The sequence below is a fragment of the Sphaerodactylus townsendi genome, linkage group LG06 (assembly GCF_021028975.2).
Source record: "Sphaerodactylus townsendi isolate TG3544 linkage group LG06, MPM_Stown_v2.3, whole genome shotgun sequence".
Classification (NCBI taxonomy): Eukaryota; Metazoa; Chordata; class Lepidosauria; order Squamata; family Sphaerodactylidae; genus Sphaerodactylus; species Sphaerodactylus townsendi.
The window spans coordinates 38,809,520-38,870,364 of record NC_059430.1 but is presented as its reverse complement, the minus strand read 5'-3'; the positions used below and the strand labels follow the sequence as shown (position 1 = coordinate 38,870,364).

The 60,845-nt window shown below is 44.2% G+C and overlaps 1 protein-coding gene across 1 annotated transcript; it reads left to right on the top strand.

Annotated features, from left to right (window-relative positions):
• The first annotated feature begins 13,212 nt into the window (after positions 1 to 13,212).
• On the top strand, positions 13,213 to 58,246 carry CSNK1E (casein kinase 1 epsilon). The gene is given in 12 exon segments (XM_048500876.1): positions 13,213 to 13,425; positions 17,978 to 18,065; positions 33,264 to 33,374; positions 33,558 to 33,706; positions 34,331 to 34,559; positions 51,013 to 51,183; positions 52,968 to 53,116; positions 54,744 to 54,936; positions 55,221 to 55,290; positions 55,292 to 55,358; positions 56,558 to 56,631; positions 58,202 to 58,246. Coding segments are annotated over 10 exon segments (1,248 nt in total). The 5' UTR covers positions 13,213 to 13,425; positions 17,978 to 17,989; the 3' UTR covers positions 56,591 to 56,631; positions 58,202 to 58,246.
• The last annotated feature ends 2,599 nt before the right edge of the window (positions 58,247 to 60,845 follow it).

The window sequence follows — 60,845 nt, the reverse complement described above, 5'->3', positions numbered from 1 at the left end:
GTTATGAGGAAGGGTGTTTTTTTAACATGGAGAAGCAGTTGAATATACTGGTGCTGGAATTCCATGTAGATTTTTGTTTTATCCTGATTAAAAAAACAACCAACCATAAAACACTGATACAGTCTTACTCCCAATCAGGGCTGCCAACTGCCCAGAGGGGGAAAAAGTCTTACCCCTTTAATAGAAGATTCATGTGATGTTATTTATTTCCATGCCATGACAGCTTCAGCTGCTCATTTCTGCACATTAAGCCCCTGTTAGAGGAACAGGATCCTTTCCTCCAGGTCTGTTGGCAACCCTGCTCCAAAGGTATGCTGCTAGAACCAAGATTTTTACGGTAGGTCAGAAATGATCAGATCTAACTTATTCCAGCAGCTGAAAACAGTTAAGAATACGAGGCTACAGAGGTTATACCCTATTCCACATAAAGACCTAAATAAAATTGTAACTTCATCCACCATTTCCTCCTGTCCCTCCCACGTGATACACACACACACACACACACACACACACACACACACACACACACACACACACTTGTTGCAGCGTGGTCTGGACTAGACAATGAGTGGGGGCATGGAGCATGTGGAGGGGGGCAAGAGGAAATGGCAGATGAAGTTACAATGTTACTTAGGTCTTTATATGGAACAGGATATAACAGATTTTGTATTTTTATTTCAGCTAACAGTTACCAAAAATGTGTGTTTAAGGAGCACTCCACAGCTAGACATTGTGACCAGTGCCTATGTGTATAGATTGTTTTTCTCTGCCTCCTTTCTTCTCCCCATTCCTGTCTGGACTCCCTGTTCCAAAAGGGCAAATTAATGAGATTCCTTTTCCATTTCCCCTTGTTTATACTAGGCAGATTGAGCAAGCTCATCAGAGGAGTCCTGAAATCTTTATGATTGGACATAATCTAGAGACTGCAAAGATAGTTACAAGTAGACAAGACAGTGGCCCAATTTTACCAATTTTTAATGCATTTCTTTTCAAGAGACAGTCTAGGATGACAGAAATGCCCAAAGAGCTTCCCTTGAATAGTCCAAGGATACACATATGATCATCTCCTAATTTAGCAGCACTAGAAAAAACAGACATCTGTATGATGTGCCCTCAGTTCAGTGGGGAATGGACAATGTCCCCTAGTAGAAGATCCACGTGCTTGGAAAGTGGGCAGTTTCCAGTTAGCTGCAAATCCTAACTTGCTAGCAGTTCAGCCAGGTGAAGGGGGCTTCCGTGAGAGAGATACCTTTATTATTATTATTATTATTATTATTATTATTATTATTATTATTATTATTATTATTATTATTATTATTATTATTATTATTATTAATTCAATTTGGTATACCGCTCCATCCCCGGAGGGGATGTGCCAGGTTAGGGAGTTCACATAGGTGAAAACACATATCTTTCTCCATGTTCGGGTGGCCAACTCCAGGTTTGGAAATACTAGCAGATTTGAGAGCGGAGCCTGGGAAGTTGGTGTTTAAGGAGGGGAAGGAACTTGGTTCGGTATAATGCCATATAGTCCACCTTCCAAAGTAGCTATTTTCTGCAGGCAAAGAGGAATAAACATTTTAGATAAAAAATAAACAAGTGATATAAGTAGTCTGGAGATCAGTTGTAATTCTAGGAGATCTCCACCCCCCACCTAGAAGTTGGCAAACCCACTCCATTACTGTCCAGTCAGTGCAAGTACCTTCCAGTGTCTGGTAGCCCCTGCCTGCTGCTCTCTGCATCTCCTTCTCTGCATTCTTCCTGTTGCTTCCTGACTCTGCCTCTTGTATGAGGCTGGAAGTTCTTGATGTGTACCAAGGGCACCAGGTGATTAACAGCTGAACACGCCTCACAACATCTTCAACAGATCCAGAAAGGAAGTTTATTTGGATGCTAATTACATGGAAGCAGACATTTTGCAATTAAGAAGAGCGGGTGAAATGATAAATCAAGACCCACCAGGGATGGTCAGCTTTGTATCCTTGAGACAGATTGCTATGCTGCTAACACTGTTGGGCTTTTGAGACATAGTCCAAAGAAGATGGGAATTGTCTGTGAGGCTAATGGAAATGTTATTTATGGCTCTGCTTTGAGAAATGTTTGGGACCCAGGTTACAAGAAGAAAGGTTTGTAGCTAACCATATATAAAGTACTAGGATTCATCCCTAACATTTTGGAGACTAGAGTTAAATATATATATAGAGTTAAATATATATATATAGAGTTAAATATATGTAGAGTTAGATATATATATATATATATATCTTCATAGATGAAAACCTGGAAGAATTAGGACCCAGGGCAGGAAGATGCCATATAGCAGAGAATGTATGAAGGATTAAGGTTAACATAGATCATAGGTGGAAAAAACTTTGGGGAAGTCTACTGAATGTTGTTTGACTGATATGTGTATCAATTCACCAAGTAACACAGTTGCCATAGAGATTGTATGATTGTGACTTGGAGCTTGAGTGAGAACAGGGGTGTGGTGGTCTATAAGTTCTGCTAAAGAGATCATCCCTGTTACGAGAAGCCAGGAAACTTTTGCTCTGACAAAGATACTTTGGGGCAGGAGCATTACAGCCCCAGTTTGGCCTTTGCTATGATGGAAAAGCATAGGTCTTTAGAAATGAGGTCATCTCACCGATTCCTCACAAATGAAAAGCCATGGGGTCTGTTGCCAGAGGCATAAGCTACTGATGAAGCACAGAGCTTCTATGACACCACTTTTTCAAAGTGGACCATTTCTTATTCACTACTTGGGTTTCTCCTGACCTCTGAGGACTACCTGAAATCCTTCTGAAAACCAACACCTTCTTTCACAGAAGACAAAACAGCGGGAGCAAAGGTATACAAACCTGTGCTTAAAATGGAAAAATTCTGAGACAAGAGGGCATTGATCTTGGATAGTTGATATAGTCCACTACTGCTTGTCCACTTGATCCTTGTCCTTGACTGATCACATTGAGCCAAAGGGAAGTGACTGGTTCTGGAATGCTTCCTTACAAAACAAAGCTGTCCAAATTGCTGTGTAAGAAGCAGCAGCTAGATCACTGCCACAGAAGTTATCCTTTCAACTTCAATAATTGTTTTATTAGCCAGTAACAAATCTCTTCTTTCTGGGGAAAGTGCTCAAGTTGATGGCGGGTATTCAATGCCAAACACTTTTGGGTGAAGGTAAGTATCTGGACATATTTAAATACAACTTCATGTTGGGATTTGGGGTCGGATCATCAAGATGTTGATGACTCCCAGGTTTGCTTCTCTTTTCATCAGAATCAGATGGTGTGGTGCATGTAATGAGCAAATGCTTGGATGAAAGGGGATGGTGATGGGCTCAATAAAAGCTAGTAAACTGAAGCTTAGTCTAGATTAGACTACGGTGTTGTTGTTGGTGGCAGGTTCTCTGATCCAGGGAGATGGTTATTTATTGGCTCTGGATGGGTTGCATTCCTCTAAACTAGGATTAGGTCTATATTTTGGCGGTGTTTTAAGTTCCAACCTTGTATTTGAATGCCCAAGTGGTATCTATGGCTCAAAACTTTGGTTGATATGTTTCACGTCCTACCTAAGACTCTTTTTGGAAAGGAATGAATGATCTTAGCACAGTTATTACCCATCTGGTCACAAAGAAGTAAGATTACTATGATGTGCTCTGTGTAGGGCTGCCATTGAAGGTATCTTAAGTGTTCCAAAATGTTGCAGGGTTTGCCAGGAATGGTGTCATAGGCCGTTTCCGCACAGGCATTTAATGGCGGCCTGGAGACAGCAAAAACGCCCGATCTCCAGGCTGCCATTGCGCTTTACAGGGGGTGCGAGCTGCATGGCAGCAGCGCCTTCCCTACGATGCACCGCCCGACACGCCCATGAAACCAGCGTTTCCCAGAGCGCTTCGGAGGCGCTCTTGTTGAGGAAACGCCGCCTTGCAGCAGCTGCCCGGCGAACGGCAGCAGCTTCGCCCGAACGCCTCCCACTCCGGCACTTACCTTGTTCCCGAGGCCTCCAGCCACGTCGCCGAGGCCTGGGGACCGCCCTGCCCTGCGCCCACTGGAGCAGGTGCACAGGGCCAGGAGAGCGTGTCCCCAGGCCTCAGCGGCAGGCGACGGAAACCGAGGGATCTGAGTCGGCCAGGTGCAGCTCACGCGAAAGCGCCCGGCTGCCGCTAACTTTCAGGACCGATCGTCTTGCGGGCCGGTCCCAGCATCGTCGAGATGCGACATCGGAAGCGCCCACGACCACCGCCGCTTCGCGTTAGATCGCCGGAAGCGGTACATAGTGAATCTCTTGGATTATCTGCACTGACTGCCTGTTTCAGGCAGGTGGGATCCATACCCCATGTTTTCAGTATCATGTAATTATCACTCAGGAGTATTTGCACTTCTGGCCTAATTGTTATAAGCAATTATAATGGCTACATGTACTAAGTATGCATGCCTAAGCAATTTTTATTTTTCTGCTTTATTTATAGTCTGCTTTTCTCTCTGAGACTCAAGGTGGAATACAAAATTTTAAAACAATGCAATGAAAGCATGAGGAGAGCTCTGTTGGATCAGAGCATTCTGTCTCACACAATGGCCAACCAGTTCATTTGGTGGTGCAACAACAAGGTATAGAAGGCTGAGGCCTTCCCCTGATGTTGCCTTCTGGTAAGGTATTCAGAGGTTGCTGCCTCTCAATGTGGATGTTCCCTTCAGTCACCATGGCTAGTAGCCACTAATATTTCCTCACTGAATCTGTCTAATCCCCCAATAATCCCCTTCTAAAACCACCTATGCTTATGGTCATCTCTACATCTTCTGTTTCTCATTTTAATCATTGTGTAAAGACATATGTCCTTTTGTCTGTCCTAAATCTACCACCCATCAGCTTCACTGGATACCCACAAGTTCTGGTATTTTGGGAGATGGAGAAAAAATTCCCTTGTCAACTCTTTCCACCCTGTGCATAATTTCAAAAAATCCCTATCACGTCACTTCTTAGTCGTCTCTTTTTTAAACTGACAAGTCTCCAATTCTTCAGCCTTAATCATCTTGGTTGCCCTCTTCTATATTTTTTCCAGCTCTGGAATGTCCTTTAAGAGGTACAGTGACCTGAATTGCACACAGCATTACAAATGAGGCTGCACCATAGATCTATACAGGGGCATTATAATATTGGGTTTAAAAAAAACCCCTTTCAAACCATTTCCTAAAAATTCCTAACAGAGTTTTCCTTTTTACTGCCGCAACATGTGGGGTTGACACTTTTATTGAGCTAACTATGATGACCCCAAGATCTCTTTCCCTTTCAGTCTCAGGAAGTTCAGACCCTATGAGAATATACTTGCAGTTTGGATTTTTTGTTCCAGGATGTATCACCTTGTACTTGCTGACACTGAACTTCATTCACCACATTATTGCCCATTCACCCAATGTGTGAAAATGTTCCTGGAGTTCTTCATTGTCATCCTTGCTTCTCACTATCCTAATCAATTTTGTGTCAACTGCAAAATTGGCCACTATGCTGTTCACTCCTAGTTCCAGATAATTTATGAACAAATCAAATAATACTGACCCTAAGTACCTGTGGGACACCAGTGCTTACTTTCTTTCATTGTTAGAACTGTCCATCTATTCCAACTCTTTGCTTCCTGTCATTTAACTAATGTTTCATCCATAACAGAATCCATCCTCTTATCCCATGACCACTAAGTTTACTTAGGAATCTTTGGTGAGGTATCTTGTCAAAAGCCTTTTGAAAATCCAAGTATATAATATCTACCAGGTCACAGTTAACTATATTCTTGTTTAGTCTATTTAAAAAGACTCCAAAAGGGTAGTGAGGCAGTACTTCTCTTTGCAGAGGTCGTATTGATTTTCCCTCAGCAGAGTTTGTGCCTAAAAATTCTACCTTTTATTACAGTTGCTACTACTTTGCCTGGGACAGAAGTAGGTGAACTGGTCCGGCACTTCCTGGATCCCCTCTAGACCCCATTTTAAAAATCAGTGTAATATTTGCTGGTCTCCAGTCTTCTGGTACAAGCAACTGAATTTAATGATAACTTACATATTTGGGTTAGTAGGTCAACAATCTCATATTTAAGTTTTCTAAGAACTCTCAGGTATATACCATCAGGACCTGTAGATGTATTGATTTTCATTTATCTAGTTTACCCAACTTCATCTCTTGTCACCTCAATTTGACTCAGTTCTTCAGATTCCCTTCCTGAAATAGTGGCTGCGGCATGGGTACCTGGCCCACACTTTTCACAGTGAACACAGATGCATAAAAATTATTTGAGCTTCTCAGCCATTTCCTCATTTTCATTTAGCAATCCCTTCCAGGGTTTCCCTTCCAGCAATCCCTTGCCAAGTTTCTCATCTGAAACGTGAAGACATATTTCTGTGTTTTCTCCCATTTTATCTTAGAACTGCCAATCTTGAGGCACAGCCTGGAGATCTCCTGGAATTGCAAGTTACCTCCAGAGTTCCCTGGGAGAAAATGGTTGCTCTGGAGGGTGGATTCTGTGGCATTACATCCTGTTGAGTTTCCTTCCTTCCCTCCCTAATCCCCATCATCTTTAGACTCCACCCCCAAAATCTCTAAAAAATTCCCAATATCAAGTTGGCAACCCTCTTTTTCTTGACTTAGGTTGGTTTCAACATAATGCAGGCAAGGCAAAAGCCACTTCTCATGCAAATTACCCATGCAAGGCAACAGTGCATGCTTACCATGCCAGGGGTAACTACTTAGTTTACTAGTTCTTGGCATGCTAACTAAGCCCAGGTGACTTCTTTACATCATGTTTAAATCAATCTTGGTCTGGTCTACACATGCAACAGGAGATGGTCAAATGGATTATACCACTTCAGACTGTAGATGGAGAGAGTCAAGTTTTGTTTACTGCCTACAGTTACCAATCTCATAATAGGGCTTCTGTAATTAACTGATCCCCAAATTACAGAAATTGGTTTCCCTGGGCTAGTGGGAATAGTAATGTAGGGGAACTTAAAAAAAAAACAAAGCTCAATTTCTCACTTCAGCACTCCAGTGCTTCATTCTGCTTCCGGTTGTTTAGACAAGTCTAAATAAATGCATCGGCTGTCAGCCTCTTTTTCTCTCTTCTTCCTGTCCTGGCTTTCTGCTTTCTCCCAGAGCTCACCTTCTGCTTATCATAAACCACTCCCATGTTTTTTTCTGAAGGCCTCCCTCTTAACCCTTTTCTGCTTTTTTTTAGACTACCTTGACTGAGATAACCTTTAGTCTCCTGTCCAATCCAACATCCTTTCTATTGACCAAACCTGCCTTTCTTTTCATGTTGGCCTTCTTTGTAATTTGTATCCAACACTACTTGTAAATTACAGAGGTATTTTTCATGTGTTACATGGAAGAAGTCTTGCATTTGTGGAAAATTCTTCCTGTGAAAAGAATTCTTTTCACAAACTGAAGACTCCCTCTCTGAGCAGAAGTGGTCTCCATGGACCATGGACCTTCAGATAACACCCCATGTACTTTAAAAGTGAAGTTGTCTTGAGAACACTGGAATTACATGTCAAACTGAGCTGGGAATGCACATGTAGGGATGACTTCTACAAATGAAGAGAAAGGTAAATTTGTGGTTCAGACGTTTGCTGGCAAAAACAGGTTTTCAGCTCTGCTATCCATATGGATGGGAGACTCACTACATTAGGAATTCATACTCATGGGAAAACCTTGAGGAAAGATTAGGGAATTGTTTCCCCAGCTGAAGAAAGAACCATTTTTGAGGACAGAAGTACTTCCGGAAGCCCTCTCATGGAAGCTTTGAATAAGGCACAAAAGAAGAAATAGCAACCAGAGCTTAAAACAGCGATACAACCAGACAGCCCTGAAGTTCAAAGACCATTGCTGGATCAGATCAATGGCCTGTCTTTTCCGACAGTGGCCACCCATATGCTTGAGAAAGCCCTCGGCCAAGGGCAATGTCCTTGCTCTGTCCCGAGCATCTAATATTCATAGATGTACTGCCTCATGCACAGAGATTCCATTTTGCTGTGGGCTAATAGTAACTGATTGGTATGAATGTGGCAGTATTTATAGTTTATGGACTCATCCTCAAGCTTCCTGCTGTTTCTTGTGAAAGCAATTCTCACTGAAATCACTGTAACTAACTACCATCTCATCTGCTTAGGATCATGATGGTTAGACCTTTCTCCCTGTAACCAAAATAATAAGCTCCTGTGGGAATATGTAGTGGATATAACCAAAGCTTCTCTTGGCATTATGAGGATGGGTCAATAAGCTAGGTTTATTTTTTCTTTGCCTTATTCTCGATTTGTTGTTTCTATCCATTTTTAAAAAAAAAACAATATTTATGTTTACACAACTCCAACTCCAAATCCAAAACCTTTATTAGGCATAAAACCGGTGGTTTACACAACTCATCTGAGGTAATTTTGGGGAAAGGAAGGTGTTATAGGAGGGCAGTTACTGTGTGACTGACCTTCTAGGAGGGAGGATACTAAAGCTTTGCAGTTTAGGATCAGTAAGGTCCAAACTACACATAATGTTGGGGGTCTTGATCCCCCCGACTACTAGGCTTCTTTTTAAGGCTGAATTATGCATTAGTGGGGATCCACCACTGGATCTCCAACATCACCTTGACTGTTAAATCAGTAGTTTTTCCCTGCATAACTGCCTTGATCCAAAGAGTTTATATGTCTATTTGAGGCTGTCTTCAATATCACATGAATGTATGTGTTGAGACTTGTTATCTTTCCAGTGCTACAATACAAGGTACTTGACAGCTTCTGTGTTGTGCATGTTGTCCTATCCACTGTTGTTAGAGTGCCATGGTCTGACCACTACATTCTTAGGGACCAGATTGATTCAGCCATGCCCCGCCATCTAGGTGACAGGTGTATTTGGGCCTGCCCGCAGAGGCTTATGGATCCTGTGGGATTCCAGAATATACTGCGCGATGCCCCTCCCACTGGCTTCTCTCTTGGTGAACTGGTAGAGGGTTGGGATTTCAGGCTCTCTGATGCCTGCTAGGTGACCCAAGGAGAGATTAATTTGGTGATGGAACCAGGTATCTGTAAACAAGGTAGGCCGAGTCTGAGCTATGTTTAGACTCATATTGTTATCTGAACAGAAAAATAGCCTGGTAGGCATTTTCTTGGTCTATTTTTATTAGGGTGCAAGCCCCAGGTTGGAAAATATTTGGAAATTTTGGAGTTTGGGAAGGGAGAGATTTCAATGGGGTATAATACCATAGTGTCCATTTTGCAAAACAGCCATTTTCCTTAGGTAAACGAATCTGTGCTGCCTGGAGATCAGTTGCAATAATAGAAGTTCTCCAGCTACCACCTGGAGGTTGACAAGCCTTCTTATGACACCTACCTATATTGTTCTCCCCATAACAACCCTGTGAGGTAGTTTTCTTACTTCATTTATTTACAGAATTTATATTCTATGTTTCTGTCCTTACAAGAGTCACCAAGGCAACTAATGTTTTAAAACATACATGATAAAATTACATTTAAAAACCATTAAAATTAACCTTCTCTCCTGAACTTACATCATTAAACAATTTAAAACAGTGTTAAAAACAAATTTAAAATGCATACAAAATAGAATTTAAAAAGAAAGCATAAAAATGCTGCCGATAAAGGAGAGATTATTGAGGGAATGCCGAAGGGAAAAAATGTCTTCACCTGCTGGCAGATAATGGCAAATGAATCTCTTGGGGAAGGGAGTTCCAGAACTTTGGGGCCGTGACCCAGAAGGCCCTCCCCACAGGTTGCCATGTGACTAATCTCAGAATGTGGGGGCACTCAAAGCAGGACCCCCAAAGTTTACTGAACTGGTCAGACAGATTCATAGGTTAGACTGGGAGAGTGTGATTGTCCCAAGATCACCCAACAAGCTTCCATGACAAAGTGTGGATTTGAATCTGGATCTCCAAGATCCTTGTTTACCACTGTTACCATTACACCAAGCTAGTAGTAATATGCTATGAATAAATGTATAAGTTATATATTGTGTGAACAACTTGGGGTGGGGCGGGGGGGTTTCCTGGTCTGAACTTATTGTTAAACAGTTTACTTGGTGTCCCTGAATTTTAATACTGTGGGAAAGAAAGGGAATATTCCCTCCATGTACTGCTCCTCGTTCTTTTCTCTGACCCAGTCCCATTCTAGCCATGCTAATCGGTACAGTCTTCACCTGAAATCTGCTTACTACACCTTAAACTTTACTTAGGGAACTCTTGGTCCACTCACATTGCTCTATGAACACAGCTAGTTAGACAAATATGTTGCATAAATTAAGAACAAAGGAGATGGGAATTTTTGAGAGCTGTTGTCTTCCCTTGGGAAAGAGGTGCCTTGGGGCCGCTGGGAGGTGACAAGGTACATAGTATCATCAACAACACGTCTTGTCTGTAAGTGTGGTTGTAATTAATTTTGTCTGAGGCTGGTTGAGCCTTCCAGTGAGCCAAACTGTGAGGGGTTCTTTGTGCTGATAGCAAGGCTTTCTAGTGAATACCTTCAAATTCCTCAAGAGTCTTTCTTTCCATACTTAATAACACCTAAGACATGAAAAAGGAAATCCAAGTGGAGTTTTGCCAATACACAACATGCTGCCATCTCCATTTCAAGGCTGTTTCACAGAAAGCTGGTGCAAAGCACTACCTGTAAATCTCAGTTAATTGCAGACCAATCTGGGCAACCAAAATGTCCCTGTCTCGGCCATCACAGCCCTTGTGGGGTTTGCCACATAGTGTGTACTTACAGGAAGACAATCGCGCAATCATCCCCGCCATCAGCACAAACTCTCCGATGAAAGACGCAGCTTGGCTTTTGTCAGAAGGTTGGCCCTGCCCCTGGGAAACTGAAATTGCCAGGAGGAGGCTTGGTTTTGTGTCTTCACTGGCTTTGTAGGAATCTTTCTATAACCATTTGAGGTTGCAGCTACTCCCACACATTCAGAAAAGGAGGAGAAGGGCTGGGGAACTCAACAGAAATAGACAGCCTGTACTCATGCACACAGATGAACACTTTTCTGTTTATTTGGAAGGATGACCAAACCAGAGTTGGTGACCTAGCTTAGTGGCTTGCAGTGCAATCCTAAATAAACTTGCCTTTTGCTTAGGGGCCCTTGAAGAAATTTAGAAGACCTAAATCCCTTCCAGGCTTCAAACGGCTTGGTGGGAACTATATTTCCCAGGGTCTCCTGGGAAATGTAGTTCCCAGCAGGCCGTTTCAGCCTGGAAGGGAACACAGGCAGGCCTCTTCTCAAGCCTGCTCCAATTGTTAAAGTAAGTGCAGTGAAGGCATCGTGGGGGCGGGGGCGGGGGCGGGGGCGCGGAATAACTGACGTGTATAAGGGGGGCATTTTTCAGCCTAAAAAGGGGCTGAAAAACTCGAGTTATACGTGAGTATATACGGTAAGCCATTTTGGGTTCTCATTGGGGAGAAAAATATGGTTTGAATATCTAAATACATGCATAAATATATAAACACTGTTGTTTTGGGAGTTGGGATAGTCAGTAACATTATTCAATCAGTGCTTCTATGTAGGGTTGATTGGAGTACCTTTTTCCCTTCAGACGGGGTCAACCATTCTATAATGGCATGCACTTCCTCTGTGTTCTTTGAATATAGACACCATCAATCTTTTTTTCAGCACTTCTTTCATTGACGAAGCACTATGGGCTCTTTTGAATCATATTCAGGAAGAAGTAATTTCTGCCCTTGTATTAATGGCACATGCTATTGTGTTGCTTGCTATCGTTGGACCTTTCGTTCAAGGACATCTAAAGAACTCTGGGGCCATTTCAGAACATTAATGCTGCAAGCACGCATGCAGAGATGATCCAAATGTTTGTAGTTTAGATGTTGTGTTTGCCTCCAAGGTGAACCTTCACAACAAACGCAGGATCTAATCCTAAGCATGTCTACTTAGAAAGCCCCTTGATTTCAGTGGGACTTGCTTCAGAGTAAATGTACAGCAGGAGTTTAAAATATAAAATAATGAAATAATACATGGACAGTTTGTGAAATCACCTGTGAGGAAAGACTGTATGTCAGAGGGGAGACTTCAACAAGCAGTGTATAATTGAACATAAGGGAGCCAAGATGATGGCTGACAGGACCCCCAAATCTGTGTAATGAAACATCTCATGCACATGTAATTGGAAGTGAGGGCTCCTAGTTTAGGGGCTTACTCCAAGGAAAAGTGCATAGAATTGCAGCCTAAATTGCATAGTATTTGATTGGTAACATCAAAGTGATCATCTTAACTCTCATTTTTCTCCAGATATGTACCTGATCCCATGGGCTACATAGAAAATGTTGAGAATAGGTCTTAAGAAAAAAAACAATTAATGGTTTTCCTAAGTTTATTTATTTATTTTATTACATTTCTATTTTCCATTGTAAAGATTGAGAGAAACACATGATTTTAAGTCAGCCTCGAGATTGAGTTAGTGTGATACTTGCAGCTCGATAACAGGTAATTTAGCATAAATACTTGTTGTGTTCAAGGAGATTGTGCATGAGAAAATGTACATAGATGCCATGTGCATAGGATGGCACTACATATAGGGCCAGAGTTAAGGAATTTGACTTTTGCTACTCTAGCCCATGTCTCCTTGTCCAAAGTGAGCAAAACATTACTTTTCTAATTTGGAAGTGTTTCATATCTGCTTTTCATTTCATCTACAAAAAATATAGTAAAAATAATACACCATCAACAACAAAACACCAGGCCTTGCAATTTACAATGTCTGTAAACATTGCGGGCACGCTTCTGTGGAAATCAGTAGCATTGCGTTCAGCAGCACTTACTCCTGAGTAAGTACGCATAGAATCACAGCCTTTATCATCCGAACAATGGGAACATTACCTATGTGTCTGACCCATCTTTCACAAAGCCATTTCCTGACCGTTCTGGATTCTGCATGTGATCATTGCACACCGCTACAACACATATGTGGCGCTAGAAAGCATTTGTGTTTACAGTGCTGTGTTGGCATACTTGGGGAGGGGGGGAGTGTAAGAGGTGGGTCTCCAACGTGTGTTTATCCGCTTGTTTTGGCGAGCGTGAACATGAAGAAAATTGAAGGGAGTGAGAATAACAAAGCGCTGTCCCTTTAAACCTCCGAGGGAGGGCTCATGGCTTTGTAGGATGACATCAGTGGGTTTGGCCCTGACACTCAATGGAAACTCAATGAGCGAGAGCCTGGGCTGTACACACACACACACATACACGCACACGCGCACACTGCGAGGCTGGCGAGGAAGGAGGGAGGCAGCTGAGCAGAGAAGGAGGAAGCGGAGCGCTCGGAGCTGCGGACTGCGGCGGGAACCTCTTCCCAATCCTCCTTCATCCTTCCCTGGCCGGGTCCTTTCCCCCCTGACAGCCGCAGGAGCAGAAGCGGCAGAGAGGCTCCTTCCAGACAGGGTCAGTATTGGGGGGATCCGGGCCGGTCTTGGGGTGCAAATCCGGGGGGAAAGGAGGCCCCTCCGCCTCTTTGTTTTTTTGCTGAGAGAGAAGGGTAAGGCTGGGGGAGAGGAAGGGGCTCCCTCGCTCGTACGCCGGGGAAAGGCAGCGGCAGGCGCCCGAGACGGACCCAAAGGAAGGAGGACAAAAGATTTTGGGATGTTTTTAAAAAAGAAGACAAAGGCTCCCCGCAGCAGCCCTCCCCGCCTAAATTTCAGAGGGGCAGTTTAGGGGAGCCCCCCTCCCTGATAGGTTCCTCTCTTGCCTTTGCTGACCTAAGTGTTGAATTGGCTTCAGTGATCTTTTCCCGAGGGGTGGGGGTGGTGGGGTTTATCTCTAACGTCCCTGGTTTTGGGGGGGTGGGGGGGTTCGCCGGGTTTCTTTCCCTCCCTCTCTCTCCAGCTTCCCTTGCTTAGAATACGTGTGTGATTTTCGAACAATCAGCCGTGAGTAGTGGCTGCGGCCCCCACCCTGCTTGTCTTTACCCCTGAACTGTTTAATTTGGGGGGTGCGGGGGGGGGTGCGTGTAATACTCATCCTTGTTTTGTATGTGTGAAAGTGTAACCTAACAAACAGGGTGTGCGTTAGGGAAGGGAGGGGATGTTATTGTAAACCTCCTGTCTCCTTTTGTGCACCGGGAAGGTTGGGGTATTGTTGTAGGGGACTGGAGGGGGGCTGTTTTATTTTTCTCATTTGTTCTGAGATGTTGCTTCCTTGCCTGAGCCCGGAGCTTTGTAACTAGAACAGTATAGGAAATAGAAGTTTCGTGCCAATTCTAATTTCGTGCCAATTCGTGCCTAATTCTTCCTGCCACATAATATAATTTCCCCCCCAAAGATGTTTCTAGTTTTTAGCTGAGGGCAGTTTAATTATAAGTGATGCTTGTGGCTGAGCGATAAAAATTACCTTATCAGTTTTGATCTCTTTCTCTTCTTAATGCCTGTGTTTATTGTGTGCCTTCAGCTCCTCTTTTTTAGGCTAAGAGTTCAAAAGGGAAGGGAGAAGAAACATATCTGATCCTGCGTATTGCTTTTAAAATTGAAATATCTTTTTTTAAAACACATCTCCCCACATTTTGACCAGAGATGGAATTAAATAGCCCTCTTCCTCCTCTTCTCCCCCCACTCCCCACTCCCCACTCGCAACCCAGCAGCATCCATTATATAGCTGGTTGACTCTCATTCAGTTTGGCCTACAATATCCCTAGGTATGTTCTTGGTTCCTAGCAGATCAAGCAAGACTAGCAAAAGCCCTCTTATTTACACTAATTGTTTGGTGGAAGGGGTGGGTTGGTTAGTTGCCTATCCTGCACATTCTGTACTGAAATCCTGGGGTGTATGTGTAAAAGGCTAGTGTTTTTCTGTATACATTTTTATATAATGGGATTGTATATATTTATATAATGTATAGTATGTCTGGGGTGTGTGTGTGTGTTCATGCATATGGAGTTTGCTGCGTTGTAGCTTTCCAGTGTTGTGTGTAAAAGGACTATTAATATATTATCAGCATCTACTAATGCAGAGTGTATGCATTAGGTTGATGTGTGGGACTCCTTTCTGGAAAACAGGAGATCTTGGCTGTCCTCTTGACTCCCAGGGCTGATACTCTGGCTTGGGGGATGCACCTAGAATCTATTTCCCCTGCTTTCTGTCTTTGGGAGGCCAAGGCCTGAGGCTGGAGTGTGTGTGGATGTGGAAAGGAAGCTTATTTTCCCTCTGACTTGGACGTGGTTCCTGAGGAGACTGACTGCTTGGCTGTTTTCTTGTTGCCTTTGCCATGAGCTGGTCTCGCTGCTGCCTTCTGTGAGCCCATCTGCATGCCCAAGGCTTTACTTGCATTATTAATGCTTCATCCTGTCCATGCTTACTAGGCAGTATGTCCCTTTGAACTAAGTAGTTTTTATGATCATACTTCACTTGTACATACATGTTTGGAGCAGGAGTATGTGACTCCTATTTCAACTCCTCTGATTTTTCATTTTCCTCTGACTTAATAATCTGAGCAACACCTGCACTTTTCAAAAAAAGTTTGGGGGGCAGTCAGCTGAAGGTGTTGCAGAGCTGTCCAGGGTGCCCCTGAACCAATTCATGGGTACTTGCGCAAGAACTGAAAGGACACTTACTCACTAGAAACAAACCCCTCTGTGAACAGCTGGGCCCCTCGAGGCTTAGCCTGCAGCTCTTGCCTTGGATAGGTTCTTAGCCCTTGCTGTTTGGTCAAGCTGTTGAGCAGAGCTAGCAGAGAAACCGAGGAAACTCCTAACATTTAGGGATCAAGTGTCTGTAGAGTAACTTCTGCAGAATTCTACATACAGCCAGTTTTTGTGTTGCTAATTATATAGCATGAAAGAACTTTGGTTTAGATGTTGGGTTGGGTGAGCACATGTGAGCAATTCTGACCTCTCAGTCAGGTGTAGTGTTTTGTTCTGGGCTTGGTTTCTAGGCTGGTACTTCCATTGTGTGATCTGTCTGAGTTTTTAAACTGTGTGTGTGTGTGAGGGGGGGTTGTTATGGTCTCTGGTAGGTTGGTTTGTAAGCTTTAAGTGAACATGATCTCTTTCTGTGTGTTTTGGATGTTGGAGCTGTGTGTTGTCAAGCTTGATGATGAGAGGCAAACATGGGTTTGGGGTCAGACTAGAATTTCATTTATTGGGCGTATTCTAGTATTCTTGCTTCTCCTGCAATGTGCCTTAAGTGAGAACATCCTTATGTGTACTTAGTCTTTGTCCATTCTTCCAGAAAGCCCCCTCAGGAGCAGAGCCTGCATACAGTGCTTTAATAAACGTGGGTTATGTACATTAACCATAGCAGCATTTGCTAAAAGGATCCTCCCCTTCTTCAGATAGACCCACATTATTTGAATTGGGAAGGGAAAGACCAAGATGTGATCACCCAGGGGATATTATTGGGAAACCTCCAGAACTCCTGTTGATACAAAACCTCCAGAACTCCTGTTGATACAAAAAGATTACTCTGGCTGTACGCCACAAAGATAGTAAGGCTCAGGTGTGGCTGGATTTCCTGTGGGAATGAGTGCACATTGTGTGCACGTGTGTGTGTGTGTGGAGGGGAGATGTGGTAAGCTTACTGTCAAATATAGAAGCCTGCAGTTCAGGCTTTAACAGAGTTACACCCTTCTAAGCCAGTTGAAGTCAATGGACTTAAAAGGGTGTAACTCTGTTAAGGTCTTCACTTTAAGAGCCTGAGAAATAACAATGAACAATGTGAAAATGTGATTGGAGGTACTTGATATTGTATAGTGCAACAAGTGATAGATCAGCAGTGTTAGGAATTGAATGCTTTTGTTCAGACCTATGTTTGTGACTCTTAGTTCTTCCCATGTGTCTCTTTTGACGTTTTGTGAATTGTGGGAATTCAGATTTCAGAAACCTTTAATAGGCATTAGGAATTGTGGACTCTCTTTCCTCAGTTGGTTGAAAAATGCACACCAACTTTTTAGATTTCTTGTTCAGTTTCTGGAATGGTTTGGTTTCTTCCAACATAAAGTTCTCTGATTCAGTTTTTGTGTCTACAACATCTTGTTATTAAACTTGTTTAGTTGTAAAGTCCCACTGATTTCAGTGAAACTCATTTCCGGATAAGTATGCTTAGTATCTTGTGCTAGATTACTTTGGATTTATGGTTTGTTGTGGTAGTGCTAATTGGCTCGTTCTGCTTTCACTTCTCCTCATTCTAAACATGCAGTTCAGTATGCTAAAAGGTTTGGTTATCATATGGCAGTGATGGCGAACCTTTTCGAGACTGAGTGCCCAAATTGCAACCCAAAACCCACTTATTTATTGCAAAGTGCCAACACGGCAATTTAACCTGAATACTGAGGTTTTAGTTTAGAAAAAACAGTTGGCTCTGAGGCTTACGTTACTCGGGAGTAAGCTTGGGGAAGCAACCGTTCAATGCTTTGAATGGGTGAATCACGACCCTAGGAGGGTTTACTCAGAAGCAAGCCCCATTGCCAGCAACTGAGCTTACTCCCAAGTAAAGAATCATGCCCAGGCTAGCCTAGGTGTGTGTGTGTGGGGGAGTGATTTTCCACCACCCCCACATGATGAAATCTGTGCACGTGTGCCCACAGAAAGGGCTCTGAGTGCCACCTCTGGCATCCGTGCCATAGGTTCGCCACCGCTGTCATATGGGCTGTAGAATCAAAGGCTGAGCTTGGATTTCTTACTGAGGCAGTTAAGAGATCCAGGGGCAAACATTGTGTCTGGTAAGAAAAACTTCCCATTACATCAGGGGTCTGCAACCTGCGGCTCTCCAGATGTTCATGGACTACAATTCCCATCAGCCCCTGCCACCACGGCCAATTGGCTATGGTGGCAGGGGCGCTGATGGGAATTATAGTCCATGAACATCTGGAGAGCCACAGGTTGTAGACCCTTGCATTAGATAAAGAGTCTTGGGATGAAACTTGCCATCCTCATTTAGTAGGTGTGCATTGGTTTAGGTAACAATTTCTAACTTTACTCTGGATGTCTTCTGTTTTATCCCCCCAGAGCAACTGAACCATGGAGCTCCGAGTAGGGAACAAATACCGGCTGGGACGAAAAATTGGTAGCGGTTCCTTTGGAGATATTTACTTGGGTGAGTTTCCCTTATCAGTTTCTTCCGCCTTCTGCATCATCACAGACTAGTGGGTTGGGGAAGGAGAATTCATTATTCCTTCCGCTTTGTGTTCTCCTGTGACCAATAAGGGGGCTGGATTGTCTTGATAGACTTGCTAGACTTGGTGGAGGCAAAACACCTCTTTCCTATAGTTCTGAATAGAACAGTTGTCCTGGAATGGTAATGGTCAACAAAGCCTAGTTGCTGAGGCAATTTTTCTGATTCCTGTTATGGACAGCAATTTTATCTAATGAAGGTGTTATAATGGGGTTTACCCATTTTATTTTTAAGGAAAAATGCTTTCAAATCATGAAACTCTTTACTACAATGTGGAGTCTTTTGAATGACGTATACCTATCTGGATACAAGTACTAATGTGTCTATATCTCATTACTGAGAAGCTCTTTCTTGCTAGGTAGCAGGCACCTTATTATGAAGCCAGATCAGCTTTGAGGGAGTCAGTTTACATGACTTCATAAATTTCTGAACCCCAGAATGCAGGAGAGTAGTATGCTTCTAGAAAACACAAAAATTGGCTGAGTTGTGATGTAGAGATGGGTTGTGGGGGACAAGGGTTGTTTGTCAAAGGAATAAGACTGGAAATTGCTGGCTGCAAATGGTTTAGGAGCTGTTGGTTATGCATCCTTGCCTTGTAATCAGGACAGGAAAGACTTTCTGTGAAAGCCTACTCGTCTGTTGAAATGGGAATTGGAAGTTGGAACTCTAGTTGGGGCTGTTGAAGGGTGGAGACAGGGGAAAAACTCAGCTGTAAAACGTACTACTGTTCTGTATTTTACTGATTGGAAGGGGAGAATGTGGGTGTTGTGCCTTCAGGGCCAATCAGAAGGTAAAGTAGGGAATACTGGGGAAGCACAGCTCCTTGGGAAATGCTCTTAACACTTTGAGGACTGTCTGAAAATATGTGAGTAGAATCTTCTAGGTGTGGCCTTCCAACCCAGGGCTGCATTGAAAAAGGGCTACCCTCTGAGTGTTCTGTAACATGAGGCCTCTGAGCAGACGGCCTCCCTCCTGTGTAGCTGGCTTTCCCCAACATCCAGCCCTGTATTATGTTGCAAATGCCATCTCCACTCTGCAGTCTGGCATTGCTACAAGATTTGCCAACTTCACTGTTTCCCAGATTCCTCTTCTGGTACACAGAGACTTCATTTCTTTGCTGTCTCAATGCAGCATTTAAATCTGAATCTTTTCTTTCTGCTTGGGTTGTAACCTCAACTTTTTAAAAATCTCAATGAGATTGTATTAAGTTAATATTTTCCTTACTCCGGGTAGGGAAATTCAGATTTCCTCTCTATAGTGCCATGGATGCAGCGTTTGGTGTAGTTGTACCCTCTCAAGTTGAGCATAATCCATACATGTTGGCTTTTTCTTCTGTTTATGCCAATATTTTCCTTTGCTTTCCTATCTCCAAACTTGTGGCATCCACCTGTCAAAGCCTCTACGGCAGGGGTGTCCGACTCTGGTGCCCCAGATGTTCATGGACTACAATTCCCATCAGCCCCTGCCAGCATGGGCCACCAGAGTTGGACACCCCTGCTCTACAGAATAGATTGGCATACTGTTTCACAAGCTTGCATGGTATTTCCCCTTTTTGTATCCTCTTCCATATTTCCTTAGCTCTTAGATTTTTAGCTCCTCTTTTTTCAAAATTTCAGGGCAACTATGTGAAATTTTCCCATTTTTTGTTCAGCTGTGTAGGCTGAGCTAGACTGAGAGTGATTGCCCTAACTAAAGTGAACTTGATGACTGAACAGGACTTGGAGCCTTCTCAACTGCTGCCCAAAGAAGTCCACCTGACCTACTGATTAATGAGTTTCCAAAGCATTACTGAGACATGACTTTTTGGACAGGTTCTTCTGGAGTAACTTTACATCTGTAGTATCAGATAATGGTATTACTTTACATATTTAATTGTAACTTTGTATTGATTGATGTAAATTGCTTAAAGGTCATCTTGGGGCTCTACAACTAGATGTAAATATTGAAGCAAGTGTAAATTTGAATCCAGGTGTCTTGGTTCGATGTTGTGCCCACTGTACCATGCCCACTGGACTACATTCTGTCTGTCAAGTCTTTTCATTTCTTAGATTGCCTCAGTGCACTTGGTTCTGTTCCATCTTTATTCCTCATGCTGTCTTTCCCCCTGCTACTTGTCCACCCACCTGTACTAGTCCTCCAACTCTTGGCCCACATATTTTTACTTTATTAACCGTGGGGTGTTCTGTGCGTCACCTTTTTGTGCTCTGTCCTACAACTCTTGGGACACTGTTACTAAAGTCTTTGGTTGTATATATTGGCTTGGATCCTAGACAGAATTGTGCTTGAGGAAGGCATCCCTCCACAAGATTCTGTGCCCTCTGATCCTTTTGATCAGGAACAATGTAAGGGACATTTTGGGGCTCTGCAACAGGAAGGGGCATTTGGCAAACATTGTCATCCCTTTCTCTGCAGTTGGACTTCCACAGGAAGATCTGCTGTTTCACCAGTGAAACAGCATCTGAGGTTCCAAGTCATAGTTAGAGGTGATTTAATGGACTGGGATAATTTGCTGGTACTTTTCAGTTGAGCTACATACTTATTTTTTCCCTGCTGTTCTTGAGCTGGAACTGGACAGTTTGTGGAGGTTTTTAAGCTTAGATGGTTATCATTGATATCTACATACAGTGGCTTTACTGCTGAAGTGTTGTCTCTTCCCATGATGGAGCTGATAGATGTATAGGCACCTTTTAAATTAGAAATGTTAATGAGGATGTAGTATTTCCTCCAGAAACGAAGGTGGCAGTACTACCCATTCCATAGCAATTGGGAGACATAAAGGTTGGCAGGTTCAACTCAAGTAGCTCAAATAGCTAGAGTAATCTTTCATCCTGTAATATATATCATAAAAGGATTTAAATTTACTTTTTTAAAGCCACCATTTAATTATTTTTCTTTCCTTCATTTATACCCCACCTTTCTCCCCAATGGGAATCCAGGGTGGCATGCAACATTTACCGTTCCCTTTTTTTCTTACCACAACCCTCTGGGGTGGATGTGACTGGCCCCAAGTAACTCAGCAAGCATCCATGGCAGAGTGAGAATTTGAACCTGTGACTCCCTGATCCTAGTCTGACACTTTAACCACTATCGACTGATGTCACCTGGCCCTGCTTTTTCCCAGGGCCCACCCCCTACCCCAAGGGCTAGAGTGCTCTGGCCTCTCCTTTCTTCTCCCTTTCAGCCAGCAGTTTTTCTTCCTTTAGCTCCCTCACTCCACACCAACCTCCTCCAAGTGCTGGTGCTTCCAAATTCTCCGCCATGTTCTTTTTTGCTCTTTTTTATATCTGTTGTTGTGTCCACCTCTCTTTCTTGCTCCTCTTATGCTGAATCCTCCCGGGCACTTTGAACCCTTCGCTGCTCCTGGAGTCATGTCTTCCAGGCTCGGTCTCTCTCAGGCCTCCTCGGGTCAGGTTTACACGAGGTGTGGCAGATGATCCTTCTCCCAGCGTGGGAGCTTGGCATCAAGAGCCTACACCCCTGGGCCAGAGAGCCAAAAGGTCCCTAGGCCTCAGACTGGGCATGTTGACAGTTCCTTGTTAGCTCTCCTTGTCTGCTAAAGGATAATCTGTGTGGCTTTCTGTCTTGAGTAAGGGCCTGGAAGCTGAAACTGGGAGGTTGCCTTGGGCAGGCAGCTACACCTGCATTACTAGAGGGTGATGTCGGTTCCAGAGTGTCCTGTTTGCTGGTGTTGCAGCAGCAATTTTAATTGGGCTTCTGCAGTACCAGCAAAGACGGATGCTATGGAGCTGACGTTGCACTTTGGTAACACAAGTTATCGCAATGTTTGGTGTCTGTGTTCTACAGCAGGAAACACACACACGCAGCCTTGAAGACTCTGTGCAAGAGAGTTGTGCCTGCTTGCAAAATAATTCCCCCAAGCTTCTTTAAACTTTTATTGCAGCTATGTAAGCAGTCAACAACTCCTTATAATACTTGGTTTTGGGTTCCGTTTTCCTGTTCTGAGTTTGGGGGCAGAGAAACTCCACTTATTAGGTACCTTAATTTAGCAAGCTTTAAAAAATGAACAGCAGATAAGCTGAAGTGTACCAGGTCCTTCCAAAGGCCTCTCAACCCACCCATTTGTCACCCCCACATCAATCCAAGTCTCAACATGGGATGTTTGAAAGTGAATCATGTGATTTAGTCCCCACTTTCCCCTTCCTGTCTCCTTGCATCCTTCCTTCATCCCTGGTGGGTGTTCTTGACTTCATTTTCTTGAATCAGCAAATACTACGTAAACTGCAAGTTTCCTTTAAAGATGTGTGGGGGGTGGAAGGGGGGGGAATGCTTACATTTACTGCTTCTCTGCTAAACTACTGCAAGTAGACTCCTGGGCAAAGCAGTTGGCTGGCTGGCTGGCTTAGTCCCTGCCCTCTACTGCATGCATTTATGGAACCAATTTTCTCAGAATGCCAATTGGATTGCGCCTATTGGACTGGAGAGGCTTAATCTCTTGAGAGTGGTCGCTGTTGCTTGGCAAGATCGGAGATTGGAAATTAGCGCTGGAGATTAGGCCTGCATTGGGTGGTGAGAGACTGAGACACCCCCCACCCCTTTTTTTGTTTTGCTTTCTTTGGTTCACGATCCAGTGGGTCTTGCCAACACATGTCTGGAATGTGGAGGCATTTCTGTGTGAAGATTGTTTTGTTTAGGAGGCTCAGCTGAGCAACAGTAGCTGAACTGGGGGGGGGTGGTAGGAGGGGGGGCGCTTTGTCTCTCAGACACTGGAGCTGCTGCGGATCAGGAGATGTGGTAGCAGGCCGAAGACGTTAGCAGCAAGAGCTGCTGCTGCGGGCTGGAATTGAGATGTCTTGGATTGTTGGGGGGGCGGGCAGTGAATATGAATCGCAAGCCAAAGGCTGTTTGTCTTGCAGAGCATGTTGGGAAACTGGTGATATCTGTTTGGACAGTTCCTGGTTGCATGCCCGTCCCTCAGAGGGAGGGCAGTGCATTCTCTTTGTTTCCCAGTCTGTTAACTCTCTCTCTCCCTGCCTGACTTCATCCATCTGTTCAATTCTGTTTTTCCCCCCTCTTTGCCACTTGGTAACAAAAATGACTGGAAGGGAGAAGAAGGAAAGTGATGTTGCTGTGCTGTTGATTGTGAATAAATACTTTTGGGGAGGTTAACAGGTCTGGAATTTAAAATCTCTTAGAATCCCTTGTGGAAAGTGTCATTTTTACTTAGGTCGGTGAACATTTAATCAGTTTGTGAGACTCATCCCCCCCCCCCAGCAGTTTGAAATAAATGGATTCTGAAACATGCAGCCCACACAATTGAGTGAGACAAGGAGGGGGGAATGCTGCGTAGGATTGTTGATTTCCAGATCTCTCAGATCACTGAAGCATAAGGTCTCTGTAGCTTTTACATCATTATGAAATGTCACAAAGAATGAGACTGCTTCTAGGGACTCTTCAGAGTCTAGATTACCACATAATCTTATTTGCAGTGAAGGCTGCTTTCCTTTAATTCTGCATGAGGCGACGAAATGTGGATTCTTAACGATCTGAGTCTGTGATGGGGAGGGTACATGTTGTATCCCTTATATATCCTTTCAGGAGCATTCTGTTCTTTGTCTCCCAATGTAAATCAGACATCTGAGGGTGCGTGTGTATCTGTGTGCAAGTAGTGTAAGTGATTTGGTGGTGAAGGGCTTGGCTGAGGAACTGCACTGAGGTAGAATATGGAAGGAAGCTTTATAAATTTATGTATTCTGCATACATTCTTAATGCAAAAACTTCCAAGGTGGGTTATATACAGTCAGTAGTAAAATTGTAATTAAAACACCCATAAAAAATCAATAACAAACAACAATCTCAGCCAGTTGTAACATCATCAATTAGTAAAAGCAAATGACCAGAAGAAAAAATAGTCAATATAAAGGGGTACATGCATATGTGAAACAAGACTTCCAACTTGGCATAGTCAACCCAACTGAGTGTATAACCAAGCTCCCCATGCCTAAAACTAGCAATGCTGCATACCAGATGAGTATCAGTGGGGAGAAAGTTTCAAAGGCTCCATCTTGTATACCTCCCCTCTGACCATCACCTGAAGCTGAGGGGCACACAGCAAATCTCTTATCCACAGGGTGGTTTATTTGAGAGCAAAAGGCCCTTAAAGACCAACACTGTGAATTGTGCCCAGAGGCAAATAGGTACCCATTGCAGGTCTTTCAAGTTTGGTGAGAGATTGCCAATAGTTTGTGGCAGTTTACAGTTTTGCTGCTTCATTTTTGCACTACTTAACTTCTGAACCATCTTCAAATGATGCTTTATAGAGAGCATGTTGCTATAATTGGGTCCAAGTAATGCCAGTCAAGAAAATGTTGCTGCTGGCATGCAAACTGAAATCAGGTAAAAGCACTATTATGCTTTACAGGAGATCTGAGCCTCCATTACAGATGGAAAACTAGTAGTATCCCTTACCTCTGAATAGTGGGACAGTCTTCGCAGTTAGAGAAAGCAACGCAGAAGTATTCCTGGAGATAAAATTGGGTAGGGAGAAAGGTTTAAAGATGTATGTTTATGAATTTGCTATTGGCATTTGGTAGTTTCACTTTCTATGATCCTTCCTGCAGCATTGTCATTTGCCATTTTATTTTAATTCTGCATGCATAGTCAGCCTGCAGCACAGGTGCTAAAAATACCTAATGCTACAGGGCCATGTGGCATGATTCGAAGGGCACATGAGGGGCTGCAGTCTGGTATGGCCTGGTTATGGAAAGACAGGGGTGTGTCTTTCCTCACCGACTCACCTCACCTGGACTGTGCTGCTGCCTCTTTACTGGCCCATGAGACCAGAGAGGAGAAACATCCCAGACATGTAGATCTTGTAAATCTTCGCTATTAGAATGACACATCTTCCATGGCAGATTTGGCTGTGATTTACCTGCCCGAAAAACTTGGCCACCATCTTTTGACCAACATACATCTGTCCTATTAAGCTGGTTGACCCTCTCTCAAAAACCTCATACTTGACCAAAATCTTCAAATAAAGGTATTCAGAAGTGTGTACTGTTTTAAGTATGCAAGATAAACAGGCTGCCCTCAGAACTGAATTTAAAAATTTCATAAGCTGTTTTTATGAGCAGTATCCTCTTTATAGATATTAGGCCTTCATTTTGAAGGGCAGATAATTTCCCCTCTTCATTTCTTGCATCACTTATTAGTTTGCAGACCTTCTGCTCACAAAAATACTTTGTACGTGGCCACTGATGTTATAAATGGATTCCATTTTTCCTGAGTCTGCAGACGACAAACCTGGACCAGTGACTCAGATGTCAGCACCTGTGTGCTCTCAGTCTCCCTACCCCCCGACCAATCTCATTGGGGCTGCAGCTCTAAAGCCAAGTGGCAACACTCCTTAAATGTCAGCATTAACTTTGGTTTGCTGATCATTTTAGCAGATGGAATGAGAATCAGCCCCTTGGGAGAGGTGGGGAGAGGACAAGGAGTTCCTGACAGAGGAAGAAACACATTGGAAAGAAAGACAGGACTGTGAAGATGGAAGGAAACCAGAAGGAGTCTGAGGGATGGGTAGATTGTGTAATGCCGCGGTCCTAAGGGGGAGGTATCTTTCTCAATGAGTAATGCAGGGCTTGATGATAAGATAGTGGCTGGGTATTTAATAATCAAAACATGCATTATGTAAGGGCCATGCTCCGACTTCCCAATCAGAGGTGTGTTCTTTTTGTATACTGAGTTGGAGTATCATTGTCTTGAATGTACACGTGGCCTCAAGAGCTACAACTAGAATGGAGTTCCACAGCTTTGTCTTAACAAAGTTCAAAGGGAGAGTGATGATGCTTGTGTGTATGTGTGTCTCCTGTGTGTGTGTGTGTGTGTGTTTCCTGTGCTCTGAAGACCTGTCCAGATGATTACTTCATCTACACTGTTCGCTTGGAGCACTTTTTAAAAGCTTCTTTTTCCTTTCCTTGATGCACCTGATCCTTTTATATTTCCAGTTTGTTGTGGTGGTCTTGTTCTTTCTTCCCTCCTGGCCAAAATGATGTTAATGATGCTAAAGCCGGAATTCAGGATTTTTTTCTTCCTCTTTGTTCATCTTGCAATTCCTCTTTACAGCCCTTTGTTGTCGCTTAACGCATATAAGAGGAAATGGATGTTCATTTTCATCAGCCAATCCAGCTGTGTAGATAAGTACCAGAGTCTTACTAGCTTGCTTGCCCATGATTAATTTCTGAAGACAAGTGCCGGGATTCAATTCTGCCTGTAAGCCTTTCTTCCTAATCACAGATGTAGAGAGGCAGACTATAGTTTTTCACTGGATCTAGATGAGTACGTGGCAGATGTAAAGAAGTGTTCCTCTTTATGTGACATTTCCCATTGCAGACTTCCAAAAATAACCATGGATTTAAGGAGCAGACCTAGTCTGAGATGTTCTTCCTTCCTTACCTGTACCTGTCTTGTTCACAGGATAGTTTTGATCTAGAGTGAGAGGCTAACTCAAGATTGCAATGAGCTATTGGAGATCTTGATTGCCTTTTTTTCACTCTTGGAACTTTGCATCATTTTGTAATTGTGGTTCTGGCCATGGATTCTTAATCTGATTGGAAAGTTCGAGACACAACAGAACTGTGCAGTAGCCGCTATACTCCATTCCTCTCGGTCTTTCAGTTTGGGAAAGCAATAAATTATTTCCACATTCTGTTTGCTTTTTCCCATCTTGTGGCTTTGTTTTTTTGAGAACTGTCAAGCAGAGTTGATTGGCTAAACTGCTGTTTGTTGTTGTTCGGTGTTCTTTGCGGGTTTTGTTTTTCCATCAACCAATATCTGAAACCAAGCTGTACTTCCAATTATCAAGTGTTTAATTTTTTCCCAGTTGGGCCCCAAGGTAATTCATAAAACAACCATTTAAAATAGCATCAGCATAGAGCAATAGCCTCCCTCTCCAAAATTACTAAAAACAAACCTCAGCAGATAATCAACACTAAAATAACAAAATCCAGTGCTAAACCTGTGAAGAAACAAACCTATTTTCATGGCACCTGAAAGATGAGACTAAAGGCCCCGATGGATATATTTGAGCAGAGAATTCGGTAGCTGGAGATCCATCTGATAGTTATTCACCTTGCCTTGGAAGGTGGGAGCACCTAGCTTAGAGCTAGGTAGAAGATCTTAACTGTATTCTATCTTCTGCTTTATGTTCAGAGTTCGGGGTGGTGACACTGTTTGGCAAAGGCTGCCTAAAATAAGTTAATACAGATCTCTGGGTTGTGTGTTTTCCATGATGACTGCACAAGTATGGAATATAGTACTAGGCACAAAACATCACTTCTGTAATTTTTTTTCCAGCATACTTATAGACTTGTAATTATGTACACTATTGGTGGAAGATGTATTTTCAAATGAAATCTGAGGATTTTCATTGGCCAGTGGTAGAAGAAGAAGAAGAGTTTGGATTTATAACCCACCTTTCTCTCCTGTAGTGAGACTCAAGGTGGCTTACAAACTCCTTCCCCTTCCGCTCCCCACAGTTCCGAAGAACTGTGACTAGCCTGAGGTCACCCAGCAGGAATGTAGGAGTGCAGAAACACATCTGGTTCACCAGATAAGCCTCTGCTAGTCAGGTGGAGGAGTGGGGAATCAAACCCGGTTCTCCAGATTGGAATCCACCTGCTCTTAACCACTACACCACGCTGTGACATTCTTTGTAGCGCCTTACTTTCTCTCATGTCTAACAGAAGCAGAACAAATTATTCAAAATTTGCACAGTTTACAGAATTCTACTGTGGACTTTAAAATAAACCACAACATATGTAGTTCTCACTAAAACAAAGTCTCTAACCAGGAAAGCCAAAAGCTGTAAGTCCACTACAAGCAACATATGTATGTTTGCTGATCAGACGCATCTGATCATCTCTGCTTGACATTTATAGAAAAAATAATAGCGTGTCCTGTCACCTTCTTGTGACTTGCAACTAATACATCAGCAGAAGGGAGAGGAATGGATCTTGTGGGGTACTTGTGAGGAATAGGTTGAAAAACTGGGAAAGGCTGTGAAGAAGGAAAATACCCTTCCCGATAATTGAAAGCTGTGTCGATCTTTTTCTTAGCTTTCTGTAACTACAGGGGTTAGATTAAATATATAGACAAGGATGTCTGTATATTTGCTCACTTACAACAGTGCAATAAATAAAGCCCTACAGAGAGCTCAGTAGCAAATATTGCATATTGTCTAGGAGAATAAAAATACTTTTTCAGCAGGGTCTTTAGGGGAAGTTTACATTGGGAGATATGCTTACAGTGGGGGGGGGGAGTGCTCACACTATGCTAAAAATGTAATTGAGCTGTTTGAATACTTTCACTAGGGGTCAGTGGGCCACATTTACCACCCCTTAAAAAGCAAACTACTTTAGGCAGTGTTATTGTGATGAGATTAAAAGGTGTGTGTAGGAGAGAAAGTAGTTACTTGTGAAGGAAAGTCGCAGGAATATGTTTTTCTTTTGCCAAGGTGTAAGGCAAGGTGGTACTTCCTGTCTTGCCCTGCTGTAATAAGACCTCCAGAGGAGTGTACTGTAAGATGGGGGCCAATCCCAGTTGCCAAAGAAACTGGGCCAAAGCTCTGTGAGCATGGTTTCCTTGGCAACAAGATACTTTTTGTTGCAGCAGTCTAGATTAGAGGCAAAGCATTGTGGGGGTTTTGTCATTCATTGGCGTCATTACATACACCTGGCTATGTAGCACTGTGATACTATCATATCCCCTCCATGATCCCTGGGAAAAGGAGAGCTTGGATTAAAAATCAAACAAAACCAAGGCACCAAAGTAGTGGCAGCAGAGCAGGGAAGGAGAGTTGCTAACTGCTACAAATGGCAGCAAAGAAAGTGGCTGTGAGAATTTCAGCAAATGTTTTGTTTCCCCTGGGAGCTCTTACTTAGCCTCAAAGCAGAGAGTGAAAACTCAGTGCTGCCCTAATTTTCAGCTTTGTTAAATATTTGAACATATTCACTGTATTGGCTACAAATAAGATCTTTACCAAGGAAGCTGTGTTTTGCCACGGAATAAATGAAGCATGCCTTTCATCACTCTGGAGTTATACCAGGGGTAGGGAACCTGCGGCTCTCCAGATGTTCAGGAACTACAATTCCCATCAGCCTCTGTCAGCATGGCCAATTGGCCATGCTGGTAGAACTGATAGGAAGTTCTAATTTATCTGGAAGGCTGCAAGGCCTATTAAACTACTTGGGCTCACCATTATGGTCACTACAAATGCTACTTCTGAGAGCTTTTTCCACACATTTTTAGGCCTGCCTTTAGCAATTACTAGCCCTCATGACAGATTCAGAAAGCTGAGGTTTTCAAGATGCATTCTGTGTGCCATGCTGAAGACTGCTCTTCATTCTAAAACTTCAACCCATTAAAAAGGTATAAACAGCTTTTGCTGCACAGAAGGAGCCCATTTTACAGCACATTCCACTGGAAGTCTTATTACACCAGGGCAAGACAGGAAGTACCGCCTTACACCTTGGCAAAAGAAAATTTTGTGGCAGTGTTGAAGTGCTGATTTATAAATAAGAGTTTGGGCAAACCCAGATTCTTCATCCAGATTGAGTTAAATTTCTCTCCATGTCATGAAACCATTTTAAACAATTGCTTAACTAAAATTCATCTTGGAAAGTATTTAAAACTTGTCGAAGGCTTTCATTGCCGGATTCAACTGGTTCTGGTGGGTTTTCTGGGCTGTGTGGCCGTGGTCTGGTGGATTTCGTTCCTGATGTTTCGCCTGCATCTGTGGCTGGCATCTTCAAAGGTGTATCACAGAGAGAAGTGTGTACACAGTGATACACCTCTGAAGATGCCAGCCACAGTGCTGATAAAGGCAAATCTACAGAACCATAACCACACAGTATACCAAAGCTATAAAACTTATTTTCTTTTAGAAACCTTCATGGCCTCAAAATGCCTTCAAAAATGACTCTTGAATTCTATTTGGAAGATACTGCCACTGTAAAAAGTCCATTCCTTACCAATGACAACTCAACTTCTGATAGAAGCAGAATCCAGAACCCCTCCAAAAGATCACAGGTGCTGGGGAAGTTGTGTTGTTTTTTATTGGTGGCCTAGTCTTAAATCTCAGTGAAGAAGGAACAGAGTGATGCTGGTCTGCTCCCTGAGGGGGGATATGTTAGAGCGTGGGTACTATGAGCTGATCTTGTGCCCTAGGAGGATGTATGAAAAAGCTGAGAGCTTGGAACTGAATGGTGTTCATTCTGCTGTTTGATATGAATGGATTAAATGTAATTGGTCTGTGCATCTTTTGAACAGAGAAGACCTTCAGTCACTGTAGAATGTAGCTACCTGCCATTTTGTCTGAGGGAGGATGCCATAATCATATTAATCAACTGTGTTGGCTCCAATAGACGTCCAAATTCACTTCAAGATGCTGGTATTAACCTTGGGTTGTATTTATTAACTTTTCTGTTGATCCGTTTGAGTGCAAGGAGATCACCCATACACAACCTCTTCTGACTCCAATTGACATAGATTTGTTGGCTGTTCTTGTAGCACTTCATAATGTGTTAAGTCCCATTTATCTTGTGACCCCTAGATAAGTTATAACACATTTTAGAAGGACTGTTCTATCAGGAGGTATCTGTACAGTGACCCTCAAACCTTTACTTGTTAACTTTTTTCTTTTGTAACTACAGTATCCTGAAATATAGGCTACCCCATGACATATTTGGCAAACTTGGCAGTGTGTGCGTAGCAGAAGTATTGCAGCCTACTAGGCCATGTCTGCTTCCGTTTAAGACTGCTGGAAGCTTTCAGGACTGTGTTGTTGTGAGAAAAAGAGGATGCACTTCTCCATTCTCCTTTTTCTCAAAGGAAAAAAACACTTCTTTTTTAAAAAAAATAGGACTGTGTACTTCAGTAAAACAATTTCTGGCTTGGGTGGCAGCTAAATTTGGCTGCTGCCATCCCAACATTTAATTAAACGAGAAGTATAATAGTATCCTTTGTATGTGTATGTAGAAGTCCTTGTGTGGTTTAACTTTTGTGAAGTATTTTTTCCTTTAGTGTTCTTGAACTGATACACAAAATTTGAATTGATACACAAAATGGATACACCAAAATCTTTGGTGTGTATGATGATTACATTTTAGTTACTGTTGAGAAGCTAGAGAGTGATTATCAAAGAAACGGGCAAATGACTTTCAAAAGGGGAAAAAGCAGTTCCTGGTCTGTGAATTATTTCACTGCATAACAATATCCATGTTTGGAAGGAGTGTTATTGTGTTATCTCAGGATGTGAGATGCAAGAGCAGGAACTATTCAACTAGAAGAATAGCAAAAGGAACATGACAAGGATGTCCAATATCACTGGTATTATTTATTTTAGCAATGGGAATCCAGCCACAAAAATTAGACAAGATATAAGGATTTCTTGAATAAAGATAAAGCATAAAATGAAAAGTTATGTGCATGATTTTACATCAGTAATAAAACCAAGTCTCTCTTTGAAATATACAGTGGAACGAATATATAGATTTGGAATTTATTCTGGATATAGCTGAATAAAAAGACAAAGTTATTAACAGCAGCTACAGCAGAAGAAGAGATAACAATGTTTTTTTTCTTAAACTAATATTTGGGGGTGTGTGTATATATGACAGTTTCTAGAAAGACAATTAACAAAAAGTTTGGACAAGTATCAAGGCAGATCTTCAAAGATGGGAAAAGTTAAAAATTTCTTGCTTGGGATGAATTTCTGCATTTAAAATAAATATATTATCAAAATTTATTTTTCTTGCTTGGGATGAATTTCTGCATGTAAAATGAATATATTACCAAAATTTATTTTTTTTGTTCCGAACAACTGATTTTATGGATTTCTTAAAATATGCTTCTGCTTCTTAACTTTAGCCTAACTGTGTTTCATGGTGGCCATCTGTTGCCTCGGAAGTATGCTTATTGAGATGGATCCCATGTATTAAATATTTTTCTTCTCAAGAGAATTTTTGTCCTGTTGCAAACTTGAACCCCTGAAATGGAATGTACTGGCATGTTTGATTTCTCATTCCCGTGGGCCATTTTGCGCACTGCACAGCTACAGTCCTGAGTTTGTCATCCATTGCACCAGTGGAGGCTGCCACTAGTTGTGTTTTCCCAACAGGCATCTGTGCCCATTGAACATGCACAATAACACACAAGTGTTGCTTTAATACCTAGGAAAGCTTATTGCTAGGATTGCCAGGTCTTGGTTGGGACATACCTGGAGATTTCGAGGGTGAAGCCCAAAGAGCATGGAGTTTGAGAAGGGGAGGGATTTCATGGGGTAAAATGCCATAGAGTCCATCTTCCAAAGCAGCCATTTTCTCCAGGTGAACTGACCTCTGTCTCCTGGAGATCAGTTGTAATCCCAGGAGATCTCCAGCTACATCTTAGAGGTTGGCAACTCTACATATTGTACAGCTAAAAAAGAAATATGTGAAATTAAGGCAGCGATCTGCTTAATCTGTGAGAGTTTCCCTGAAAACATATTAAAGTTGAATAGCTCTGAGCTGCCCAATAGCAGCTGTTGAATCCATGGGGGAAGTTATCCCAGTCATTTCTGGTTCAAGTGCATGCATTATCTATTAGACCTTTAATTACTAGTATTGCTGGCAGACTGATAACCTACCCCACGTGACTTGAAGCCCTCATATGGCTTCTAACTCATTCTTAGGAATGGCTTCTTTAGATGGACTATCACTCCAGTGTCTCCTGTTGTTACCTCATAATTGCTTACAAATTATCCTTGACTGATAATGAACATGTTAAAACATTATTTGAGTTCAGTTGGTGTATGAGGGCAAAGTGGTAGTTGGCTTTTATGGGGAAAATGTGTATTGGGAAGTGTGTTTTATGCTGGTCTGTGGCTTTGAATACCCCTGAACACTTACATTAGCTATAATGTTCTTGTTTCTTCCATGCTTGAATTTGCAAAATGCTTTTCTTTATAGGCACCAGCACTTTCAAATTTCTATGAAACCAAAATTTAAATTTCATAAACAACTAGCGAAGCAAAAATATTGGGAGTGAAGATTTGTTTTCTTGATGGTGACTGCCTTGACCCAAGAATGTATGGTGACATCTTGTTGTTCTTGGTTTTTTTCACAGGTGCCAATATAGCCACAGGAGAAGAGGTAGCCATTAAGTTGGAATGTGTCAAAACCAAGCACCCGCAACTCCACATTGAAAGCAAATTTTACAAGATGATGCAGGGAGGAGGTAGGTTCTGAGAAGAATGGAATTACATTCAGGAATGATACGTCAGAAGCTGTTCTTGAATGTTGTTGGGTATGGGTAGAGCAGGATGGTTTGGGGCCTGTTATCTAATGCCTGCCTCTTTCCTGAGTCTTAAAGGGCACATGTATGTTTTCTCTCCCACCCCTACCATGTGGTCCTTTTTAGTGGGAATCCCTTCCATTAAGTGGTGTGGTGCAGAAGGAGACTATAATGTGATGGTGATGGAACTTTTGGGACCCAGCCTGGAGGACCTCTTCAACTTCTGCTCCCGCAAATTCAGTCTGAAGACTGTTCTTCTCCTGGCAGATCAGATGGTGAGTTCTCCTGAAAAGCTTGTCCTCCATTGGTTCTTGTCCGCCATTACTTGTTCTCTTCTCCTGTTTTGATGCTGTGGCTCCCCTTCCCAGCAGTGGTTAGAGTATTATCGTGCACAGTGGGTCCTTTTGAGTGAGGCTGAAGAGAGCATTCACAAAGGGTGTCCGAAAGATCTAGAGAAGCACATGGTCATGTAGAAGAGAAAGCAGGTGGATTGCCATGGCAAGGGAAGAGTCTTGTTTTCAGTTTCTGAAGATGATTGGGGAAGGGAGAGTGGAATGCATTGGCTGAGGGCTTGTATAGCTGTTGGACATAGTGGCCTCAAAAAACTTGGAATACCTCTTAACACATCTGTGTTGGTAACCATGGAAGAATCCTTCTTTTGCTCGCTCTCAGTCTTTGGCTCTTGACAAGCTCTTCCTTCAGCTGCTGGGTTCCCACTTGTCTTGTGAGGGAGCTTTCAAAGTGCAAGAAGCTGGACCTAAAGAATTGCTTTTAGCCCTTTGACTTTTCGTTATTACAAACCTCTTTTTATCTCTGTCCTTTTGCTGTGTTATCTGTCATGTAGGCAGTAGATAGGATTTAACTGCTGTATTTTTTCGCTCTTCCCAACTAACTTCCAGATCAGCCGTATTGAATACATTCATTCCAAGAATTTCATTCACCGAGATGTGAAACCAGACAATTTCCTTATGGGGCTTGGCAAGAAAGGCAACCTAGTGTACATCATTGATTTCGGCCTGGCCAAGAAGTACAGAGATGCCCGCACCCACCAACACATCCCCTATCGGGAAAACAAAAACCTGACTGGGACAGCGCGCTATGCCTCTATAAACACCCATCTCGGCATTGGTGAGTCTGTGTCTTGAAGCGAGATTGTGGAGGACATGACGATGGGGAGATTTGTGAAGGCATCCTTTGCCTTGCAACTTTGGTCCTAATGGCTGAACCAGAGTTCAGAGGTGTGTTGTGACTTTGGTGTAATATTGTGCATGTAAGCAGTAGATCAGAAGTCGATCTTTGAGTGACAGTTTTATGTGGTGTCCTTAATTACTTGTGTGTGTTTAAGTTCTCATGTTTGGTTTGGTGCCAAAGAACATGAGATTCAGTGCTATCCAAACAATAGACACTTTCCTTTGGCTATGGGTAGAAAGCCGCCTTCGTGATACTGTGGCTTGTTTTTGTACTAGTTACCCAATAACCAGGATGTTAGCAAGAAAACAGCTAGATGACATGGGATGAGGGGCACACAATATGTGAAGACATTTTTTTTTTGCTTTTCTGAGCTTCTAGCTGGGAACTCCTTTCATTTGAATTCCAGTCAGTGGAATTCTCCTTGCCCTTCATGGGATAGACTAGTGGCATCTTTCCATATATTCGTGTAGGGCTATCACATTTCTTTTAAGGGCTCTTTCAAGCCAGCTGCAAGTTTTTCAGGGAATGAAATGCTTCGTTGGAAGTGTAAGGGAGAAGAATGTCATAAAAGAAAACTGCATGTTCCTGGATTCTCTATCTAGATTAAGAAAACTTCCAAGTAAAGCATAACCATAAGCCCGGGTTTTTAGTTTAAAGAACAATTTTACATTCTCCATGATTTTAGATATTCCTCTGTGGCAAAGGCCTAACTCTCCCATGACAATCTCTGGGTAGTCTCTTAATTCAAGTCCTTTTAGAAGTTGTAAAATATAGGAATTCACTTTTTAAGTTTCTAGGAAGCATTCTGTTCTTATTCAGGGTTCAAAATGTGCAGAATGTTAAGGCAAACAGAGCTTTCCTTGCACAGAGATGTGAGGGCCTGGAAAATAAAGAAAAACAGGTAATTTTCCCTAAGAAATTTTCCCTAAATCACTTTTTCTTGGGAAAAGGCTTTTTTAAAAAAACCTATGAAATATTTTTTCATTTGGAACAAATAAAATACTTTTGAAGTTTTTACAAACTCAGAATGTGTAAAATGAGTGTTCTTATATTAGATTCCTTATACTTTATTCTAAAACATAAAAGCATAATTCCTAAATATGCTGTGTATATGCTGTACATATTATACATGAAAGTCCAAGATTCATTTGCCACCTTTGTATACCTCCTTGCAAACCTCTGCTTGCCTTCCTTTGCTGACCCTTAAAACGTCTAAATAGGGGTCTCAGTAACACAATGTATACCTGTTTGCAATTCTGTGTTGGATGGGTGCAGTTTTCTTCTAAAAAAAAAAAAGACATTTCTCCTTCGGTATATTTTTGAAGTCCTCACCTGGATAGCCCAGGCTAGCATTGTCTCATCAGCTCTTGGTAGGCAAGCACAGTCAGCCCTTGTTAGTACTTCAATGGGAAACCACCAAAGAAGTCTAGAGTTGATTTGCAGAAGCAGGCCCCTTAAAGCATGTTAGTTAAAATGAGCATGTTAGTTAAAATGAGCAACTGATGCCACTAAAGGTCATGGGGATCCAGTGTAGAACCTGAGGCAATGAGCTAACATGCTTTAAGGATCCTTCACTAGTTCAAGCTTTGGTTGATTGATTACATCCTGGGGAGTAAATTATTTTGATGTTCTCATTCAACAATGAATGAATGCTTAACTGGGTTGTCAGTAGGGACTGCTGGCATGACTCCATAAAATGGCCATTGTCTTCCTGGCTGTACCACTGCAAAAGCATAAGCTTGCTCCCCAGCCCCAATTCCTCGGGGTACAAATGTGGTCTGTTATTACTCCCTGTGACCTTGCAGCAACAGGAAGCTCTTACATAAGTTTTTTACTTCCTGTGTGGTAACTGATAAAACATTGGGATTGCTCCCTGGAAGACTGATTAGCCTAGTGCTGTAAACATCGCCTATATTGCACCTCAGTCTGCAGAAATGAAATGTTCTACTGGAGGGGGAGGACGTCTGGATGGGTGTTTCCCAGCTCGTTCTCAGGGAGACAGGATGTAGTTTTTCGTCAGTTCCTGGGAACCGGCTGGGCGCCCATTTTGGCTCCAGTTTAAATCCTGTCTCTGCAGGGAGAACAGCGTTTTTTGCAGCTCAGGCTACAAAAGCTTTTCACCTTGGATTTTTTCCTTCCTTTTTTCTTCTCCTTTCGTTAGCAACTTGCCTGAAACTCTCCCTCCTCTCCTCCCTCCAACGCTGCCTCACCCCCCCTCGACGCCACGAGGGCTTACCCTCCCCCCTCTTTCCAACTATGGCCTCCGCACCTTTCTCCCCGGAGAGACAGGCCTTCGCCCCCGCGCTAGCCGAGCGCACCAGGAGCTGCCTGCAGGGGAGAGGAAACGGCGGAAACCTTAGCTCCCAGCCGCAAGAAGACCGGGAAGTCCGCGCGGCCGGGAGACGCCTTTCAAGGAGCGCAGGAACCGCGCTCCAAGAAGACAAAGGGAGGCGGCAAAGCGGCGGAGACTGCCGGCGGCCCGGAAAAGGGCGCGCACGGCAAGAAAAAACCGCAGAAGGGCGCCGGCCCCGCCAGGGGCGCGGAGAGCGCTGCGGCAGCCGGAAACGCTGGCGGCCCCGGCTGGGGCTCGCCCAGCGCATCGGGAGCCTCCGCAATGGCGCCAACGACTGGAGTACACGCGGTCGGCGCCAGAAGTAGCCCGTCAGTCCCCATTGGCGCCCCCGCCCCCCTCGGGGGCTCGGAGGTCGTTGGGGAAGCGGAGGCTCTCACCAGCGGCGCCAGCTCCCCGTCCGGGATTGAGGCGGAGCCCGCTGCAACCTCGGACTCCGGAGAGGCATCAGAGGAGGAGGAGGAAGCGGCCGTTCTTCAGACATGCAGGCAAGACCGCTCCGGCGGGGGCAGGGAGGGGGAGGCTTCCCCAGACGAAGGGCTCATGTCGGCCTCTTCGCAGAGGCAATTAGTGGAAATGATGAGGGTGGCCATGAGGGAGGAGATACAATCCTACCATGCATCCCACCATCAGGGCAACAGGGGAGGCCAGCCATCCCACACTCCCAACCCTGCCAGACCGCGGGCACCAGAACCCCCACGCCCCAGGGGACCACTGGACTTCCCAGGGGAAGAGGAGGAATTCAGCGAAGGAGAGATCGCAGATGACTCTGACCATTTCTCTGATAATGAGGCCACTCAATCAGAGAATACTGATCAATCCTTCAGGCTTTTTGATCAGGAGAATCTCACCTTCCTGATCACAAAAAACATAGCGGCTCTGGAACTGACAGACCCCTCTGACGCGGAGGACCCATCTGGCCCCTCCACCTTGGGCAAGCCCATCCAGAGCTGCCCCAAAGGAAAAAAAGGACATCTTTCCTCAGGAAGACAGACGTAAAGACTTCTTCCCAGTCCCAGAGTTCTTCCAGCGGCGCATTAAGAGGGAATGGGCTAATACCGCATCCAGTAAGGGCCTCCCCGCCGCCTTCAAGAAGCTCTACCCGTCCCGAGTGCATTTCCAACATGCTCAGACCCCGCTGGTAGGCCCCGGTGGCAGCTCTGCAGTCAGGGGACTGGTGGCCAAGGGCAGGTGGGGACTATAAGGGACCAAATGGACAAGAGGTCAGACATGACTCTCAAAGGGCTCATGAGGGCTTGGCAGCCATCACCAAGGCCCTGGCGGTGTCGGCCACAGTGGCCAGGGCCACCATTGTTTAACCGCCGGCTCTTGGACAGGATCCCCAGCGGAACAGCAGGGGATCAGGGAAGAAGTGGAAAGGGTCATGCTCAGCTCCTCATTTCTTGCGGGCCTTCCCACATTCGATGCCTTACTCATGTCTGCAAGGGTGATGGCCACCGCGGTGGTGGCCAAGAGCCCTACTTGGCAGCTTGGCAAAGCGGACCTCACCTCCAAACAGCTGGTAGCGGCCTCGCCTTCCAGAGTGGCACCCTATTCGGTCAGGAACTGGACCAGATCCTGGTGGAGACACGAGGACAAAAGAAGGCCATGCCAAAGTCCATCAGGAGGGAGACCTACACCCAGAACTCGCCCTTCCACCACCTTCCCGGACACATCGCACGCTACCCAGACCAGCACGTGAGGGCAACCGATGGCAACCTCAACACAGCTTTCAGAGGCGAGCGGGACAAGCCTCCAGTTCCAACTCCTTTAGCAACAACCCAAAGCCGCGACGGCAAGCCATTCGCCTGACCCCAGCCAAACAATGGCGCCAAAACCCTGCCAGTGGGGGGTCGCCTGCAGCAGTTCCGACATCAGTGGACAGGCGATCCGTGGACCAGTGGGCGGCCGAGGTAGTCAATCGGGGCTACTCCATCGAATTCAACTGTCTTCCCCACAGCGCTTCCGCAGCTTCCCAGCCAACTCCAGTCTGATCAAGGCCGCAGGACCCAACAAGCAATCTGGCACCTGAGTCAGCATCAGAGCAATAGAACCCGGTGCCAGGGTGGAGGCGATCCTCAGGGATTTTCTCTCACTTCTTCACAGTCCCAAAGCGCCCAGCGGGGACTGGCGGGCAATCCTCAATCTCCGGTTTATCCAACAGGCACATCAAGCTCAATGCTTCCGCATGGAAACACTCCGGTCAATAGCGGAACATCTTCGCTCCGGAGACTTCCTAACCTCGCTGGACCTCACCGAGGCCTACCTACATATTCCCATCAACCCTGCACACCGGAAGTATCTCAGGTTCGCGGTGGGGGCCGACCAGTACCAGTTTCAGGCTCTCCCGTTTGGCCTCGCCACAGCCCCCCGTGTGTTCTCCAAGGTGCTTCACCATACCCATTACCAAACTGCGCCGAGAAGCAATCCCGCGTGTACCCGTACTTGGGCTGATATACTCATTCGATCGCGGTCACGGGGGCAAGCAACCCAAGACATGGCCAGGGTACAGGAAGTTCTACAGCAGCATGGCTTCCTGGTCAACCTGGAGAAGAGCACACTCATCCCATCTCAGACCATGGAACACCTGGGGGCCATAATCAACACATCCACACATACCCTTTCAGTCCCCGAAGCGAAGAGGCTGCGAATAAAGCAGCTGGTGACAACAGCCATATCGACTCAACAGTCCTCCCTACTCGCCCTGGCAAGTCTGCTGGAGCCTCATGGTGTCAGTCTTGACATGGTCCAATGGGAAGGCTACCGCCCGGCCACTAGCGGCTTCCGGCCGTTCCAACTCCACATCATGGAAAAACGGGACAGGCAGATCGTCATCACCTCAAAACTAAAAGGAACTACGATGGTGGGCCTTAGGAACACAACCTGACTCAGGAAAGGTCTTCCTGCACGGGACCGTCACCAAAAGTGGTCACAGGCAGCAGTCTATCGGGCTGGGGGGCCACTCTGGCGACAACCGTCCAGGGAACCTGGACAGCGGAGGAGACCACCCTGTCTATCAGCGTGTTGGAGACCAGAAGGCGATCGCCCTAGCCCTCTGGCGGTTCCAGACGATGATTCGAGGGTCGCCCGTCCTAGTCCGCACCGACAACACCACGGCCAAGGCCTACCTCAACAATCAGGGTGGATCACGATCATCCCAAATGCATCGAAGCCCTGTGCATCCTGGGTGGGCGGAGGCAAATCTCCTATCAATAACGGCGGAACACATCAGCGGCCAAGCGAACACCACAGCAGACTGGCTCAGGCGTGAGGCGATTTCGGAGGCAGAGTGGAGACTCAAACCGTCCATATTTCGTCTCATCTCAAAACAGCTGGGAGAGCCAGCGATAGACCTCTTCGCGTCGTGAGGAGAACCGACAGCTCCGGCCTTCATGTCCAGGTTCCACCACCCCCCCAGGCCATGGGGATAGATGCATTATCAGCACACTGGCGAAGGCCGTCCTATCGCCTTTCCCCAATCCCCACCATACCCAGAACTCTGCGAAGATAGCGGAGGGAAGGGGCCGCGGTGATACTTGTGGCCCCCTACTGGCCAAGGCGACCATGGTTCTCCTCCATACTGGAGATGGCCACATCACCCGGCATCAGACTACCCACTCCACCGGACATGCTTTCACAGGGCCCAGTGCACCACCCATCGCCTCAGTGGTTCCAACTGACCGCATGGCGATTGAGGGCGAAGCCTAAGACAAAAAGGTTACTCAGAACAGGTGGCGGAGGTCCTCCTGGCCCTCTGCGCCCGTAGCTCTACCAGCGCCATTTACAACTGCTCCTGGAAGGCGTGCGTCCGATGGTGCAGGAGAAAGGCGGTAAACCACCGTTCCCCTGGCTCCCACAGGTCCCTAGCCTTCCTCCAGGAAGGGGCTCAACTATAGTCTCACGCAGTGCCACGCCAAAGCGCCAAGTGGCGGCACTGTGCGACCGTCCTGCCCTACTCACAGGGAGTACCACTTTGAGGCACCCAGGCGTAGTCAGGTTTCTAAAAGGGGCCAAGCTGCTACAACAACCTACAGTGCACCGCTTCCCTACATGGCACCTTCACACAGTCCTCTCGCCCCTGAACAAGTCTCAATTCGAACCCGTGCAGACTATCCACCTCAAGTGGCTGCGCTGAAGACGCACTCTTCCTGTTGGCTATAACCTCGGCTCGCCGGGTCTCGAGATCAAGCTCTATCGGTACCTCTGACTTCTGCATCTTCCACAAGGACAGTATTGTCCTCGGCTGGACCCTCCTTCATCCCCAAGGTCTGCTCAGCTTTCACCTCACCCAGGAGATAGTTCTTCCGTCTTTCCTGCGCTTCTCCCAAACATCCCACCGAGCGCCTCTGGCACAACCTGGATGTCAGAAGAGCCGTCAAGGCTTTCATCATCACGAACCGAAGCACTGCGGTGTATCGGACGGCGCTTTTCATCCAGCGTCTCTCCCCAGCGAGGAAGACAAATGTCGAAGGCTGCAATTAGCCGCACTATCAAGGCATGTATTTTAGAAGCTTACCAGGCAGCTGGCATACCACCCGATGGGTATCACAGCACCTCCACCCGCCAGTGCAGCTACAAAGCGCAGCCTTGAAGGCAGAGTTCCCCTGGCCGGACATCTGCGGCGCAATAGCATTAGTCAGCCATGGACCTTCGTCAGGCACTACAAGTTACACTCTCTAGCAGCCTCCAGAAACCACGTTAGGCAGGCGGGTGCTGGAGCACATCATCGGAGACTAATCTACCCACCCGTGGGGAACTGCTCTGGGAGATCCCATCCAGGCGTCCTCCCCTCCAGTAGAGCGGTCCATTGGTTACTTACGTGAAGGGCCCTTCTACTAGGAAGGGGGAGGGCGATCTAACCTCCTGAATTGAACAGCAGTCTCCGAACACGAACTCATGACATCATGGCCCGAAGGGCACGCACAGCACGAACAAACCGACCTCACTTCCTCCAACTACTAACGGAACCTTCCACTGCTTTGACAGTCGCTCACTGGAGCCAAAATGGGCGCCCAGCCGTTTCCCAGGAAGTGACGAAAAACTACATCCTGTCTCCCTGAGAACGAGCTGGGAAACACCCATCCAGACGTCCTCCCCCTTCCTAGTAGAAGGGCCCTTCACGGTAAGTAACCAATGGACCGTTCTCACATGTTCTGCCTTTTCGAAGGTTGCTAAATACTCGTCCCTCTTCCTCAACACTTTATTTTTAAGGGTTATTAGGGGATAAGCCTCACAGTCTTGCCCTTGAATAATTACATTCCTGCTGTCTTTGTTGACAAAATTACCAGCAAAACAAAACTGACCCAATCCTGAGCAGATTAATAGCTTTGTGAAGGGTTTTTGATAGCGATGGCAGAAGTAATTAGAGACTTGCTCTTGTTCCTTGATGAATCAGCAAGGTGTGGAAGCCCTGGAACAAGCCGTCTCTATGATGGGAAGCATTTGGAAGACTTTCTTGAATCCTGCAAGCTGACTACTGCTACAATCCAATGGTTTTTATCATACACCATTCAATTAAATGTGACTGGCTAGCTAGACCATCACAGTTTGTATCCTGTGGCTCTTTCCCACCAATCACAGTAAACCCCAACACTGTGTTCCAGTGTGGTTCAGAAAGCCTAAGGGTGATTGCTGGCAGCACTGAGCTTATAGCCTGAAGGAGAACAGGAAAGTTCTAAACAACTTGTGGTTCTTGTTCAATACAACCAGGCAGCTCTGAGTGACCAAGCTGGCTATGTATACTGCCTCTTTTTTATAGTTTATTACTAGCTTCATGAACTGTAACCTAGTATCTTTTTAAAATGTCTTTTAACCCACCCCTGCCCTTGACAATTCCCCCCACCTCCAGCAATTTGGTTTAAGTTGGTGATTTTCAAACCTGATGTCTTTTGTCTTTCAAGAAATCCCTACATGAAATTTATGGGCACAGAACCTGTTGCCTGGGCCCCAGCGAAGCCTCTTGGAAGAGTGCAGCCCAAACTGCTTACTGTGCTCCCATGTAGGGAAGAGATCGTTAATAGTAAAGAGCTATGAAATCATGCAGTGAGTGAAAGTTGCCCTGTTGTTGACTATCCAAAGTAACTGGCCACTGTGTGAGACAGGATTCTGAACTAGCTGGACCACTGGTCTGATCCAGCAAGGTTCTTATGTTCAGTGACCAATTGGAGGTGTCCATCTAGAGAAAGGTGTGCTGAGCACACAAAAAATACTAGGAGCTGTAAACCACATCTTGCCTGCATGACTGGAAGTTTCAAACCATGGTTTGAGTTCTGAACTTTGTATAGTATAAACCATGCTATGGTTGATCTCTGAACTTAAAGAATACATGTGAATTGCCATGTAACTGCAGGTGTTTTTCCTTCACAGCTGAAGTGGCCCTTAGTGGCAGTTCCTTCAGCCACACCAGTTGGGCATGTACAGTCTGTGCATAAAGCAGTCTCAACTTCTGTTTGTGCCTGGATCTTTTGAGCTTCGCAAATAAGCAGCTCATGAGTTTGTTTGCATGTTGATTGACAGATGTTAAGTCTCAGCAGTACGGCTTATCTGTCGTAATTGATGTTTAGACATCACTTGCTCTTCTCAGAGTAATCTCAAATTCTATAAGCCTGATGAGGTTGCCTAGATATTTAAAGATGTACCTGGTGGAAGACCTGATTCTTTTTATTGTTTACATATAATATCCTTCTGTGATGAGGAAAGCTGGATTATGCTGGCTGATTCTTTAAACTGAATAAATTATGCAAACTGTACTAAATTTGGATGTGTACTTTGAATTGCTTTTACTGTGTGAACTACCTTATGGGCCTCTTATGCTTAAAGGAGGTGGGGGTATAAATGAATCAACACCTTCCACTGTTGGCCACTTCTTTCTTCATTCAGATTTTTTAAAAATAACCAACACACCATTGTAGTTACCGTACATACTCGAGTATAAGCCAACCCTAATGTAAGCCGAGGCACTTAATTTTACCTCAAAAAACTGGGGAAACTTATTGACTCGAGTATAAGCCCAGGGTGGGAAATGCAGCAGCTACTGGAAAATTTCAAAAATAAAAATAGATACCAATAAAATTACATTAATTGAGGCATCAGTAAGTTAAATGTTTTTGAATTTTAATTTCAAAGAAAAACAGTAAACTAGCTCTGTAAGTGGAAAAGAGGTATGGTATCAACAAACAATATGGTATCAACAAAAACTTTAAACATACAAAAACCTTAGCTCAATCAGCAACCAAGCTAAAACATAAGAGTTAAAATTCTTCAAAACTGGATTCCTCCTCATCATCTGTATGTCCAAACAGAGCTTCAGCTATAGCTGGTGTGAGGTTATCAGCACAGACTAGGGCACATACAGTTGCATATAAATACCGTATATTCTCGAGTAAGCCGACCTGAATATAAGCCGAGGGGGGCTTTTTCAGCGTTAAAAATGTGCTGAAAAAGTCGGCTTATACACAATTATATACGGTAGTTCTGTTTTTAATGGAAGAACCTAATATCATAATCAGAATTTGACATCTGACATGAAAATATCCTTCACATAATTTTTACTGTACTGTGCATTCTCTTTCAAACTGTGTGGTCTTTTCAGGATTTCTTAAACTCAAGTTGTTTTCTCTAACCTTGGATACTATTGCAAAGCAGGTGTTTTTTCTTCTTCTCCACAGCATCATCTTCTTTTGTGCATCTCCTGATTCTTCCCCACCTTCTCTGTGATCTTTCCCCAGCCTACTATGCTGTAATGTTGCAGCAACGATGACAGCAACAGCAGGGTGGCACCTCTGTGGATGGGAAAGTCTGAATCCGCACCATTTCCCCCTGATCCTTGGCAGTGGCCATTTTCCCCTGCCAATGATGGGGTTTTTTTTAAAGTTATGGAGTAGTATTGTTATAAAAATCTGTACATCAGGTTCTCTGAATTCCAACCTCCACTATTTTTTTAAATGAGCCTCAAATTTAGAGAATCTGATAACCCATATTTCTATAACAATATTCAGTTGATATAAAGATACCTGGAAAAGCATCAGTGGTGGGTATATGGGGGAGGGTCACTGGAAGGGTACTATGGCAGGGGAAATGTGTGGAAACCTGCCTCGTGGAAGCTCTGATGTTGCTGCACCATATTGGCAGTTTCAACAGGGAAACGGCACAAGTCATCCCTGAGTAGGAAATTTCTAGGACAGCCTTACTACCCTTTTAGCCTGGCTAGAAACAACATTCCAGTCATATATTGCAGTCTGTTGGGTAACACCGTGAATTGCTACCTTCAGCCCTATACCGCTAGAACCTCTCAAAGAGAAATAGTTTGATCAGTTTGGTGTATGCAAGGCCTGAGGAGTCAAGGCAAGAGCTGTAATTAGAACCTGTGAAGCTATGAGAGCTGGTAATTGGCTGGCTGACAAAAGTTTGCAATAATTAGGAGTCTGGAGTTCTGTGCTTAAAATATCGCATTCTGCAATCAGGAAACCCCCAGGTCTCCTGGCTGGCTGGCTTCATTTGGGCTGTCCAGTTTTTATTTTGCTTTTAATGAATCCCCTGTTAGTCAGTCTGGGCTGCATTATTTAGTTCTTGCATTTAATTTTAGAGAATAGGAGGAGAGTCTGCATTACTTGGACTCATTTGACTGTGGTATCCTCAATTAGAAGAGCTTCATTTGAATGTATAATGCAAGGATTAATGTCCAGAGGAAACACAGGATGTGTACTCAGTCAAACCATGTATGAAAGAAGGTGGGGGAGGCGGGAGGAAGTCTGGGAAGGGCTCTTCAGCTGGGCCCTGCAGAATTGGTTCTGGGAGGAGAAGCAGCCTCTTGATTCATGCATTCCGTTCAGTTTTCACATGCTCTGAAGATGACTTCCAGCATATCCTCCACCCTTGAGAGGTCTGAAATAGACACCCTGAAGGGTCCAAGCGCTGGCCTGTAACAGATTCTGTCTGAATGCTGGAGGAGGGCGTAAATATATACTTGCAGTTTCTCCTCACATGCTTGCAAGTGATTCCCCCTCCCCACAACTGTCTGGAAGTACACAGCAGGGTCCCAAAGCCCTCTTATTTTTTAGCCCTGGTAGTAGATCTCAATCTAAAATAAAGGCACAGATTACTCGAGGAATGCGATGAACGCCTCATATTAGCTGAGCGCAAGGGATGGGGCAGGGGGAGAGAAATGTAAAATACACACACTGCTCAGTTTTGCTGGTTGTGAGTGGCTGATCTCCTTATGTGTGTATAAGTTGCTGCCAACTTCTGTTGACCTTGTAGGCAAGTGATTAAGCAGAGGTGGTTTGCCATTACCTTCCTCTACAAAGTCTTCCTTGGTGGTTCCCCTTCCAAGTACTGACCCAGCTTAGCTTCCAAGAACTGACAAGACTGGACTATGCTGTACCATTCCACATCCCAATCTCCATTATCACAAAGTATTATCTGCCAGTACGGAGTAATAGTTAAGAGTGTGGGAGCAGAGTCTTCAAGTCCCCGTTCTGTCAGGGAAGCTCCTTGCTAACCTTGTTCCCATCACACACTCAGCCTAACCTACTTCACAAGGTTGTTGTAATGATAGAATGGAGAATGAGAGAGCAATGTAAGGCACTTTGGGTCCCCACTGGGGAGAAAGGTAGTGTATAAATGAAATATATATATTTAAAACAAATAACCAGCTCTTTCTCTCTGTGTCTGAATGTGTGACCCTCAGGTATAATGCATGCTGAATTTGCCTTACCCACTGAAATAGTTAGAAGAGATTGGGCATGCTTATGCAGAGGGATATGGGTGTGTCAGCACTTCACTGCCAACAGCCTATCTTTGAAAATCAGGTCACTGGCAAATAGTAATGACGGTGGTGGGGAGGCCATAGCCAGCACCAAGTCGGGGCACCGGGGAGAAGGGGAAAAGAAAAGTTCTAAACCTTCTCCTTGTCTGCTGATTCTTTCCCCACTGGGCTGTTGAGGGAGCAGCCACTGGTTATAGGCATATGAGCTGTTCAGAGAGGGGTTCCACACCCCTACCCTCTGCTGTTCCCCCACTCCAATAGCAGTGACTGCTGTTTGACAGCAAGCTGTATTTGATTATGGCCTTGAGAGACTTCCAGTACTTCACTGGAAGGCCATCAGTCAACTAAGAGGCTTTGTGGGGAGGTGAAATAGCATTGTGTGGATGGAGCTTGCATTGAGACGCAGGAATTTGTAAGGGAGAGAAGGTGGCATAGTATAGCACAGTCTCTGAAACTAAGCAGGGCCTCTACTCAAATGGGAGACTGCCAGGGAAGGCTTTGCAGAGGAAGGCAACGACTAACCACTTTTGCTCCTCACTTGCCTTGAAAGCCCCTTGCTGGAGTCACCATAAGCCACTTGCAACTTAATGTCATGTACATATGTAAATAGTCCCGCTTCCAAGTAGAGTGTGATTTGTGCATCTGCTGCTTACTGCATCCCGGAGGGTTAGGGTTAGGGTGCCCTACAGATTCAATTTTATGTCTGCGTTTCATGTGAATGCATATATGCCATTCAGGAGTTGGGTTACTATTTCTACTGGAGGCGGAGAACATCTGGATAGGTGTTTCCCAGCCCATTCTCGGGGAGGAAGGATGTAGAATTTCGTCACTTCCTGGGAACTGCCTGGGCGCCCATCTTGATCTCCAGTTTAATTCCTGCCTCATCAGGGAGAGCAGCCCCTGTATCAAAAAATCAAAATACCAGCAATAAAAAAACATACAGATTGATTCCGCTTCAGGAGATAGGCCACATACAAACATCAGTTAGTGGCAACATCAGTTAGTGGTGGTAGTACTAACACAGGTGAGTTCAACACTTTCAACCTTGGTCTTCTTCCGCCACAACAGTTATATACAGAAAATGACAAGGCATCCAGCCCAAAAATATGACTTCAGTAGAGTAACATGTGACATGCATCTAAGCACAGTGGATGAACATCTGGCAATTGGAATCCTTCCAACTTGTGCAGCTTTTTGGATTTTCACTGAAGGGATATCATTTATACGGAGACTTAGAGTTCTAAGTGTATATTTTGGGATCCCCTTTCTGTTTGTAATGTGTTATCCACATTTTGTATTTTTCTTTATGGTTGGTATTTTGGTTTTTTAATAACAGACTTTTAATTATTTCTATTAAAGGTATCGTTTTAACGCTGTTTCTTGAGCCAGCAAGAGGTTTTATTTTTGCAATATCTATACTGTTTCTGGCTTATCTTGTATATTGATACAGAAGACTCTGTCTGGGAGCAGTGGCGTAGGGCCACGGGGGCAGGGAGGCGTGGCGGTGGCGTTCTGGGGCGGGCGGTGCTGTGGCATGGGTGCAGGGCACATGGGTGCCCTGGGCATAGTTTCCCCTTGCTCCACCCCTGCCTGGGAGAGTTGCTGCGAGCCTGAGTAGGAAATACTGACCTTGGTAGACCAGTGGTCTGATGCACTACGATACAGCTTCATATGGGCCATTGCCGTTGCCTGGCTAAACCTGTTATGCAGGTGTTGAGAACAAAGTTCTGTCAAGATCCCACGTGACTTGCATTTAGCCTCACTATGCTGTACAGCTGCTTGGGGATGACCAGAAAGAATATATTCTGGCACACTGTGTGTGAAAATGAGGATGAGTTTTGCTCAAGCAGAGCGTACCAGGCATCCTGACTCCCACGGGCTGCAGGTGCTGCCTCCATGTGAGGAAGCCTGAGGTCCAGTCTAAAGTTCCGAGAGCTCTCTCACCTTTTTATGGTGTGATCCCAGTTATGTAGCGCATAGACATTAAAGTGCTGGGTTTACCTGCATGGGGTGCGTGTGCGTGCGTGCGTGCGTGATTTTCACTGATTGCTCTCTTCCCATGGCAGAACTCCCAGTTTCCTCTCAAGCTTTTCTTGGGGGTCTTCTGTCCAACTTGAATAGCATTCCATGGGGAATTTTGGGCTTCAGCAAGAGGGGAGAAGGCAGAGTTGCTATTCTGTAGACATCTATCCTTCTGTCCATCTGTGGAAATTGTAGGATTCAGAGTAACATGTAATAAGGAGAAGATTTTTTGGAATTTGGGCTAAAACAAGTACAAGATTTCCCAATTTCACCTTTAAAATCTCACATGGAAACACATTATTACAAGAAAGAATAACACTAATATAATGTATAAAGAAATAATCAATTTAGAGGAAATTACATCATGGGAAGAGATAAAAGATGAAGGAAAGAAAATTCAGTGGCTGACATACTTCCGATTAATGTCAGAAGAGAACTAAAATTAGAGGGAGGAACGTTAAGAGATGGGACAGTTTGAAAAAGGATATATAATATCCTGCTTAAATATGATGCTGAAATGGAACAAGTACAAGACTGTATGATGAAATGGTTGCAAAACTTTCCAACAATGGGAGGCATTAAAGTCCAAAAACATTAAATTTACTACCTGCCAAATGTTGAGAGCAAATTGGTACAAAATGTTTTATAGATAGTATGTGACTCCTAAAGATATCATGAAGAGAAGTAAAAACTTCAATGGCCTCTGTTGGAAATGTCAAAAAGAAGTTGTGTTGTCATATGAGGTGAACTTGTAAAAAAATTTAAAAGTACTGGTTAGGCGTACATGCAAAAATGCAAAAAATATTGAAGATCAATTTTCCATTTGCTGCAAAGGCAATGTTACTAAGTATCCTTCCTGAGAATTTTCCAAAGGAACTTGAAGAACTATGTTTGTATTTGTTAACGGCTGCCAGAGTGACAATGGCAAGTAGCTGGGAAGCCAAAAGAGATCCTTAACACAGGATTTTGGGAGGAAAAAGTTACAGAGTTCATTCAGCAACACTGGCTAAATTAACAAATCTTGTAAAAAAGACAGTCAAAACAGGAGTTTGATGAGAAATGGGATTTGGTTTTTTGGTATGTTATTAAATCACTTGCTTAAACAAAAATATAATACTAATGGGGATTAGAGTTAGAGGAACTAAATGAATATGTTAATATGTTATTAATATGTTAGTGGTTAAGGCGATAAGTAATTGTTAATCTGATATATACCAATGGGCATTATTTGAATAGTAGAATATTAAGGGGGAAAAGTGAGATGGAAATTTCTCTCTTAAATTTGTATCATGTTTATATTTTATTGAACATAAGATCCATTCTATTGTTTTTTGTTGAATGTCAGTTAACGTGTTGTGTCTTACGTGGTTTGATGTTTTTTCCACTTTTTTTTCCTACAATTTATATTTTATGTATTTATATGGACAAAAATTAATTTTAAAAAAGGATCCAGAGCAACAGATGGAAAGCCAAGCACTGTAAACAAATTTTTTGGTCAAGAGGTTGCTTGCAGCCAAATACTGGGGCCACACCCCTGCAACATTAAGCATGCTGAAGCTTGATGGGATTGGATTTAACAGTACTTAGTGGTATTACGTTTACTTGTTATTTTTTACAAGCTTATGCTTTAATATTAAATACTTCTTGTTCCAACTTCAAGTGTCTTCTAAAACTGAATTTGGTTCTCTGTCACAGATTAGGGAAAATACAATGAGGCAGTTGTGAAAGAGAACCAGCAATGAAATAAACATATAGGGTTGGAAGGAGCCTCTGTCCTAAATCAGTGTGTTCTGTTCCTTTCCCTTCTCTTCTAATAGCAAAAGTAGCATATATTTCACCTAGTCCATCCCTCTGTGTTTCTTAAATCTAAATCTTGTATTGAATATGAAATCTACAATTTGTATCTAGATTCGATTTGTATGTTTGTTTTCTTTGCATAAGTTGTTTGGCTTCTGCTGGTCCTGGGGTGAGGCTAGGATCTTGCCAAGCCCTGAATCCTTTCCTTGACAACAGGAAATCGTGTTTAGTTCTCCACTGGCTGCATTGGTTTCAACAGATGTTGCACACACGTTCGTGTGTTGTAACACACACATGGATACATGGATTCTTGGTATTTGACTGGCTCTGCCAAGTATTGTGTTGACTTTAGCATCATTGACGCCCTGCAGAACCCCTGGTTTCTAATTTCACCTTCTTGTTTTCCTGACATTATATAAGCTGTTGCTCATGCCCATGTTTGCAACTCTTTCCAGAGCAAAGTCGCCGTGATGACTTGGAGAGCTTGGGCTATGTGCTGATGTACTTCAATCTCGGCTCGCTGCCTTGGCAAGGCCTGAAGGCTGCCACGAAGCGCCAGAAATATGAGCGCATCAGTGAGAAAAAGATGTCCACGCCTATTGAAGTGCTCTGCAAAGGGTACCCTTGTAAGTTCTTAGTATTTTTGTTTGTATATATATATATATGTGTGTGTGGGTATGAACACGCTCTGTTTGTGTAGACATAATCTCCAATATAATGGTGATACTCAGCAACGGGGTACAGCTCAGAAGAATGTCCCTTCTGTGAATGCAAAACATTCAGTGAGCAATCAGGAATTTAGCAAGGGGCAGTTGTCCCTTAGTTGGTGAAGTAGACTACAGAAATATGTGGGGCAAGGCCACTTGACTTCAGGGGTCCTCATGTGCATATAGTTGTATATATATTTTCTATAGATAAAATTGGAAGTCTGAGTTTGTATCCAGTGACTTACAAGCAGTACAAAGCTTGTGAAAATGGGACTTCTTCCACTTCCCTGAAAACTTCCTGAGTCCCACTGAAATTTTGCTTCTGGTAAACTGGGGGACCCATGACAGGGCAGCACAGATAGGTCGGTCATGGAAGGGAAGCCTCAAATTGTCTGTTGATAGAAAGGCCCTTCTGTCAGCAAAAAATAACGTGTGACGTATGCATTTACCTAAGTGTATTATTAAGCCCTAGCGCTTAACTAAGCAACTTCCTCTACTGGTAATGGGTAGATGCTTTACAGAAGAAATATTGTTTGCCTTGAGCTTCAGCGCCAAGAGGTAACATCTTGAGCTGTATTTGAGAAAGAAAAAGCAAGCAGCTTTGGGTCCCTATCCAGGAAGAAAAGCAGGTATAAATAAAAAAGCCATGCTAGAGCTGAGACTGTAGTTCTCCGTTTAACTTAAGGAGAATGGTTGGATGCAGTCACGGAGCTACAAGGGGACGGGGGTGCACGCCGTGCACCGGGTGCACGCCTGGGGGCGTGAAAAATTGCCCCAGACCCGCCCCCGCTCCCCTGCGGCGCCCACCCCCCTTCCCACACTTACCTTAGTTCCTTTACTTTTTCAGAACTTTTTCAGGCTGCAAAAGGCCTGTTTGCAGTAAAAATGGCCTGAGGAACTATAGTTCCCAGGAGACCTTGGGGCTCACAAGGTCTCCTGGAAAGTATAGTTCCCATCAGGCCGTTTTTACTGTGAACAGGCCTTTTGCAGCCTGAAAAAGTTCTGAAAAAGGAAAGGAACTAAGACAAATAATCGAAAGAAAAGAATTGAAGAGGAAAGAGGCGAGAGAAAATTAGAATGCGCACCGGGCACAGTTTGGCCCAGCTACGCCTCTGGTTGGATGGGAGGAGTTGCGAGCCTCACATTTCAGGGTTTTGAGGTGGTGGAGAAGAGGGACGGGGAGAGTTGTGTACCTGCTATTATTGCATGAAAGGCCTTTGAATAGAGTGAGCTTCCAGATGTTCCTGAAGTGCTGGGATTTGCGCTTTTTATTTGTGTTACCTGTGGTGTCATTCCTAGGTCAGGATGGGTTGCTGGTGTTGGTGTTTGGCTAACGTACCCTTCTGTTCCAAAACTTTCCTGTACGGGTTTTTGGGGTAAAATACTCCTTTTTTCACTCAGCCATATGTGTACACTCATGGCAGTAGGTTGTTCTTCTCTCTGCTCTCCTTTCCATGACCTGCTACTTCTTGCTTGGAAAAATCTGAGATAAAGAAAATTTATCTCGGTAGCTTGAATGAGCAACGTTGTTGTGCACATCCATATCTACCTCTGTCTTGCTTCAGTGGTCCTCTGCAATCTAGTGACTTTGTTGTGATCTTCTAGTTGTAATGTGAAGCCTTGGGCGTCAGGAGGAATAGGAGCACCTCATTATGGTGGGACTGTGCTTGAGAAGTAATGACTCTCTCTCCTTCCTTTCCCAGCTGAGTTTTCTACATACCTCAACTTCTGCCGCTCACTGCGGTTCGACGACAAACCAGACTACTCTTACCTGAGGCAACTGTTCCGCAACCTCTTCCACCGTCAGGGCTTTTCCTATGACTATGTGTTCGACTGGAACATGCTCAAATTTGTGAGTAATTCTGGTATTGAGAGCCTGCATGATAGTGAACTGTAAGCAGTTGAGGGGTGAGCAACAGTCCTGATTGCTGTAGTCTGCATAGTCCTGGACCCGGGGATGATGTATGTTCTCACTTCTGCAGTCTCATTTGCAAATATGACAATTCTAATATGTCACTGGAGGGCTAGAACTTGGATGTTGGGGTTTTATAAGCAAACGTCGAGTCGTAGTGGCCATGGAAGTAAGCTTGAGAACCAGGAGGGAGCCTGGTAATTTCTGGGAAGACAGTGTGAGGATGAAGAGGCCTCCATGTTCTGCATTGCTCCTTGTCAGTTCTTAGCCAGCTATATTGTGGTGAAAGGGAGCACAGGGTGCACTGCAACACGAAGGACAGACTTAATCTAACCATGCTGCTGGCAAGGCAGAAGTCCTCTCTGGGCCTTTGCACTCATGTAAAGTCTCATTTAAATTGGGCTAACACTACTTGTGCAAAGGCTAAGTGTCCTGCCTAGCTGCTTTGCCCAAGTTACACCCTGCTTTGTACTTACACAGCTCTTGTCCAAAGTTCTGCAGGAAAAGGTTGTGTGGGGGTGGGGCTTTGCCCCCTTCAACAGCACGTGAGCATCAAGCCTCAAGTCAGTGCGCAAGAGCAAAAACCTAAAGCATCCCGTGCTTAAAAAGTTTGAGCTTATTTAAACTTGATCTCATCACGCTGCTGTTTTGTTAAAATAAAATATCAAATGCTTGTCAGTCATCCCAGTGCCATGGTGCTCATCAAATGCAAATGTAGAAGGCCAGCGGGGGGAAGGAGCAAGAGAGAGAGAGAGAGAGAGAGACCCCTTACTAGGCAGTTGGGTAGAATCATGCCCGCTCACTTTTCCTCCTAGCTCAGTTGTTTCTAGTAAGAAATGTGGAACACTGTGCATAGTAATCTAGTGTATAGAAATCATTGCATCTCTTGGATCAGGGGTCTGCAACCTGTGGCTCTCCAGATGTTCATGGACTACAATTCCCATCAGCCCCTGCCAGCATGGCCAATTGGCCGTGCTGGCAGAGGAACTGTATGGTCAAAATCTGAAGAAACTCCTGATTAATTCTCTATCTAGGCTCCTTACAGAATTCTGTTATTTCACCTCTGACTACACCAAGAGTGTTACACGTAATGCCACAAGGAGGTGTGAGGAAAATGATGGTGCCTTTTGCCTGCTTCTGAAGTCTTACTTGTTTTATTTTACTGACCACCTTTCTGCTTCAAAACGAATACTCTAGGCCAGAGGTAGGGAACCTGCGGCTCTCCAGATGTTCAGGAACTACAATTCCCATCAGCCCCTACCAGCATGGCCAATTGGCCATGCTGATGAAACTGATAGAATGCTGGATTCCTAATTATCCTGGGCACAGATTCTACTCTAAACAGCTATTCAACAGTTGCTGAAAAGAATGGTGTTAATCGCACTGCCTGGGGGAGAGAAGTTGACTAATGTAGGTGCAGTGACTAAAAGGACCCTGCCGCAGGCTAATTGACATCTCAGCCAGCAAGGAGGCCTTGCAGGTTGACATCCAAAATCCAGGCAGATTGATCTGGGTAATGACGGCCCTTCCAGTACTATAATCTGAGTGCATTGTGGGGATGTTTCAGGGGGCAGCCCGGAATCCTGAGGACATGGATCGGGAGAGGCGAGAACATGAGCGAGAGGAAAGGATGGGGCAGCTCAGAGGTTCTGCTACGCGGGCACTGCCTCCTGGCCCCCCTGCTGGGGCCACAGCAAACCGCCTCCGCAATGTTGCTGAGCCTATGGCCTCCACGCCCACCTCCCGTATCCAGCAGTCTGGTGAGTACCCATTAATCTAAGAAGCTACAATTGCCGGGTCAGGCATAGGAAGCACACACCTCCCAGCCTCATTACCAACCAAAATGCAGCCCCCATACATGTGATCTTTTGTTTTCCCTTTCTTCCCCTCCCTGATTTGCCCTTGCCTCCTTCATTCCTTCACTTTTCTCTGACCAAGAGTGGGAATTTAGATTGTCAACTTGATGGGGCTGGGCCTAGTTTTTGCCTTGTTAATATTGCCTCATAAACAATCACTTATTAATTCCTTCTCTTCCCCTAATCAGGAAATACGTCCCCCAGAGCAATTTCACGGGTGGACAGGGAGCGGAAAGTCAGCATGAGGTTACACCGAGGCCCCTGCCAACATCTCCTCATCTGACCTCACAGGGCGGCAAGAGGTGTCACGGATTTCAGCATCACAGGTAAGTTTCTTCTGGTGAATGGGAGTGAAGACTGTCTATGTTTAGCACTGGATTAGTCGTTCAGTTCCATGAGCTATTGTCTGGACAGAGCAGTTAGAGTAAAACAAGTTTCAGTTTGTATTTTGCTTGAGTACTACAATGCTGGTTGATGGTGCCTGGAACATTCATCCTGCAGTTTTGTGTGAACAGGAGGATTGTGGGTAGAAGTAATCACAAAGATAGGTGGTGCTGATGCCATCAAGAACTTTGTCGATTAATACCAGCACTTTGTTGTTCACACGGGAGGTAATAGGTAACCAGTGTCTTTGTTGCGTTGTGTTTTGTATTTTGCTGTTGACCTATTTCAGCAGAAGGCATGTTGCCTTAGTGGAAATTTCCAGGTAACTTTCAAAGGAGCTCCATGAACAGCTGTAAATTATTGTTGATGTTGCAAAAACATGAACAATTGTTACCAGAAAAGGACAGTTGTATTAGTAGAAAGTGTTCCTAGCCATGGCTACTGGCTTTCACTTGAGCTGTGGGGAGGTGGGAGAGAACTCATTAAAAGAACATGACTTCCTCCACAAGCAGAGGCATAGCTGGGTAGGAGTGCGCCCGGGGTGCACTCTGCTTCCCCTCCCCCCGTGCCCCCCCTTTACCTTTTCCAGCTGGCAGAAAACAGCTTTCCGCCAGCTGAAAATGGAACAACAATTGGGGCAGGGCCACAGCAAGGCGATTTTCACTTGCGATTATGCATGAGGTGCAAGTACACCGCCATACTTATAGCTATGCCACTGCCCACAAGTAAGCAAGTAGAAAAGGCCAATCCCTCTGACTGTCATCACTTCTGCATCTGATTTTAGCCCATTAACTTGTTCACAATGGAAATAACTGTTCTCAAATCTGTTGAGAATTTGAGTATAAAAGTGCTTTACTTCTATTTGGTATGGAATGAATGAATGTTTTCCTGTTGTGGCATAGAAGGGGTCATGCTATAATGTGAGCTCCTTATTTTCCTCTGAAAATCATTATTGACGAGTTATTAGTTTAATGCAAGTTATTATTGGTGTATCCCTCAGAAACAGGAGCCAAAGCCAGACGAAGATTCGAAGATTGGAAGGCATTGAGTTTGTTCTCCTCTGCACCTGCCGAAGATCTGCTCTGCTTTCTTCCATCCTCTTCTGGCACCTCTTAATTTCTCTGAATTTTCTTATTTCTAGACAAGTGTGCCATTTGATCACCTGGGGAAGTGAAGAGAGGATGCCACCGGACCAGTGTTTGCTTAGGTGAGTGTCTTTTTCCTGACCTTTCCAGGATTGTTGTGTTGATTTGACAAGTGGATCTTCATGGGTCTGCAACTTTCCTATTTGTGTTTAATCTCACCACAATGCTTAGTGGTTATGGTTAGTAACCTTGAACTGCCCTAAACTTGCCCCTACCAGTTTTTCCTATTTTAATGGGTCCATTTTTTATCTGGTAATTTAACCAGCCCTGCTTTGATTAATGCACCAAACAACCGGTGATACAACGCACAACCATGTGAAATGTGCAGCCTTGGGCATATTAAGATGGCCTTGCCAAGGGATGCATTTTTGTGGGAGCTACTGCTGAGCATACCTATGCCATTGCTTTTGACCACCAGTAGTTTCACCAGATATTCTTGAATGAGGATGATTCTCTGGTAGACCCGGACTACCTTTGTCCTCTGGAGTGCAGGCAATTGAACCAAGTGTTGCCACCAAAAGCAGCGTTCCTCCATTCTCCCTTATTTAATATATGAAGGTATCTACTACTTGTCTGTGGGGGCTGAACATCAGAGGGGACAAACAGCGACTTAGTTCCCACTGTAAACAGTTTACCAGTAAAACATTCGAATCCAAATGTGATTTTAGTTGCTGCTTTTGAACAATGTAGTAATTCTATAGTTGACGGAATACAGGCTTTAGGTCCTACCTCAGAAAGTACAAATTACCTAGTTGACTTTATGCAGTCCAGTGTTTTTCTCAGCCATGAATCTATCTCTGCTGCATTTTTAAAAAATCTTGCTGGCAAAAAACATTATAAAAAACATAGAAGGGCAAGCCTTCAGTATCAGAATTGGATGTGATACTAAGACATGCATCTCTCTATTTTCCTTAAAGCGTACTTTCAAATAAGATTCCACCCTTCTAAGCTCCAGGGGACTCAGAAAATTCTGCTTAGGATTGTACTATATGAGAACTACAGTTTGCATGCTTTTCATTGGTAGGACTGCAGATTCTTTCACTTTGCTATTCAGCTTCAGTGGCTGAATGCAGAATTCAGCACCCTGGGACTCTTTTCATTTAGTGAGAGGCTTACTTGTTTTAAGCCAACAAGTAAAATGCTTAAGATGTATAGCTTATGCATGATAGCATTATGTAAGAAAAGGCTGGTGAAATTGCAGTCCCTTGGTGTTTGTGGGGGAGTTGTCAAAGACATTTGTAGCCTGTCCTTCAGTCTCCAAAATAAATTAAGCAGAACCAGATCTTGTTAATTCTGTGAACTATGGTGAATTTCTTTTTTGTGAGGGGCGGGAGTTGGGCAGCTATCACTGGTTTGCCTTTAAAGTGCTAGCAAAGTAATGCATATTTTGACCACTTTCCCATACATTAAATTGAAATAGTAATTGGGTATTTTGCAGCATTGAAGAAGGATCAGGAAGTACATTCTGTGCTTTCCTCTAAATTTTAGTAATGGCACAGTCCACTGATCAGGTCCCCTGTTCTCTCCCTCTTTGAACAAGTGGAAGGGGCACAAGAGTGTTGGAGAGGCAGACATTGAAAACTATGGGAGGAGATACTTAACCATTTCGTCTTTCTTTTCTTTCTTTCTCTTTTGGTATGCTTCACTGTATTTTTCTTAAAAACAAAATAACAAAAAAATTTTAAAAGGAGAAAAAAAGAAAAAAAATAACCAACTAACGCGGCCAACGGAACGCTGTTCACAGCGTTAGGTAATCCTTTCTTTCGAGATCACCGCCTGCGTTCCCAAGCCCAATTTGCCTTTGACAAGTCGCCGATGCAGGAGCCTTGCAGAAGCACCTGTGCTGCTACCGTACAGCTTTATCGCCCCAGGCCTCGTCCCCATCTCATGCCAGCAGGCCATGCCCAGCCATTTGAGGCTTTCTACTCCCTTCTCGGTCTCTTTGTATCTACAAAAATCTTCCTGGACTACTTTTTTTAAGGTTTGGCTTGTGTAAAATTGACATGGTTTCCAAGGCGAATTTAAAAGATCCTTTGGGATTTTTCGTTCTTTAAAAGGAGGGGAGGACGTTTGCAGATCTAAAATTCTATCCCTGGGAGGTATCAGTAGCTGGCTTAGTGTTACTTTCAAAATGCACTGCAGTGGCAAGCTGGCGCTACATTTTTAGGGGACAGAAATGGCGGGAGAAGCCTGCTATTTGCATTCAGGCGTTCTTTCCCTGGGGGGACGCTGTGGTCCCTCTGTGTATTGATGGGCACCTTGGGAGATGCAACAGTCATATACCAGTAAGGCAGACAATACTGGCATGGCAGCAATTGTGTGTTGAAGGATGTGCACATGGCTGGAAATGGCAAGGCATGAGCAAATGTGAAGGATGTAGAAATGTGACCCACTTCTCACGCAGGCAGTGGGGGTCTTTTTTTTTTAAATCTGTTTGAGTGTGTTTAGTTATTTCTTTTTAATTGTTTTTACTTGCCCAGACGACAGGGAGGGTGTTGAAGAAAAGGGAGGGGTATGTGAAAATGAGGTGACGAGGGGGGAGTAAAAGCTGGCTTTGTTGCAGAGGTTGCTTCTTCCATCACAGATGAAAAGGACAACCCAGCTTAGACGCACTACCTCCCCCCTCCAGTCAAACGCCTCTACCTTCCTTTTTGCCCTGTTCTCTATAAATTTTAGGCTTGACTCAAGAGAACTGATCTCTCTTGAGCTTGAATTGCAGCTGTCATTGTGGTGCCCTCTAGCCTCTGAACCTTGACCCACTTCTGACCTTGGAAAGTGAGGACCCATGGGGGGGCAGGTGGGAAACTTGGCAGTTCAGTTCTTGATCTTTTTTTATTTAACATGCGGCTGTTCTTTATTCCCCCCTAATTTATTTACCCCGCTTACTGTGTCTCTCACTCTCCTTTTTTTAATTAAAGTAAAAAAAACTTTTTATTACTTTGTAATTTTAAAAAAACAGAAAAAAACCTTGAACTTTGGGGAGGGGGGGATTTTGTACTTTTTTCCTGTGTAAATATTGGACTTTTTTGAGCTTTATCGTGGTTGTTAATTTGAAGTAATAAAGTAGAAAATGATAAAGTGATGGCAGTATCTGTTGTCTTTTTTCCCTCCCATCCCCTCTTACTGCCAACCTGGCTGTAGTGATGTCACGTAGGCCGGAAGTATCATCTTGCACACAGATGTACTGTCTTACTCCGTTCCAAGTTCCAGGAAAAAGAGTGACTGGGAAGAGAATGTACTCCACTTGAACACCTAAAAATAAAGCTGAATTGGCCTTCAGATTCATAAATTATATTTGTGTGATAGTGCATGGGAAAGGCAACACCCTTTAAAACATGCCGCCTGTACTTTGGATTCCAGAAAAGAATGGGACAGGGTATGTGGGCTTCCAGATCTGCAAAGATCTCAACTGTCTGTCAGTGAGTTGACCGCTCAGTTTTTCAACAAGTGCTAGCAAAATATTCGGACAGTTTTAACAACAACAAAAATCTAGATTTGTGCGTTTCCCTCATATCCTGTTCAAAATAGCCAATAGAGCTCTGTCACAGCATGACTCTGAGGCAGTCACTAAATTTGCATACCAATTTACATACACTTAAGAAAAACTAAACATAGCTTTCAAACATTTGTTTTTCCTCTTTTATACATATTTTAGATTTGCTTTCTCTGTGCTGGGAAAGCCACCTAGAAGTCAACTGCTTATCTTTGGGGCTTGGGGCAACAACAAGGAGACGGCAGGTTTGTGGATCTAATTGCGGCAGAGGCATCTGGGGGCCCACTTGGAAGGCTCTTAAAATGAGAAAGGTGAGGCTACACTTGTCTTCCACGAGTTGTTTTCTTGGCTCGTTTTTTGAAGTTTCTATCCACAAATGCCCTCTATGGAAAGAGTAAAACCAGCAACATATTTTCCTAATTGGTTGTGTAATCATTCAGTATTCACGAACACAATTTAATACCCCAGGAGGCATGGCTTCTAGGTGGCTATATAAACAGAGCTGGCCATAGCAATACCACTCATTGGTAACACGGTGTTTATGTAATCATTTGTGCATTTTCCTTGGAAAATGGCTCCTTAGATCATTTCACTTTTCTGGGACCAAAGCAAAGGAAACTGCCGGAGTTCATACAAGTTTTGAGAGTTGTCTTAGTTAACTAGACATGAGGTAATGAATGAAACCTCTCAAACCACTTTTTTCTTGCTTCTATCTGCCTCATTATATGTCCTTCATAACTTCTTAATTTGTCCTACATGTTGTTTTGGTGGTGTCCTCCCTTGCATCCTGC